Raw genomic sequence first — 52027 nt, forward strand, 5'->3', positions numbered from 1 at the left:
TGTTGTATATCTCGCTGCCGTCTGATAAAACATGATTTAGAGAACCGTCGTCTGAAGAACTCGACATCCATGTCGACAGGCTGTCGACAACATTAACTATTGTGTGAATGTTATTCAGACAATGGGCAACTTAAGAATCTGTTGTGTGATTGCAATTCAGAAGTCGTTTTTGTTTATAACCGTTGTGTGACTGTTATTCAGACGACAGTTTTTATTTGTATCCATTGTGACTATTGTATACATACGACAGTTCTTTTGGCAAAAAGTGTGATGAAGACTAACAATTAAATGTATTTATGCGACTACACATTGAGTTTTTACTATTGTGCTATAACATCTTGGACAATTCTTTTCATTCATTCTTGTTGTCTAATTGTTACAAATTATATAAAATTAATTCAAACCCCACCATATATAAAATGAATTCAGTAAATTGATATGAAAAGGAAGTATTTCCCAAATATTCACACAAATTACATTTGCCTTCTCCTTCAGCTTGTTGTAATCAATATACCTAGTAGAGGAGAAAACATAAACTAAACTAAGAACCCCAGCTTGACTTGATTGAGATTACATGAACTGTATCTTTCCCCTCCTGCACAATCTATGTATGAAGCAGCTTTGTACCCAACATCCTGAGATTGAGTCTGCAATTTGATAAGATCAATCAATTTTAGCACCAGCTCAATTACAAATGATCGCACAAATTCAGTACTTTCTTTTAGAACTGAAAGTAAGTAAAGAAGGAAGGACAACGTACTAGAAAATAATGCTCAAGACCAAAATTATTGAGAAACAAGGATAATATCATTTAGACAAAAGCACAGTCAAAATTACCACAAGCTTTGTGTCAGGCATGCCAATGTCATAACATAACTCCATATGGGATACACCAAAACTTGAGAGAAATGAAAAAACAATAACCAAGTAGCCTGTACTAGATAAGTGATCAACATATATAGAGTGATCAACATATATAGATACAAATGCATATATGCGCGCGCGCACACACACACACACACACACATACACACACACACACACACACCATATGGGATACACCAAAACTTGAGAGAAATTAAAAAACAATAACCAAGTAGCCTGTACTAGATAAGTGATCAACATATATAGATACAAATGCATATATGCACACATACATATATATATATATATATATATATATATATATATATATAACAAACTCACATTGGAATCAGCACCAAGACGACAAGACCTCAAATAAGGAAGCAGCTTCTTCCATTCCTTACTAGTCCTGCCATTAGCCCCTGCTCCAATTCCCCACTTTCACAACTCACCAATCCTAAAAAAAAACAAGAACCCCAAGAACCCAAGCTTGATTTGCAAAAGGTTAGGCCTGCACCATTTTATGTACAAAAGCTCTGATGCATACATGGAAGAGAGTAAGAGGGAGAGAGAATGTGATGCTACCTCTACAAAAAGACCAAACTCCTAATTGTCTCTCTTCGTCTCCAAATGCAACAAAATTAGTCGAACTCAAACTTGTATAAATCAAGCAACTAGCCTCCATCAGTTCATTTTCCAATTCCAATTTAGGTGAGCTGCAAGAGGTGATGTAGATTATCAGATCTAGATTGCAATACACTACTAGATGACTGACACGCAAGATGTAGAAAAAGAAACTTACAATGTTATTATGAGGTTTGCCCCAATAGAATCCATGGAGAATAACCGGCAACAGATTGCAAGCTACAGAATAAAAATTGCCAGTGCATGCTTCCCCATCCACTCCAACACAATAGTTGGATGCCAGTAGCCACAAACATCAACCTGCAGTTTCATCCAAGACCTCAAGTTAATGAGAATCAAGAAAAATTGTGAAGTAACATTACATGATTAGAAAGACTCCTACCATTATGTAAATTCCAGTAAAGATAATGCCGGCAGAACCAGCTGCCATACACATGTTCCACTGAATGTGTAGAGAGCCTTGTTTATATGCATATCTAAAAACATGGAAGTAGATAGTTTAGAAACAAACACAACATAACGACTTTGATGGTTGCTACTATATACAAGAAAATTATGAACAAGTCCCTTACCAAATAAGTCCAAGGCGAGGCCTAGACTACGACAGACGTGGATGACATAATCTAGTGCAGAACTCTGTTCTAATGACCTTAAAATGGTTAATGATGTGATCGTAATGCAAACCAACTAAGCAGGTAATTAACAATGGCCATCAATGATAGATATGTCACAGTTATCATCAATGCCATATCCCTGAGAAAGAGGTCACATACATTCAAAATTGAGCATATAGATATGATAAGAAATGAAGCAGAAAACTAAAAGAACGAACAGGTGATTGCTACTTACAACTGAAGTTTATACTTCCTGAGCAGAGATGATCCTGAACTAACAGTACCATCACCCTTTAGCCAAATCTCACACAAGGCAGTTACTAAATATCCTATTGTAATTCTGTGTGGGAGACAGCTAGCATTTTAGAGGTGCTATGGACACCAGAATATAAAGAAATTAGAAAAGTAACACTAATAATACAGCAATACAACATACACACCTGTAGAATGCCCATCCATCTCATCTTTGCAATATCAACCCCGAAAGTTAGTTCCTTGATGCCATGGAAAAATCCACCCTGAAGAAACAGGCCTAATGCTAGAAGCTTCAACCCCCTCAATAATGCTTTTTTAGTTGCAATGGCCCTGCATGACAATTTATGTACACAAATATTTTCATGAATGATAGACATTAGTATTTTGAACATTGTATAAGCAGGTAGATTTGGAGTAGGCCTAACCCACAACAATTACTGAGAGAATCAATGAATTTGAGAAGCTTCTGGCACCAGAGCCTCTGGGAGTCCTCTGATAAAGGCTCGAACACCAAGTCCTTCCTGACCAGAGCTACTCCGCTGCTCCCGACCAAATCAGATTCCACCTCCGTCGTCGACCAGAGCCCGATGACCTCCTTCTCGATGACCTCCCTCTTGGTCCTCTTACTACAACAAAGAAAACAATCGCATCATAAATCAAAATCCCCAAAATTCAAAAAAATAAAAAAGTTGGGTCAAAATTGAAAAAAAGAGAAATTGGATACCTGTCGGTGCTGGAAAGTGAAGGCTCGATCGGAGCCAAGCCAGTTTGGCCGCCTGTGACGACGTCATCTTTGAGGCCGGAGAGGCTCCTTCCAGATTAGGTTGATGTGGAAACTGGTTTGGTTGTTGGAGAGATGGATTTGGGGTATAGGTGTAGCCGTGTAGAAGATAAGAGGGAAAGAGGAGAGAGTTCTAGGTTTTGGATCCGATGGATTTGGTGTTGGCGTAGAACAGAGGTCTTGGATCCGATGGATTTGAAGTGTAGGCGGTGATGGTTGTAGGTTTTGGTTTTGGGGAGACGCTGTAGGGAGTGTGAGGAGATTTTGGTTTTGGCCTTTTGAATCTGTGTCGAGAGAGAGTGAGGAGGTTTGAGTTTTTTGTTATTTTTTTGGCTGAAGTGTTAGGGTTTCAAGCCCAGTTATATCAATTTTGGACTTCAATATGGGATTTGGCAAGACTAACACGGTGGGAAACTTGGCGCTTAATTTTTTTTAGTGTCACACAACAGTTTTTATCTTAAACGTCTTCTGAACTAGTTCCTAAGTCCTTATCAGACGACAGCTCTTAACACTTTGCAGGCAACAAGAACCAATTATCAAAATTTATAGTCCATCTCCAACTATTTTGGAGGATATATTTCTAGATAACTTTTTTTTTTTCCATATCGAAAAGGCTCCAATGGCCTTTATTTTTCCCATATTGATAAGGCTCCAATGGCCAAATTGAAAAGGGCTCCAATGGCCTTGATTTCTAACTTCCTGGTCCCCAGTGTGATTTTTCTAAGTATATTGGTGAGCAAGGAGCCTAAAAGGCTAGTTAAAATAGAAAAAGAACCATCAAACAAGCCTTTTAAAAAAATAAAGGTATTTGCATTAAATAATTTTTATTTAAGAAAAAAAAAACCGAACTGAACCGAACCGAACCGACCGGTCTGGTTTGGTTTTCAGTGTTGAACTCTGAAAATTGTAAAACTGAACCGAACCGAACCGAACTCTAGTTCAGTTCGGTTCTCCGTTTTGGCATAAAATCGAATCGAATCAAACCGAACCCACCCCTAGTAGAAATAGCAGAAATCATAAATCATATAATAAGATTGAAAAGACAAACCTGGATTTGGGAGGAGAGAGCTACACACGTATTCTAATTCTAGGCGAGAGTGTAGCGAATCAATAGGCGATAATCGACGGCGACGACAATGCAGTTTTTAGAGTCATTGATCCAAGGACAGAGCTGTAGCTATTGGAACCGTCGCCGGTGCCTAGTCCTTACTAGTATTGAAGCAACGGCAAGTACGCTGACAAGTCGTACGAGCACAACATCATCACGCTTTGCCGGTGCGGCGAGAATTTGGCTTTTCAGACGGCGTAGTTGTGGCCGTTGAGCACCAAATTGGAGCTCCGATATACCTGGTGTCCCAAACCTTGATCAATTTGTCGAAGTAGGCCGAGGTGAAGATGGCGGAGTAGACGCAGTAGATGACTAGGTGTGGTCCAAGGTGCAGACGGAGGCGGGGTAGAGAGAGAGAGAGGTAGGTTAGGGTCGAGAAGGGTTCAGACGGGATTGGATTACGGAAGAGAAACCAGTGGCATCTTTGGTAATTAAGCTTAATTTTAGTGGCAGATTGTTAAGAGGTGACCTTGATTATCATGAGATATTTTGTGTTACCTGAATTATAATAAGACACTTCAAAATGACCTCTTTTATCATTGTCCTAAAAAAAAAAAAAAACTCTTCATTTATTTGATGCAATTGGATAAATAAACGATTTATATTTATTACGTTGGATTTTTGTAGATATAATCATTAATGATTGATTTATATTTAAACGATTTATATTATTACATTAGTATATGAATTTAGACCGCCTAAAGTACGCAAATAAAAGAGAATTTGGAGACGTGCATGGACACGGCCGAACAATGTGGTCCTAAGTTTTTTCTGAAGTTTAATTTCAATTCTTGCCTAATTATCTCCATTTCAGTGTGGTTCCTTAGAAGCTTCATATAGAGTAAGGTAATTATTTGCATCGAATTTCTTTGATGGATTTTCTTTGATGGTTCCTTAGAACCTTCGCACATTGGTTCTACTGTTTTCCATTCGGTTATATTGATAATTGATTGATAGAAGTCGAATGTTATTGATCTGAAATCAATTCAGTACCATATCTACGAGTATGCTCACCCTCAATTCAGTACCTCCCGCGTTAGAAAATCTATCTTGTGTTTTACTCGTGGTCCATTTAAATCATCTCTTGATAGAAGATTAAGCTCTACGTTTTCAATCTAATTGCAATTATTGCAGAATATATGCAACAAATGAGTACACATTAAATTGCACGGTTTTAAATTTATTACAGAACAACATTTTATTTGTCAAAGACTGTTTTCCACAATGACATTGAGGGATACCATCAAAACAGCTCCTCTATCAACATCAGTTAGCGATCAATCATACTTGCAATGAACTCATCAATGTTCTTGTTAGAACTTCCACCTTCATCCACAGCCTTTCTAGCCAATTCTTTCAATGCTATAGCATTCTTTTGTATTTCATTTCCCCTCTCTCCCTCCAATATTTCACTTACACAATGCTCCACTTCTTCTTGCCTCACAATCCCTTTCTCATCAACTTGAGCTCTGATCCCAATTTTCCACACATCCATAATGTACTTGGCATTGGTGCTTTGGTCGGTCCATCGAGGCATTGCAACCATTGGAACCCCCAAACTCAAAGCCTCCAATGTGGAGTTCCAACCACAATGTGTAATGAACTGCTTCATGAGCCAAAACCTCCAGTTGGGGACACCAGGAAACCACAAATCCCTTTGCAGATGTCTCCTCCACAAACCCTTTCGGGACCTTCCTTGCTTCTGATTCTCTAATCACCCACAAGAATTTTCTTTTACTACTCCTCAATCCGAAAGCCAGTTCCTCCATTTGCTCAGCTTCAATTTCTGCTCGGCTGCCAAATGACACATAAACAATAGACCCCTTTGGCTGTTCATTGAGCCATTTCATGCAGGCATCACTCTTTGGTTTAAACAAGTTGAAACCATAGTCTTTATCATCTTCAAGACGCTTATCCAAGTATTGAGATGGTATAGTTGGTCCAATGGTCTTCATTGGCCAAAACTTTGTCATCCAATCCACCGCCTATATATGAAGAGCAAAAGAGTTTAAGAGTACTTTCATGATGAAAATTAGTCTAGTAATGTGGTACACAATATCTACAAAGATGTCATATGAATGCTACAGAAGTCTACAAAGATTCATATGGTCTATGTACCATTAATCATTAGTTTATGAAACTCAAAAATCACATGAAAGCCAAACAGTGACTTAAATAACAAAGCTTCCTATATACCTACTTGTTCTTCCAACTCATAAAATGTATTGCAGAGGACCCAATCAGCCTTGTCAACATTGGAGAACTGATCCACAACAACCAATTTATAGGCGGCCGGGTAAGACCCAAAATCAGATAGAAAGGATGGCAGGTCTGAGGGCTTAAGTGTCGGCAACCCAGGAAGCGATATTTCAGACTCAACCACAGGAAGTTTCAGCAATCCATTTTTCACATGGCAGTAGATGGTGTCGACAGCACAAGACTGTGTGAAGAAAATAGCCCCAAGAATCCCAAATTTCTTGGCAATATCCAGAGGCCAAGGCATGAATGCATCATAAATAATACAATCAACCGGTAACCCTGAGCTTGAAAGCTTCTCAAGAAGCTCAGCCAAAGTTTGTGACCCTGATTTCCTCAAGTTCTCCAAATAGACATCTATGCTTTCTGCTTGTGCTCTCCCACCTTCATCATAACCATCAGAGATCGTCTCCAGTGGAATACGCCTGGACCCTGACCTGTGCATTGTCTTGCATAAAAACCGAGTGGTGACCAGTGTCACTTTGACTCCTTTATGATCTAAAAGCTTAGAGAATTGGAGCATGGGATTGATATGGCCTTGGTCAGGATAGGGTAAGACCAAACAGTGAGCTCTGTAGGCTCTTTGTTGACCCTTCTCCATTTCTCTATCTATGTGTTGCATAGCGAAAACCCAAAAATGGCAAGTTATATACTGATGTATGATGAATACACAACTTCTGAACCAAGTGATGGAACTCAGTACGTCTCTTAGTCGCTTGGACATTAATTTCCAAAAATGAATGTTTTTTTTATTTAAGGAAGGTGGATTATGGGGGTGATCCAAAATGAAAACTATTGTAGAATCCAAAGGCAAGTGTTCAACCGCAAGAGTTGGAATTGCTCATAATAACAAAAGGAAAACTGCTGTAGGAAACCTATTGTATAATCCAAAGGGACCCTGAGATTTTATTTACTACATAACATATAGACTGGTTCAAGATTAAATTAGGTAGAAAATTAAAGTGTAAGGGCTACTTTCGTTCCTAATTCAAAACAAGTTTTTCAAAAACCAGACAGATGCCTATAACTGATAGGCTGAAAGGCTGGTCAAAGTTTTGGAAAAAGATTCTAGTCTTCAACTGCAAGTTACTAGTGTATATATTATATCATGTCTTGAACTCCTTTGATCCTCTTTTAAAAAAAGAAGAAAAAAGATAAAAAAAAAAAAAATCATGTCTTGAAGCCAACAATCCTTGACGAAGTTAGATCCTACTTGTTCATGGTACAAATAAGTCCTGAACAGCAGAATCAGATCGTCGTGGACAAGCAACAAACCATCATACGTACAACTACCACATTAACACCCCTGAATCTTAAGCACGTGAAGCATTGAACTTCAATTACTATAAAATTCATCAGTTTGTAACAATGCTTATTTCTCCAGAAACAAATAATGCACAAGCTTTTGAGAACACTTGATGAACGAATGTTCTAATATGATTTCTGGATTGATTCCGTAATATCTTCTACCATGAACGTGCATATGGCTCTGCACTACATTTATAACACACATGCATCAATTTGCCAATATTTCACAAGGAATTTCTCTTGGTACTCATCAATAAATTAAAGATTTTTGGTTCTCAGTTGATAGTTTGCTACAAGTTCACTTTATATCTTTATAGAAAGGAAAATGTAGGTGTAGGTACCTTTACCATCCACAGATAACCACTTTCAAGAATGTTTCTTCCATATACTAATAAATAAGGGGAGTGAAATTTGCACCCCCAATATTACAATCTACACCCCCTTCTTAATTTTTTAATATTTTCTGATGTCATCTTATATTTGTTTCCCATATTACCCTTCTTCTTCAACCATTTTCTTCAGTCTCTCTCTCTCTCTCTCGTTGTCATCGAATCCCAAATCCCCAACTGCTGCATTCAGTGCCCGGAAGCCTCCTCCACGACTGACCCATCATCAAGGATGGCAAGCTCTACCTCATCTCAGCTCACGAACAGCTCTTGAAAAGCCGACCGGAGCTTTAGCTCTCTCTGTCTCCCAAAACCACAGAACTCGCCGAGTCGACTCGGACCCCAAAACCGGCCTCCGACTCGGTCCTCCCGAAGCCATGCAAGTGCTCTCCAACACTCGCAGGCTCTCCAGAGTCCTCAAATCTCCAATCTTCACCTTCTCCGAACGACTCCTCGCTCCCGACGCGCCCCTCGCCGAAGCTCCACGCGCTCGTCTCCAATGGCGGAAGCTCCTCACCACTCTCTCTCCCCAACCCTCTGGTAATCTCACCATTGCTGCTCAGATTCTTAGGTTTTCTTCTGGTGTCTCTATTTTGCAAGTGTAATTTATCAAAGTTGCAATCTCAGAAATTGTTTTACAGTGCAAATTACACACTAGGCTAAGAAATTGAGGCTTTGTTTGATGTTCTGAGGTTTCTGGAAATTGAGAATTGAATAGTTGTTATGAACTTACTGATTCTATACGATTCGAATGAGCCATTTCGCAACAATAGGATGCTGAATTTTGTAGGCATTACTCGAGGTTGTTGTCTTTCGCCGACGGAGCAACACTCGATGATGATTTCGCTTACAGAACGAAAAGAAAACCGGCGGCGGGTTGTCCACCTGGTCCGGCGACTCCGTCATCTACTTTCATCGCTAAGACGACGACGGCTGGTGAACCATTTTCCGAATTGATTTCCCCCAAGATTTTGAGTCCTCCGCATACCCGTTGACTCCCCCCCCCGGGTCACTCCATCGGGTCTCCACTGCTTAACTCCGGCCGCCATGCACGACTGAAAAAGAATAATCGTCGCCACTCGCCGCCGCAACACGAAGTTCCGACACGTGGAGGTCTTCGACGTCGACACGAAGATGTTCCATCCGGTCACCTCGACGCTGAACCCGGATTTCCACCATTTCAACCCGTTCGTTTCTCCGGACTCTTAGTTCCTCGGGTACCACCGATTCCGCGGCGAGTCGACTCAGTGGGGCGGCGAGTCGATATTCCTCACCTGGTCAACCCGTTTGATTGAGTTTTGATGGATGGGTGTTTTGATTGGAGAAGAAGGGTAACGATAGAGAGAGAGAGAGAGACTTTGTCTCTCAGTGTTTTGATGGTATTGAAAATGATTTGGGATTCGATGACAAAGAGAGAGAGAGAGACTGAAGAAAAATGGTTGGAGAAGAAGGGTAATATGGGAAATAAATATAAGAGAGCATCAGAAAATATTAAAAAATTAAGAAGGGGGTGCAGATTGTAATATTGGGGGTGCAAATTTCACTCCCCATAAATAAACATGCCAAGCCGTACAGAACTTCATACTTACTGCTACATACCTTCTTCTTTGTTACTGATAATCGAATCTATCAATGAGATAATTGATAATTCATCTATTTCAGGTAGCCATCTGAGCTTCAATTTTGTGCTCTTGACAGAACCCTCAACATGCAAAACCCCTGTGAACGCGAGATTTCCGTCTTGATCAATCTTTTTCAGTTTTCTTGACTATGGCATTACCCCAGTCCCTCAAGCAAAGAGCATAAGAAGCATCACGCATTTAGACAGGCATTACTTTCGTGAAGAAAATGGTTTTTTTTTCTTTTTTCCCCAAGTCATATTACAGAGCAAGCAAATGCATATGCCCCATCAATATTAAATGAGATGATGCAACTATGGGTAGCTGTCCTTTAGATCCATTTGTGGATTGTGTTATGTTCTCGTTTTCTCTGGTTTTTTCAGTTTCGATGGTGGCGGAAGTTGCGGCGGCAGAGTTTCTCCGTTGTGGAGATATTCTGCAATTTGGTCTTCTTTGTGTATCTGGATCTAGGCTCTTTGGGTCTGTCTTTGGTTTTGTTTTCTTCATCTCCCATGCTCTTTGGTTTGGTCGAATTGCTGTGGTTCATCCTGCTGCACTCTGCTTGTGGCTGCGATTCCTCGACGGCTATTTCTCAAATGAAAAGGATTTGGGTGCTCTGCTTAGGCCTCCCTGGTTTGGGCCTCTGTTGTTCTTAAGCAAAATACAACAGCAAAATAATGAAATCACCATCACCAAATCTCTCTGTTCTTGTGGTTGTTGTTCCCCAAGCTCCAAGGATCTGGTCCTCTGCTCGTGCTTGCTGGTGCGTTGGTGTTCACAGCGGCGATGTCCCTGTGATTGCTCTGTTCTTGCCCATCTTTCTTTTGGGTGTACTGTTGTATGTTTGTATTCTTATTAATGACTGTTTGTTCAGCCAAAAAAATAAGTTCACTGCTCCCCCCCCCAGTCACTAACGAATTACCAATTTATTCTAATATAATTAAACTACGAATATAGTTAGCAAATTACCAATAGATACAACCTCATCCTATTTATTACCACTAACAGACCTGTTTTTTTTTTAATTCCCTTGCGGTATTGTAGTTGAACCCTGCGCAAGGTCCAGGCCCATGCGGCCATTTTTTGAATTGATTTTGTTAACTAGTAAATTACCAAAATAACCTTCATAGACTTAATGTACTGAGCTTCAGTATCATTATGAGGCATTGCAGATTTAATGTACTGAGCTTCAGTATCATTCTGACATGCACGAATTACAGTTCTTTCCAGTTTCTAGAGGCAATTCTAAATGATTAACCTATTGGATTGTTTGTATACACATAAAAGAAATCTCTCCACCATGGTTCTTCTCATGTTCTTCAATTGGTACATCTTCTTTGCCTATTGCAGCAGCCTTCCTCCTCGCCATTTGTGATTAATCTGTATATGATAAATGCAAATATATGAGTACTGACCCTCAGTAGTTTACTGACCCTCAATAGTGTATTGACCCTCAATTTGATTAAAAAACCATTATAGCTAATAAGAATGCAGAAGACCTAATCAAAAGATACTCACAGTTGCAGCAAATCAATGACCAGAATTTCAAAAAGAAAATAAAGACTAACAGCAATAATAAGATCAAATATCCACAGAGCCTAATAAAATTAGCTAAAGCTACTGACCCTTAGAAATAAACATAAAAATGAGGTTGCCATGCAAATAAAATTAGCTAAAGCTACTGACCCTTAGAAATAAACATAAAAATGAGCATAATCGAAACATTGGGTTAGTGAAATCATGAAGCTAAGGTTACTGACTCTTAGAAACTGAAGCTCGTACAATTCATTTTGTACTATTGTTGGTCACAGAACTCATCATTTTCTATCAGAACAAATAAATCTCAGAAACTAAACGTACTGACCCTCAGAAACTAAAGCTAATGATCTTTAGAGGGTCCATATAATCATAGATTGCACATATTGCAGAATTTTAATGCTACTGACGCTCAATCATCATAGATTGCACATATTGCAGCATTTTAATGCTACTGACTGTCAATAAGCTCAGACAATTCATTTTGTACTATTATCAGCCACATAACATCAATTTTCACCGCCTAGCTACACATAAAAATGAGATTGCAATACACATAGATTTACTGACCCTCAATAGCCTAAATGTTAATTTCTTAATTTGTTAAAGCTACTAACCCTCAGAATTTCTCAACCATTGAGAATAATTAAAATTTCTCAACCAAAATCATTTACCTGAGGGAGAGACTATGGCAACACGAGGCTGAAAGTACTGACCCTCAAAATTTCTCAACCAAAATTTCTCAGGTAAAGCTGCTAAACATGATCAAATTTCGACAGTGTTGAATGCATTGCACAAAAATCAAACCATAGTTATTGACCTTCAGTAACTACAAATTTCTCTACTGACCTTCAAGACTATAGCTACTGACCCGCCGGTGTCTCGCCCTTACTTCGCTGCTGGGGTCGCGCCCTTGGTTTGCCGTCGAGGTCGCGCCCTTGCTTCTCCGCCGGGTCGCGCGCTTACTTTTCCGCTGGTAGAGCGCTTGCTTCGCCGTCGAGGTCGCACCCTTGCTTCTCCGCCGGGTCGCGCGCTTGCTTCGCTGCTGGGTAGAGCGCTTGCTTCGCCGCCGGGGTTGCGAGCTTGTTACTCCTCCGGATGGGGTCCTTGCTTCGCCGCCGAGTCACCCCCTTGCTTCACCTCAGGGTCGCGTGCTTGGTTCGCTGCCGGGGTCGCGCGCTTGGTTCGCCGCCGGGGTCGCCCGCTTGCTTTACCTCTGGGGTCGCGCTCGCGCCCTTGCTTCGTCGCCTAGATTCACCGGAGCCCTAGATGTCGATTTAGTTCAGAAGGTTTAGATTTTGGGATTGCTTTGATTTTGGGAGAAATGGTTTATATTGGCCAGTGGCATGTTTGGTAATTTTTTAAATACTTGAGAGTTATTTCTTTACGATTATGGCCGCACGGACTCCGTATTTTGGATTTTGCTATTGGTAATTAATAATGTCATTTTGTAGTTATTGGTCATTATCTCTAAAATTAAAGTTGGACAATCGTCTAATATTACACCAATCCACTTTATTTATCAGAAAGGACTTCCAATCAAGCTGCAAAGCAATGGCTATCATTAGGCCATCAGCCAAATGGCTTACAATATTACAAAAGAGAGAGAGAGCGAAGTATCAAAGTTCCATGATTACCAGGAACTAGAGCACAACATTTAGAGCTGAACCAATTTTGCAATAAACTCGTCAATGTTTTTGTCGGAACTTCCACCTTCATCGACTGCCTTTTTAGCCAATTCTCTCCATTTCATGGCACTCCTTTGTATTTCTTTTCCTCCTCCTCCCTCCATGATTTTACTTATACAATGCTCTACTTCTTCTTGCCTTACAATCCCCTTCCCATCAGGTTGAGCTTTAACCCCAATTTTCCACACATCCTTAATGTACTTAGCATTGGTGCTTTGGTCACTCATTTGTGGCATTGCCAGCAATGGAACCCCCAAACTCAAAGCCTCCAAAGTTGAGTTCCAACCACAATGTGTAATGAAGCACCCAACAGCCTCATGAGCCAAAACCTCTAGTTAGGAGCACCATGAAACCACCAAACCCTTCTCTGTAGAATCGCAGTAAATCCGTGTATGTAATTAGGATATCTTGTCATTATAGAAAATCATGTAATTATGGAAATATTGTTTCCTATTAGAGTTAGACTACTCCTTTGTACTTGTATATATACCCCCATATGGATGAATTAATATGATCATTGAATTAACCCTGAATTGAAGTATTCTTTTCTACTTAATATTAGAGCATATTCAATCCTTTGAATTTGCGCTGCATCCTTTGAATTCTGAATCCCGAAGAACACCACAAACCGCTGCGTACCATTGCTGTTGAAATCAAACCATCACTGAATTTCAAACCACGTGGTTCCTAGGAAATAAGGTGGCAAGATGCACGAAAAAATAGTCAAGAACAAACAATAGTTTTTGAAAACTGATGTCTAGAAGAGTGTTAGACATCATTTATGAAATTGTAATTGATTTAAATGTCCCTTAGGTATTGTTCGTCATATACTTTATTAAGCATAAAATGTGAAAATTTAAAGAATTAAATATAGTTAACATACAAAATTATGATGATTATAATAATTATACATCGATTCGTGTTTTAGAAGCGATGTGTGTTTGTATCCTGGACATTGGTGTCAGATCGATGTCTGATTTTCTCGATCTTTTACATCACCCACTAAGACATCGGTCAGATTTTAGTTTTACATCAGTTCTGGACTGATGTTTATTAACAAAATTCTAGTAGTGATATAGTGCATCAATATAGGATCATTCTACTAAGTAACAGTAAATAAGAGAAAATGGATATGACTTTTTGTTTTTGGCTGAATGAAAATATGTATGATTGACATCGATGGACCAGTCAAGAAAACAGAGTAATTAGACACAGTTTGTGGAATGCTGAAGATCGAAAAATAGACAATAGAAGTTGCTTTATGATTATGGCACCTAAGATTGGGTACAGATAGCCAATAATATCATGGTGTAACCACTACTAGAAAAACCCCCCATCACACATGGATGAGAATCCATGTGAAATCACAGTATTCCATACGGAAATCCGTGTGAAAACACCAATACACACGGTACAACAACAGATTAATAATCCGTATATATTGATGGCATTGCTAATACTACTTACATACAGATTAGTTAGTCAGTGTGAATGCATTTGATGGGTCCCACCTTAATTACAACTCCAACAATTATATCCCATCACCAAAAAAATCTATGTGTACCAAATATATCTATTAAATTTTATTAAATTATTCACATATTTATTTTTTGGTCCCTCAAATTATTGTCCTTTTAATTTATTTTTTTTCTATTTCATTTCTCAGTTCTCTGGTTTGGGATTCTGTCCTTGATTAGAATTCGAATTCGACTTTGACTTCCCCATCTAAATATATGAGCAAAGCCACAAACGGTTGCAGTATGAGGCCTTGAATTGAATATGAAATGAACAACTGCGCAACCAAAACATAAATAAGCAAACCAAAACGAACACCAACTGCACCAGCAGCCAAACTAAATCATACCAGAGTAGTACAACGTTTCACAAGAGCAGTACTACATTCCATAGGTTGAGATAAGAACAAGACTGAATTACCTTAAATTTTACCTAAAAAGTAGCAAACTTGAAAGACATCTGGGGAATCCGATTTCAAAGCAAGAGCCTTTATTTGCTCATCTGGCCAGATTGAAAGCTCCTGCAGTCATCAAAATGAAAACCCACAACAGTTATATAAATGAAGATAAGTAAAACACAAAGCACAAAGAAAGAGATCCTGCAAAACAGAGTCAGTTCCACAAACTTGACAAGCAAAATTAAACAAAAACAAAACAGTATGTGATAAACAAAAAGTAAAAGAAAAAAAGCAAAGCATGTCGTCGTTGGCCAATTTCCAGGGCGGTGGCAGAGGCGGAGGAAGAGCTCGGTGGCACAGAGAAGAGGGAAGGCGGTGTGGGTTTGGAGAAGGCAATGCGTGAAGCTGGAGGCGAGCACTCTGGGCTGACGAGGCTCTATGGGTGCCCAAATCAGATCTTGTCCTACCAGGCGTCGGCGCGTGGGTTTCTGCCGGATGTCAAGAAGGCTGCCTTGAACTCGTCGGAGGTCAGTGAGGTCCTTGGTGGTGGAGGTGAGTCCCGGTGGTGACCGGAAGTGGGTGTCGGAGGAGAGAGAAACATAGATCTAGTTTCTCTATCCTCCTTCAAACCAAAAAAAGAGGAGGAGATGAGCGCGAGGGAGGCGGAAAAGAAAGAGACGTGCAAAGCTTGGAGGTGTTGGGCGAGAGCAGTGAGCAGGTGTGGGTGGAGGAGGAGGAGGAGGAGAGAGAGAGAGAGAGAGAGAGAGAGAGAGAGAGAGAGAGAGAGAGAGAGAGAGAGAGAGAGAGAGAGAGAGAGAGAGAGGAGATTTAGGGCTGTCAAGAGGGAGGAGACCTCTTGGAATCGAGTAGAGGAGAAGAATAACCCAACTTACAGAAAGAAAGTAATGAATTGGGATATTGAAATGTCCAAGAGAGTTATCGAAAAAACTTCACACGGATATCTATGTGAAACAAAATATTTTCGGAATTATTGTGCTGTGTATAAATATGTTTATTAAATTTTAAATAGTTAAGTTGTTTTTATTTTATTTTGAAATAAGATTCACACGGATTTTTTCTGTATCAACTCTAATTCATACTGAAGTCTGTGTGAATGTCTGACACAAATAAAATAATTTTTAAAAAATAAATAAGACTTCACACAGAAGTCTGTGTGTGACCATAATTCATACGAATATTGTATAAATTTCACACAGATTTCCGTGTAAATTTTTGTGGTCTCACTTTTACTTTTCATTTCACACGGAAAACTGTGTGAAGATAGTTTTACAGACAAATATCTGTGTGTTTGCAGTGTTTTACACATAGAATCTTCTCCCTGTGAATATCTGTGTGAACCAAATCTGTGTGTGATGGGGGTTTTTGTAGTAGTGAACAATTTTCATAGCTCATTTGGGAAATTCCAAAATGGCCAAATGCAATTTGGCTTCTGCATCTGTTCTGCATGATTGCACTAAACCTTGAATGGAAATCCTAAATGTTTAGCTTCTAAATGATCTTCCTGTGCAGATTAGCTTGGGCAACCTGAGGCATATCCTAGGGAGCCATTTACATTGTTTTTTTTGTTAATTACCCAGAATACTCTAAAGAAAAATAGTGTATCAATTAGGACTGTCATAATACATGAAGTGGTATTAGCAATGTAATTACAAAACTCAGAATCATATTATATCCAAAAACCAAAAGGTCATCAACACGTGAACAATATCCACATAAACAAAAACTACAGAACTAAAACTGATTATTCTTCAGTTTTTAACTGTACATAAGAAATCTGATTACATCAATATGCAGAAGCTCTTATTTATAGCACTGAAGTACTTACTGCATGCAACTAGACACCCCCCAACATTTTCCCAAACTCATGTTAATTGACTAGAGAACTAGAAGGAAAGTTCAAGCAATTGACTATATTAGACCCCCTCCCAAGGAATAAGTGAATGACTACATGCATCCACGGAAAAAGATAACTAACATCTTTGACTTTGTTTCTTTTAGTTGCCATTGATAAGCCATAACCTGTAACGTTGTAGTTCCATCCCAATTAAGTCATAGCAGATTAGCAGATGAGCTCATCATCTTCGAAAGCAGGAGCTTCGTTCTCTAATAATTTTTCTTTGCTATTTTTTGACCGGAAAGAAAAAATTTTCTTTGCTTTCACTATATATTCAGATATTCTTGCTTCTTGTTTCTTGCGAGTCAGAGTGTGACTTAATTGTGTTTGGTCTTTGGTGTGTAGACTCTAAGCGGCAAGCCTCAATACCAACAACTAGAGAGTTACGCCATTCTTATGCAAAAATAGACCATGTTTTAATGACTTATTGGACCTCTTGGGTTTTAATTAGGGTTTCTAAGCACCTTTTTGGGCTGAGGGCCCAACAAGATTTTAATCTTCTTGAGCTGAAAGGATCACAAAAAAAGAAATGATCATATTATCTGCTTTACTCTTCTTCAGGGCATTTATCTTTTTTTGTCTTGCGCTTCAATAATTCAACCAGTTGATGTTTGAGTTTACAACTCATCCCTCGATTGGCTTACCAATCAAACTCCACTTCTACAGGTAGAAGTTTTTTTGTTTATTTATTGCCAATTATAGAAATAAATAATAAAGAACAGAAAATAGAAAATAGAAGGGCTATCTCCTCATTAAACTAGAGAATGACAACATTTTATTATAGTACACAATAATAACATAACAGAAAATACTCAAAATAAAAGGGCCATCTCCGCATTAAACTAGAGAATAGCCATAAAGTGTCAATTAACATCCAAACTTTTTTTTTTGTTTAAATTAAATAGAGGATTATGCGATATCAGTTCTTCTGCGATAGCTGATTTGGGGTGACTAGCACCCACCCACAATCTCGAAAGAAAGGAGGCCAACGCAAGTGGGAACCCACCGCCCATCCCTCTATTTTATATTATTAAAAAAAGAAAAGAAAATACAAGAAGAGAGAGAGGGACATGAACCAAAATCTCTCTGAGAACAAAATAAAGTAAAGTACTCAAAATGAGCACTAAGCAATAGTTACAAACTGATGGAGCAGTAACCATGCATATATATGTGACCATGCAGCAACCACATATATGGAACACACCACTACATTTAACATCCAAATTAAAACTTTAAAGGAAAAAAAAAAACAACAAACATGCTTAAAGCACATACATTTATTTTAAGTACCTATATATTGGAAATATTGTCACGGACAAACTTCACAACTTCAAAGATTTTAGAACAGGGACCTCATTTATAGAGTTTTTGTACAACTCCGTAAAATATTCTTTCGTGGTAATTGTTTGATAAATGGGTGGATTTTCTTTGCATGTCAACTCTTTAATTGGCTCGTACAGCCTCGACGGATTATCCGATGGAGCAGGTTGGAAAAACAATCCCACAGATACTCTTGGACCTTCTTTCTTTGCCACCACTCTATGATTAATGCTTTTGAATTTATCATTTGAGATTATCTGCACTAAAACATGCATTATCACAAACAACGAAACAGCTGCATGCAATCGATCTATATACAATTGCCAGAGACATTTTGGTATAGGTCCAAGTTCATATATTTTACCCAAAGCTACATGAATCGTTGTATAACGAAATTCATACCAGGTTATGTGTATACTATTCTTTTTCTTCTTTTCTACTTTAACGTTTTTATATCCAAAGAATCTGAACTACAAATTGTAATTGAAGATCTACCTATATACGTACATGGTGCGGAAAATGAATGTGTAGTAATCACCGATAAATTAACAGATTAGAGGAGTTACTGGATCAATATTAATTGTAAAGAGTGTTTGTTGGAACATATGTAAGTATAGACCATAGAGTAAAGCTTGCCTGCATAAGAGTTCCAAAGTTGACTATTAGAGCTCCAGGCACAGGAAGAACATCAATCCACTGGTTTTCATGCAAAACCTGAAGTCCACCAATATGATCTTGAAGTAGAAGTGTTATGAAAGTGCCATCTTTGTGTTTGGCTGTGCCAATTGTGAGCTCAGGCTCAGGACATGGAGGATAGTAGTGACTAATAATAAGATGTTCTTTTTCGCAATCCAAACCGAAAAGATGGTCAGGTTTGAGTCCAAGTGCCTGAGATAGCAATTCAAACAAAGTGACACCTAATTTTTGTACTTGCTCAGAATACTCCATAGTTATATCCCTGAAATGAGATAAAGAACACGTTAATTAATTGAATCACATGCACATGCAGATGCATGATCATATATATGTATACCTGCAAACCAGAGGCAATTCTTGGGGATCAAGAGGCTCGGGAGCCATGTCACAAAACATGCTGTCCCTCCAGGTAGCAAACCTTGACTGGTACAAGTTATAGCTACTGAAGTATCTGACCTTCCTCATGGGATCCCTAGTATAGTACTCAGCCTTCACCTCCCTTGGCAGCTCATGAAACCCACGCGTCGCCTCGAGCATCTCCTCCAACAATCTCTTGGGTATCCCATGGTTAACCACATGAAATAACCCCACACTCTCTGCAGCCCACCGGATATCTTGGATCACCTTAGCAGGCCTTCCAGCCAGAGCATCACCAAGGTCCACAACTGGAATACTGAATTGGTGTTGGCTAGTTGGATTGCCGAAACTTGGGATGTCCTCGGCTGAGGGATCTTCTGGCTTGTACATGAAAATGGATGGGACTTTGGTGATTCCATCATCGACAAGACCTTTGACCCCAGCTTTGGATTCGTCAAAGGCCTTTAGCTGTTGCAGACGCTCTTCAGTATTGGCCATTTTGTTGTACATAAGAAATCTGATTACCTCAATATGCAGAAGCTCTTATTTATAGCACTGAAGTACGTACTGCATGCATCTAGACACCCCCAACATTTTCCCAAACTCATGTTAATTGACTAGAGAACTAGAAGGAAAGTTCAAGCAATTGACTATATTAGACCCTCCCAAGGAATAAGTGAATAATTAACTACTTGCCAATTGACTATATTAGACCCTCCCAAGGAATAAGTGAATAACTACATGCATCCACAGAGGAAGATGACTAATGTCTATGACTTTGTTTCTCTTAGTTGCCATTGATAAGTCATAAGCTGTAACGTTGTAGTTCCATCCCTATGACATAGCAGATGAGCTCATCATCTACAAAAGCAGGAGCTTTGTTCTCTAATAATTTTTCTTTGCTTTTTTCTGACCGAAAAGAAAATTTTCTTCATATATATATATATTCTTGCTTCTTGTTTCTTGCGAGTCAGAGTCTGACGTAATATTGTGTTTGGTCTTGTTTGAGCGGCTAAGCCTTAATACCAACAACTAAAGAGTTACGCCATTCTTAATTTCTAATGCCTAGATAGACCACGTTTTAATGACTTATATTGGGCCTCTTGGGCTTCGATTAGGGTTTTTGAGAGCCTTTTTAGGCTGGAGGCCCAACAAAATTTTAATCTTTTTTTTTTTTTGAAATGGGAAAAATTGTAATCTTCTTGAGCTGAAAGGATCACAAAAAAAAAAATGACCCTGTTATCTGCTTTACCCTTCTTCAGGGCACTTATCTTTTTTTGTTTTGCGCTTCAATTTATTCTTAAAAGGTTGGTGTACTAGGAGTTTGCTAGCTAGTTTTGTTTACTCTTTTGGTTAGAGGAGCTTTGTAGTAGTTTCTACATAAAGATTCTTTCTGTCGACCCATATTGGTACCACAATTGCGTGATTGGCTAATAGGAGGTTAGTGAATGATTTTTCCCTAAAAGACATGGTGTATCTTTGTTTATAAGTTCGGTAATTTTAGCGAGCTTATCATCAACTTGTAAGAGTTTGTTTTGCTTAGAATAGGATTTCATAATTTTCTTGCCGGCTATCTTGTTGTAAGTACAAGTAGACTCTAGCTATTGGCTGTTGCTGGTTATTATTTCTAATGATATCAATTTCTATTAAAAAAATGGTGTGTAATAGAGGATCAAAGAAGGATTGTGTATTGTAGATAGCTAGCCCATGATGATGTGAATAAAAACTTTCCATATATATTGCATAAAATGATTAAAATCTAACCTTTACTAAAACTGTTCATTCATTTGATGCAATTGGATGAATAAATTATTTGTGTTTATTATATTGAATTTTTGCAGATATGATCTTTAAGGATTGATTAAATTATAAAAACGGTTAGTATATGAATTTAGACAGCCTAAAGTATGCAAATAAAAGAGAATTTGAAGACATGGACACTTCCAAACAATGTGGATCTAAGTTTTTTCTGAAGCTTAATTTTGATTCTTGCCTAATTATCTTCATTTCAATGTGGTTCCTTGGAAGCTTCATATAGAGTAAGGTAATTGTTTGCACCAAATTTCTTTGATGGATTTCTAATCTTCGCACATTGGTTGGTTCTACTATCTTCCATTCGGTTGTATGCTTGTATTGATTGATAGAAGTCGAATGTTATTGATCTGGAATCAATTCAGTACCATATATATCTACAAGTAGCCTCACCCTCAACTTCAACCTCAACCACCCGCGTTAACAAATCTATCTTGTGATTTACTCTTGTGGTCCATCTAAATCATCTCTTGATAGAAGATTAAGTTCAATCTAATTGCAATTATTACAAAATATATGCAACAAATGAGTACACATTAAATTGCACGGTTTTCAGTTAATTACAGAACTGTTTGAGTAAATCTCTATTTTGTGTGTGGCCCAAACCCTAGATTACTTGATCTAGTGGTAATAGAGTTATATTAGAAGGATCTAGATTCCTATTCAATGTACGATTACTTTCCTTGTATGATTCAGATTCTATACATTGTAATCCTCTATATAAAGAGGCCCCTATTATCAATGAGAACACACAGCAAATTCCTCTCAATTTCAGTTTCTCTACAACACGTTATCAGCATGAAGCCCTACCTTGAAACCCTAATTTCGTGGCCTTCGAATTCCAACATCCACCTCCTCACACATCGAAGCCCTATCCCCAAGGAACCCAGAATCGGCGGCGAAACCACCGGAACCTGTCAGAAAACCCCTGAACCGACCATCAGAAAATCTGAACCAGCCCCTGCCTGGTGCTTGCCCCCTGCAGCCCTGCCGAGAAGCTGTCGAGATCTGCCGAGCCAAGCGCACCCCTGTGCCTGCATCTGTCGACATCTGCTGAGACCTGCCGACAGCCCCTGCGCAAATCTGCCGAGAGCTGCCGACACCTAACGAGACCTGCTGCGCATCTGCCGAGAGCTGCCGACACCTAACGAGACCTGCTGCGCATCTGCCGAGTCACCGCACGCACCTACTGAGCTCTTGTCAACATCTGCTGACAGATCCTGCCCTAGCCTTCGACAGTTCCTGCACAAGCCCGCGCGCACCCCTGCAGCATCTGCCGACAGCCTCCGCACAGCTCCTGCACAGCCCCTGCAGCAGCCCCACACAACCCAGCCTAGCGCCAGCCACTACTTGTCTCCGGCCACTTTTCCCGCGACCCCAGTCGACCTTTTGATAAGCTCATAAATGTACATGATTTTGTGTTGATTTCTTCATGTTTTCTTAGCTAGTTTTCCATCTGTTTGAGTCATTTACTTTATTTTTATGTTTTGTAGGTGTTATGGAGCAAAGTAGAAGAAAGGAAGCTAAATCAGTAAATCTGCCTGTGCAGATCAGTCAACTTCGACGTGAACCTGAGAGCAGTTCAGAATGAACCATATAGTGAACTTTACATGCTTGGAAAGCTTCGGATGTCTAGTTTCCAGAACTTTTTACGGTTCATTCATTTCATTTTTTCTACAAAAAGTTATGGCCGATTTAGTACAGCAAGGTCGAGCAGTCCGAGAATCTGACACTTTGACGGAAATCTATGATTTGAGGCCCGAATTCCTTTTAGAAGCCCACCGACGAGTATTAACTGAATATCTCTATTTATTAGAGATATATGACATATTTTTATGGGTGAAAATTATTAGGAATCTTAAAGGAGAAGCTACTTGATTCCTAAAAGGAAAAGAAGTGAAAATCTCCTAACCTAAGCAATAAAGGAGGGCCGCACAAGAGAAAGAGAGAACGACATCTTCTGCCATCAACTAGCCGCCATCTCTTCCTTTTCCTTTCTTCTAGTTTTTGTTTTTTTCATGACTATGTCTAGCTAAACACTTTTGTAGCTAGGGGCGATTTCAAAGCCCCAAACATGTTCAATTCATATTGATGACAATTCAGTTTTTGGTTTTCTATATTATATATTGAGTGTTTGTTTCACCGTGTCTACAAGATGAATCTTTGCTTGTTTGTTTAGGTGCGAAACTAAATGAATAGGTTAGGGTTCTAATGCTAGGAGCAACACTAGATTCGTATATGTCGTGTGTTGATTCCAATTGAGTAGCAAAATGTTTTCTTGAATTACATGTGACTCAAACCCTAGGTTTAGCAAGACTACCAATGTACTTGTGCCCCTAGATTAATCCAAACCCTTTTCTTGCTTAATGATTTTGATATGTTAAACTTAGCGAGCTTGTGTCTAGGTTGCATAATCGGAAATAGATTAAGTGGTGAGCTTGTATTCACTTAACGAGGAACTAAGAAAGGGTAATGGGTTAATTCGAGCTTGTGAGTTAACTTTGGGTAAATTCAATTGAGAATTAAGATTCCATAACTGAGCTTTGATATGATTGAGTGTGTTTGGTGGTGGAGAATGAGTCCTTAGCTTTATTTCTGTCAATAGTTTTAAAGTTATAAAATCTGTTTCTGCTTTGTTATCTTACTATGTTCAATTTTACGTGATTTATTTCATATATCAAATCAACTCCAATTGTTCTGAAATTTTGTATGCGTGTTATTCAATGTGTCTTTAGTATCCGTTAAAATTTATAGAAAATTCCATCAAGTCTAGGTTAGTTAATTAATTTATTTTCGTTAACTGTTCAGTAGCATGGTTTAGAGTAGTTTGTGACATTTGGTTAGCAGTTTAGGAACAATCTTCAGCGGGTAATGACCCTTGCTTGATCACTATATTACCAACGATGATATTTGATTGCAAGGTTTAAGTTGTGCATCTTTTAGACATATCACCTTTTTCCAGCCACCTTCAAAGGACTTCTCCGGTCAAGTTTTCCGGCAACTTTTCAAGGTAAATTTTTCTAAAAGTTCCCGTTTTTGAAGTTTTCATTCTTTTCTTCTTTTCTCGGGGACTTCCAACATCTCTCCTTCTACCCCCCTTTTTCTTCTTCATAGGGGAGACCAATAACCGAACTATGGGGGTTCGTGCTAATTCCAAGCTTAGAGCTTGAATCCTCCAAACGTAGAGTTTGTTGAGAAGAAAAACGATCGACCACATACATCATTGTTTCGATCTAATGCAAAACCCCTCTTGGAATCGGGTTTTCTTGGAAGCATCTACGCTCGGAAAACTCCTAATTTTTTGGAAGCGACTACGCTCAGAAATTTCTATTGCTTTCGTGGTAGCCTTTTTCGCTCCGAAACTAACCCTATTTCTTGTTTGTTTTTCAGGATGAATAAACTGAACAAGTTGAGTTTTGCTCCACTGGAGAGAACAGGCGCATAATACCACCAATGGGTCCGTTACGTGCGCCAGCATCTTAAGGCTGATGGGATCCTGAGTACGATCCAAGAGACAAATCAGGACGTGCTTACTCCTCAACAAGTTGCTGCTTTTGAAGCAAATAGAGCTACGAGAGAGGCTAATAAAGCAAAATCCATCATTCTCATGACAAGGCACATGAATGACGTTCTCCAAAATGAGTACCTTAATGAGGAAGACCCCAGAAAACTATGGGTAGAACTCGAGCAGCGTTTTGGCAACGTTCGTGACTCTCTGCTTCTAGACTTAGAAGTGAGATGGCATAGCCTCCGCTTCTGTGATTTCAAGTCTGTACTTGACTACAATTCGGAAGCACTTCGTATCAAGTCTATGATAGAATTCTGTGGATAGAAAATCACTGATACGACGTTGATTGAGAAAACTCTCTCCACCTTCCCCGTCTCTGCATTAGTGATAGCAAAGAACTATCGGATTGATGTCAATACTAGATGCATCACAAGATTTCATGAGCTAATTGGTCCCATGAATGTAGCTGAAAAGCACGACAACATGCTAGTGAAAAACTATAACTCTAGACCTGTGGGAACCAAGTCAATTCCGGAGTCTAATTATAGTCGCGCCTCCAAGGGAGGACGCAAGGAGAGAAACCCTAAGAGTAGGGATAATTCTGGACGTTCTAGTGCATATTCTCGCCCTAAAGAGGAAGGAAACAGCCAAGATAGGCGTACACGGAACCATGGAGGTAAACGTGTGAAGAGAGAGAGAGGCCAAACCTCCGGTTATGGTGGTGACGTCACCAAAGGCAATAACTGCACCAAAGCGCTCCTAAAGCGCCTCGATCAAGGGAACCTGACCATAATGATGCTTGTCTCAGCGGTGGACTGCCAGGACATTGGGCAAGGGCGTGTAAAGCATCCCAGAATGTTGCAAACGCATACAAGATGTATCGTGAAGCAAGGGAGGCAAATTACATGGAACAAGATGAGGCCCCTATTATCAATGAAAGTACACAGCAATTCTCTGCTAATTTCAGTTTTCCTTAAACAAGAATTAAATAATAAAGAATAGAAAATAGAAAATAGAAGGGCTATCTCCTCATTAAACTAGAGAATGACAACATTTTATTATAGAACACAATAATAACATAACAGAAAATACTCAAAATAAAAGGGCCATCTCCGCATTAAACTAGAGAATTGCCATAAAGTGTCAATTAACATCCAAATTAAAACTACAAAAAAAAAAAAAAAAAACAACAACAACAACAACAACAACGAACATGCTTAAAGCACGTACGCTTATTTTAAGTACCCATATATTGGAACAATACATACATATTCACGGACAAACTTCACAACTTCAAAGCTTTTAGAACAGGGACCTCATTTATAGAGTTTTTGTACAACTCCGTAAAATATTCTTTCGTGGTAATTGTTTGATAAATGGGTGGATTTTCTTTGCATGTCAACTCTTTAATTGGCTCGTACAGCCTCGACGGATTATCCGATGGAGCAGGTTGGAAAAACAATCCCACAGATACTCTTGGACCTTCTTTCTTTGCCACCACTCTATGATTAATGCTTTTGAATTTATCATTTGAGATTATCTGCACTAAAACATGCATTATCACAAACAACGAAACAGCTGCATGCAATCGATCTATATACAATTGCCAGAGACATTTTGGTATAGGTCCAAGTTCATATATTTTACCCAAAGCTACATGAATCGTTGTATAACGAAATTCATACCAGGTTATGTGTATACTATTCTTTTTCTTCTTTTCTACTTTAACGTTTTTATATCCAAAGAATCTGAACTACAAATTGTAATTGAAGATCTACCTATATACGTACATGGTGCGGAAAATGAATGTGTAGTAATCACCGATAAATTAACAGATTAGAGGAGTTACTGGATCAATATTAATTGTAAAGAGTGTTTGTTGGAACATATGTAAGTATAGACCATAGAGTAAAGCTTGCCTGCATAAGAGTTCCAAAGTTGACTATTAGAGCTCCAGGCACAGGAAGAACATCAATCCACTGGTTTTCATGCAAAACCTGAAGTCCACCAATATGATCTTGAAGTAGAAGTGTTATGAAAGTGCCATCTTTGTGTTTGGCTGTGCCAATTGTGAGCTCAGGCTCAGGACATGGAGGATAGTAGTGACTAATAATAAGATGTTCTTTTTCGCAATCCAAACCGAAAAGGTGGTCAGGTTTGAGTCCAAGTGCCTGAGATAGCAATTCAAACAAAGTGACACCTAATTTTTGTACTTGCTCAGAATACTCCATAGTTATATCCCTGAAATGAGATAAAGAACACGTTAATTAATTGAATCACATGCACATGCAGATGCATGATCATATATATGTATACCTGCAAACCAGAGGCAATTCTTGGGGATCAAGAGGCTCGGGAGCCATGTCACAAAACATGCTGTCCCTCCAGGTAGCAAACCTTGACTGGTACAAGTTATAGCTACTGAAGTATCTGACCTTCCTCATGGGATCCCTAGTATAGTACTCAGCCTTCACCTCCCTTGGCAGCTCATGAAACCCACGCGTCGCCTCGAGCATCTCCTCCAACAATCTCTTGGGTATCCCATGGTTAACCACATGAAATAACCCCACACTCTCTGCAGCCCACCGGATATCTTGGATCACCTTAGCAGGCCTTCCAGCCAGAGCATCACCAAGGTCCACAACTGGAATACTGAATTGGTGTTGGCTAGTTGGATTGCCGAAACTTGGGATGTCCTCGGCTGAGGGATCTTCTGGCTTGTACATGAAAATGGATGGGACTTTGGTGATTCCATCATCGACAAGACCTTTGACCCCAGCTTTGGATTCGTCAAAGGCCTTTAGCTGTTGCAGACGCTCTTCAGTATTGGCCATTTTGTTGTACATAAGAAATCTGATTACCTCAATATGCAGAAGCTCTTATTTATAGCACTGAAGTACGTACTGCATGCATCTAGACACCCCCCAACATTTTCCCAAACTCATGTTAATTGACTAGAGAACTAGAAGGAAAGTTCAAGCAATTGACTATATTAGACCCTCCCAAGGAATAAGTGAATAATTAACTACTTGCCAATTGACTATATTAGACCCTCCCAAGGAATAAGTGAATAACTACATGCATCCACAGAGGAAGATGACTAATGTCTATGACTTTGTTTCTCTTAGTTGCCATTGATAAGTCATAAGCTGTAACGGTGTAGTTCCATGCCTTCCATCCCTATTAAGTCATATTTAGCAGATGAGCTCATCATCTACGAAAGCAGGAGCTTATTTTTTCTTTGCTTTTTTCTGACCGAAAAGAAAATTTTCTTTGCTTTCAATATATATATATATATATTCTTGCTTCTTGTTTCTTGCGAGTCAGAGTCTGGCGTAATTGGTTGGCACGTAATTGTGTTTGGTCTTTGGTGTGTTAGACTCTGAGCGGCTAAGCCTTAATACCAACAACTAAAGAGTTACGCCATTCTTAATTTCTATTTCTAATGCCTAGATAGACCACGTTTTAATGACTTATATTGGGCCTCTTGGGCTTCGATTAGGGTTTCTGAGAGCCTTTTTAGGCTGGAGACCCAACAAAATTTTAATCTTCTTGAGCTGAAAGGATCAAAAAAAAAAAAAAAAAAAACATGTTATCTGCTTTACTCTTCTTCGGGGCACTTATCTTTTTTGTTTTGCGCTTCAATTTATTCTTAAAAGGTTGGTGTACTAGGAGTTTGCTAGCTAGTTTTGTTTACTCTTTTGGTTAGAGGTAGCTTTGTAGTAGTTTCTACATAACGATTCTTTATGTCGACCTCTATTGGTACCACAATTGCGTGATTGGCTAATAGGAGGCTAGTGAATGATTTTGCCCTAAAAGACATGGAGTGTCTTTGTTTATAAGTTCCCTAATTTTAGCGAGCTTATCATCAACTTGTAAGAGTTTGTTTTGCTTAGAATAGGATTTCATAATTTTCTTGCCGGCTATCTTGTTGTAAGTATAGGTAGATTCTAGCTATTGGTTGTTGCTGGTTATTATTTCTAATGATATCAATTTCTATTAAAAAAAAATGGTGTGTAATAGAGGTTCAAAGAAGGATTGTGTATTGTAGATAGCTAGCCCATGATGATGTGAATAAAAACTTTCCATTTTATTGGATAAAATGATTAAAATCTAACCTTTACTAAAACTGTTCATTCATTTGATGCAATTGGATGAATTAATGATGATTTGTGTTTATTATATTGAATTTTTGCAGATATGATCTTTAAGGATTGATTAAATTATAAAAACGGTTAGTATATGAATTTAGATAGCCTAAAGTATGCAAATAAAAGAGAATTTGGAGACACGGACACTTCTGAACAATGTGGATCTAAGTTTTTTCTGAAGTTTAATTTTGATTCTTGCCTAATTATCTTCATTTCAATGTGGTTCCTTGGAAGCTTCATATAGAGTAAGGCAATTGTTTGCATCAAATTTCTTTGATGGATTTCTAATCCTCGCACAATTGTTTGGTTCTACTGTCTTCCATTCAATTGTATTGATTGATAAAAGTCGAATGTTATTGATCTGGAATCAATTCAGTACCATATATATCTACAAGTATCCTCACCCTCAACTTCAACCTCAACCTCCCGCATTAACAAATCTATCTTGTGATTTACTCTTGTGGTCCATCTAAATCATCTCTTGATAGAAGATTAAGTTCAATCTAATTGCAATTATTGCAAAATATATGCAACAAATGAGTACACATTAAATTGCACGGTTTTCAGTTTATTACATAACCACTTTTTATTTGTCAAAGACTCTTTTTCGCAATGACATTGAGGGATACCATCACAATAGCTCCTCGATCAACATCAGTTAGCGATGAACCAGAGTTGCAATGACTCACCAATGTTCTCGTTAGAACTTCTACTTTTTTTTTTTTGGCTGAAAGATAAGTGAAAGAGAGGAGTAACCTCCCTAACACTCTAATGAATTAATCAAAGAAAAAGTAGATAACAAGAGAGGGGGACAAAACCAAAACCTCTCGAAGCAAACTAACAATTAAACAAACCTAGCAAAACCGAAACTAAGGAAGACCCATAATGTCCCTATTACAATAGGACAAAATAAAAGAAGGAGGCGCATCCCACCACACCAGTTGAGTTAACGATGTATCATGATTAGCCAATGCATCTGCAACTTCATTCCCTTCATGAAAAATATGAGAAGAGCGAGATGTCATATTTGAGATGCAACTTAAACAATTAAGCCAATGAACACGAAGTTGCCAAGGTACAAGCAAAGGAGAGCGTAGGTAGTCTTGTACAAGTGATGAGTCAACCTCCAACCAAATGTGCTTCCAATCACAAACCCAAGCAAGCTCAATAGCAGTTATCACTGCCAAAACCTCCGCCGCTTTAGAACTAGGAATGTCAATGTTGGAAGAAAAAGCACCCAGAACATGACCATTAAAGTCACGAAATACCGCACCAAAACCTGCAATACCCTCTACATGCTTCCAAGCACCATCTGAGTTAATCTTCACCCACCCAATGATCGGAGGATGCCAAACAACCTCAATTACTCTAGGGGCTCTCCGCATCCGACACTCTGCTCCAAAACACTTTAATATTTGAAGATCTTGAACTGAATTACTCATTGGACCCTTTGCAAGCCGACTAGCCCCTCTAACATGACCCGAAATGAGTTGACAAATTGAAGCAGTAGAAAACAACTTGCCGTCAAATCTGGTCTTGTTCCTAGCATGCCATACTTCTTGCCTCACAATCCCTTTCTCATCAACTTGAGGTCTGATCCCAAATTTCCACACATCTATAATGTACTTGGCGTTGGTGCTTTGGTCGGTCCATCAAGGCATTGCAACCATTGGAACCCCCAAACTCAAAGCCTCCAATGTGGAGTTCCAACCACAATGTGTAATGAAGCAACCAACTGCTTCATGAGCCAAAACCTCCAGCTGGGGACACCAGGAAACCACAAAACCCTTTGTAGATGTCTCCTCTACAAACCCTTTCGGGACCTTCCTTGCTTCTGATTCTCTAATCACCTACAAGAATTTCCCTTTACTACTCCTCGATCTGAAAGCCAGTTCCTCCATTTGCTCAGCTTCAATTTCTGTTGGGCTGCCAAATGACACATAAACAATAGACCCCTTTGGCTGTTCATTGAGCCATTTCATGCAGGCATCACTCTTTGGTTTAAACAAGTTGAAACCATAGTCTTTATCATCTTCAAGACGCTTTTCCAAGCATTGAGATGGTATAGTTGGTCCAATGGTCTTCATTGGCCAAAACTTTGTCATCCAATCCACCGCCTATATATGAAGAGCAAAAGAGTTTAAGAATGCTTTCATGTTGAAAATTAGTCTAGTAATGTGGTACACAATATCTACAAAGATGTCATATGAATGCTACAGAAGTCTACAAAGATTCATATGGTCTATGTAACATTAATCATTACTTTAGGCTCTTTGGGTCTGTCTTTGGTTTTGTTTTCTTCATTTCCCATGCTCTTTGGTTTGGTCGAATTGCTGTGGTTCATCCTGCTGCACTATGCTTGTGGTTGCGATTCCTCGACGGCTATTTCTCAAATAACAAGGATTTGGGTTCTCTACTTAGGTCTCCCTGGTTTGGGCCTCTGTTGTTCTTCTGGTCTTGTGATTGTTGTTCCCCAAGCTCCAAGGATCTGGTCCTCTGCTTGTGCTTGCTAGTGCGTTGGTGTTCACAGCGGCGATGTCTCTGTGATTGCTCTGTTCTTGGCTAGATCTTTGTTGGTTGGGTTGTGTTTGTTTATGTTTGTTTTTTCCGTTTCGTTTGTAATCTTCGGCCCATCTTTCTTTTGGGTGTACTGTGTTCTTATTCATGAATGTTTGTTCAGCCAAAAAAAAAAAACTCACTACTCCCCTAGTCATTTTTGAATTACCAATTTATTCTAATGTAATTAAACTACGAATATAGGCACTTAAAATTAAAGTTGGACAATATATCTTTCTGAGCTCCAGGAAACCCGGAAACCCTAGTTTCGGAGTTTTGAGAAATTCGGCTCATCTGGCGGCACTCCGAGTCGGTGTAGGTTTGCCTCACCGCTATCGGGTTGCTGCCGAACGAGCGTTGAACCTTACTTGCTCAGGACGGTCGGAAAGAAAGGCGCTGGGCTCAAGGTGTTGGATGGGGCGGGATGATTTCCAGACGAAGTCTCTAGGTGTGTTCGCTGTGTGTTGTGCAGGGAAGGGACTCCGGCGTGGGCTCTGCAAATTCAGGCGGCGACACGATTTCTGATAGGTTGAACGGCGGTGTGGTTCTCAGGAACTGTCGGCGGCGAGAAATTGGAAGCTCCGGGTGGCTCGTGATTCTGGTGCGTGGCGAGGCCGAGTGGTGGCCGTGGTCTGCTGGGGTGGGCCGGCTCAACTTGGTTGGGTGTGGTCGGCGCGGCGGATTTCGGCGGACAGATGGTGGAAGCAGACGGTGCTACACGGACGCACAATGAGGTGAAGTTTTGGGCCAGTTCCAGATCCTACTGGGCCTTGTGCTATTTGGGCTTCCCCTTTGACTTGAATACACATTTACACAAGCGTACGTATCATTGTCAAGATAGGGAAGTATAATGCCCAAAGTTTATCGTACCACGGGGATTAGTGGCTAACCCACAATCCTTGGGTAATCGGAAATAAAGACACTTAGCAAACAAAGAAAATAAAACAAAAAAAATAAAATAAAACTGTTAATCTAAGGCACCAAGCCCTAGCAATGCTCGGTTTTGGTTTTCACCAATGCCTAATCAAAACTAAGAGCCTAGCGGTGGATATGCACAAATGAGTGGAAGAGTTTAATGTTTGGGAGTTGATTTCAACTTAACAAAAAGATAATGAATGTAAAGCAATAAAAATAAAAATGAAATGTAAACAATAAAAATGAGAATGTTGGGTGTTAGGGAGGTTCCTTCACCCAAATCTCATGTGTCGGAAGCTAATCTAATATAGATGCATATTTCCTATTTTGGCGGTAGTCGTATCCAAGGCGGTTCAAGGCTCAAGGACCGAAATTCCCTTTCATGGTATTCCTACTCCGGTTCAAGGGCCGTAGGGACTCACTTGGCATGAATTAGAGCCGGTTCAATGGTCACTAATTCACATCAAGAGGCATAGAGATCGAGGAATTAGACTACTAAGCGACCCGCCCGCGCAATCACGCAACGGGTGTAAATCACCATACTTATAACCCATCGAATACGAAATTGAAGGTTTCTAGCTTAGGAATTAGAGGGAGTCAAGCCCCTAACTCCATCCTAGACATGCTCAAAATACACACCCTAGAGTTGACTAGGCTCCTAGACATGCATTTTAACCCAACAAAAATATATATAAGCATCCATCATATGAAAATTGCATCATTACATTAAATTAAACATCTTTTACACAAAATTTGGGTTAGGGACACAACCCTAAAACCCAACAAAGAAATTACTCACAACCCATAACTATGAACATCAAAGATACAAAATTCAAAGAGAAAAGATTATAGAAGTGTAGGAGAACACAAAGGTAGCCACAATTAGCTAGGGAGCTAATATGATTTCCCTTGAATTACAACTCCCACAAATACCTAAAGCTTGAATCTTGTAGCTTTTGATGACTCCTTGAAGCTTGTGTGAGAAATTCCTTCAAATCTAAAAATAAACTAGAAAGAAAAGAGGAAAAATGGTGGAGGAAGATGGGGAAGAGAGCAGCCCAAATGGGCTGCCTCTGTTTGGTATGTGCGGCAGCTGTTGGGTAAGAGAGGTGTTCGGAGAGAGAGGTGAGAGGATAGGGAATATATATGGGTGTGGATGATGTCGTCCCCTGCTGTTGTTGGACTGTCAACAAAACAAAAGGAAATAACTAATGGATAGCTGCCACGTGGGTGGTGGTGATGAGGGGAAAACTGGACAGATATGTGATGGGCTGCTAGTGTAGTGTAGCACGTGTAATTGGCTCCAAGCAATTAATGTTTAATTGCTGGCTTGCTGCACGTTATAACTGATACACTTGGTTAATTAATCAAATCATTGATTAATTAATCAAGTTCATGATTAATTAATTAAGCCATGGAGTGATCAATTAATTGTTTCTTTTCATCATTCATTTTCTTCCTCCGATCTTTAAGCACAAAATGTATCATCTTGAAATATTCCGATTCGGCTCTCTCAATCATGTTGACTATGCTTGACCGAACTCAACTATTTCGTCCTCTTGTCGGAAACTCCAATTTGCTCCAATTTCGCATAATTTTCTCTCGTTTCCATAATTCCGCTTATTTTCTACAAAGTAAATAAAAATGGATTAATTACATATTAATTGACATGGAGATTTGCTTATTTATAGTGTTTTAGATATAATTATATGCATATAAATGCGTATAATCACCCTTTTGGGCTACCTTCTGAGCTCTATTTGGGCTAGGGCTTTGGCTTTGGCCCAATTCTATGTTTTTGGCTTTTAGTCTTTTTACAGTAAGGTTCCGCTTACAGGGATAGTCTAGGCACTTTTGTGCATTTAGTTTTTTGCATTGGGAAGCTTTTGTTTCCCGGGTCTCCTTGCCTAGTACTTGAAATTGCATTCTTTTACGAATTGCTTCTTAGTTCTCTCTAGTTGTACACCAATTGAGATCTCTAGGCGACTAGTTTTACCTTTCAAAGAGAGACTTGTAGTGAGGAGTTGATCTCTTGTATGTAGGCTCACTAAGTGAGCGCATGTGTTAGCACTTAGCAGTGAGGGTCACCTGTCATTTGTTGGATAGCTTATACGATTTATGACTTTGGTGTAAGACAGCATTTGATGTACGTGTCTTCTGGCCATAGATAAATTAATGAGGTTGTCTCTTTTCAAAAAAAAAAAAAAAATAAAGTTGGACAGTCGTCTAATATTACACCAATCCATTTTATTTATCAGAAAGGACTTTCAATCAAGCTGCAAAGCAATGGCTATCATTAGGCCATCAGCCAAATGGCTTACAATATTACAAGAGAGAGAGAGAGAGAGAGAGAGAGAGAGAGCGAAGTATCGAAGTACCATGATTACCAGGAACTAGAGCGCAACATTTAGAGCTGAACCAATTTTGCAATAAACTCGTCAATGTTTTTGTCGGAACTTCCACCTTCATCAACTGCCTTTTTAGCCAATTCTCTCCATTTCATGGCACTCCTTTGTATTTCTTTTGCTCCTTCTCCCTCCATGATTTTACTTATACAATGCTCTACTTCTTCTTGCCTTACAATCCCCTTCCCATCAGGTTGAGCTTTAACCCCAATTTTCCACACATCCTTAATGTACTTAGCATTGGTGCTTTGGTCACTCATTTGTGGCATTGCCACCAACGGAACCCCCAAACTCAAAGCCTCCAAAGTTGAGTTCCAACCACAATGTGTAATGAAGCACCCAACAGCCTCATGAGCCAAAACCTCTAGCTGGGAGCACCATGAAACCACCAAACCCTTCTCCAATGTCTCCTCTACAAACCCTTTTATAAGTTTATCTGCTTCAGATTCTCTGACCACCCACAAGAACTTGCTTTTGGTCCTCCTTAAACCCCATGCCAGTTCCTCCATTTGCTCGGTGTTAAGCTTTGCTCCACTACCAAATGAGACATAGACAACAGACCCCTTTTTCTGTTCATTGAGCCATTTCATGCAGGCATCATTGTTGGATTTAAAGAGGTTGACACCATATTCTTTGTCATCTTCAAGCTGTTTATTCAAGTAACCTGATGGTATTGTTGGTCCGATGGTCCTCGCAGGCCAAAAATCAGACATCCGATCCACCACCTATACAAAGCATATGCAAAAGAGTTAACTATGTTCAACATTCTTTTTCTAAAGAACATTAGTATCCTTACTTGTTCTTCCAACTCATAAAACGTGTTGCAGAGGATCCAATCAGCTTTTTAAACATTGGAGAACTGACCAAGAACAACATCAAAGTAAGCTGGATAAGACCCCAAATCATACATAAACGATGGAAAATCCACGGGCCGAAGTGGTGGCATCCCGGGAAGCGAAGTTTCAGATTCAGAAAGAGGAAGTTTCAGCAGCCCTTTGTTGACATGATAGTAGATGTTGTCAACAACACAAGACTGAGTGAAGAAGGCAGCCCCAACTATTCCAAACTTCTTGGCAACATCCAAAGCCCATGGCATGACCGAATCATAAACAATACAGTCAACCGGGCACCCTGAGCTCGAAAGCTTCTCCAAGAGCTCAGTCAATGTCTCTGGTCCTACTTGCCAAAACCTCTCAATATAGGCTTGTATACTTTCTGCCTTGTCTCTCCAACCTTCGTCGTAACCATCAGAGATTGTCTCCAGCTCAATGCCACTGGATCCTCTGTGCATTGTCTTGGAGGTAAAACGAGTAGTGACCAATGTGACTTTGATTTGTTTATGATCTAACAGCTTAGAGAATTGGAACAAAGGGTTAATATGTCCTTGGCTAGGATAGGGTAAGACCAAGCAGTGAGATTTGTAGGCTCTGTGTTCTTTCTCCATTTCTCAGTCTTGGTGCTGTGTTTGGATTGGGAAAAACTATATAAAACTGCCGAAGAATCAAGATGAAATGTACAATCAGTCCACGAAAAAAATGCTATAATAAATTAATAATGCATGTGAAGTAGCAAGCCAAGTCTCTATACGTCTCTTTTTGCATTATGTCCAAAATCAATGTTTGGGACAGCCACTTACTGACTCTTGGTAGTGGTTAAACATAGAATCACTTGAATATGAAACATAAGAAATAAGTGAATGTTTTCATTGATCGACTACTTGACCAGTAAAACGACATAGAGTAAAGACTTGATGCAATTTTGCATTAATATTATGGTACTTGAACACTTGCTACACAACTTTGGCAAAAGTTCACTTTGAGTCACGACATCCTCTTGGATGAAAAATAATAAGGTTGTTCTAACTTGATAAACTTGCAGTATAACTCGATCATCGGAACCGTATGTTTTAGGTTCCTATGTAAAATTATCTTTGAATAAAAAGTCGACCAAATGGGAGACTGTTTGATCATATATACAAACCTGTTTTCGCAAACCATTGAAAAGCTTGGCATACATATACGTCAATGGCATATACACTCGCTCACTATATCTTAATTGGTTCTGGAAGGCCTGCAATGGCATAAGTATACGTCTATGGCATTTTGATCATGATAAAGAGGTGACTCAAGGGCTGCGATAGAAATAATGGTAGTGAGGAAAGGGATGACTTCATGAAGTTTTTGAGTAAATTTTCTCACAACCACGCATTGGAGGAAGTGATGGATTCTAAAAAGTGAAATTGGATAAAGTTCTCGAGATGCCCTTGACGTTTCATTTGAGTTTCAATCATTTGCCTCAAAGACTTCAATCCAATCCCTAAAGTCACATTGGTTCCTCTGTGCATTGTCTTGTAGGTAAAACGAGTAGTGACCAGTGTGACTTTGACTTACTTAGTCTCTGATCTAAAAGCTTAGAGAACAGGAGCAAAGGATTAATATAGCCTTGGTTAGTTTCGGGCAAGACCAAACAGTGAGCTTTGTAGGCTGTCTGATCATTTTCCATTTCACAGATTTGGTGCTGTGTTTGTGCTTGAAAAACTTTGAGCAGCAAATGAATATATACAACTGCCGAAAAATGAAGATGAAGTGCAAAATGATACCAGTCTACGAAAACAGTAATGGTCAGTTGCCTAGCTTCTCCACATATCTTCTTTAATTTTCTGAGTTATAACTTCATGCATTCTGCAAGTCAACAAATACTTAGTGACTCTCAGACCTTGAGATCTTATACAGTGCTTAATTATAAAATCATATGAAGATAAAACAAACTAATAAGTGAAAATGTATATAATTGACACTGATTGACCAGTAAACAAAACAAAGAGCTATCAGAGACTTATGGAACTCTTGGGTTGACGCAACAGTGTGCATTAACTTTATATTTAACTGAAGCTGCTTTATGATTTTGGCTAGTTATGTAAATATATAAAAATATATATACAACCGTTTAGAATCGGAGTCTGCGTTCTATACAAGCCGTTCAAGAGGTTTGGCTTAAAATGAAAGTTATGTTAACTATAGCTCAGGAAATGCCACTACAACAAGGAGACTACACTACTACCACTTCACACATTGAGCAAAATGGTCAGAGTGATTCAAACATGGAATACTGCCAGAATGATCAAGATAGGAGCAGCCTGGTCTAATTTAGGATTGAAAACTGATCGCAAGCCTAACACAAGACTGGAAACTGATATATGTCTGAACTAAACACTCCTGCAATCCTATCAGACAAGCAGCCAAAAAGACAAGCATTGCAGAGGATAACTAGAAAAAGGAATCAGTCTTAACCAAGTCACATGTCAAGACTGCAGCTTTGCTGCACCCAGCTCACAAGCGTGATTGTGATACAAGCCATACAAAAATAAACCTTCACTACATAATGCCTCATGATCTCTCAGGATTTGTGCTAGCGTTTCAATCACCATACACCTATATAGCCTAGCTTGAAACCAGGGTATCAATGGTATTGATAAGATGAACACTTCAGTTGCAAATGAATATACAAATTTTTCCATCAAAGTCTTATTCTTTCTATATTTCAATACGAATATTCCAGTTTTTCTATCAATAGCATCCTACCAATTATATAGAATGTAAAATTGCTAAAACACAAAATCATTGCAAACTGCTAGGAATAAAAAAAAATTGATTATATTCTGGGCAGCATATCAATTAAACAAACTAGTTTAAGCCTATTAAGTACATCAATCAAAGGTTCAGCTCCAAGCCTCCATCAAATCAGTGCCTAAGTAGTTGAATCATTTAATATCAAAGTTTTATAATTCTATGATTCCAATCAAACAAAATCTGGGCAGCATATTCAAAGTTTCATAATCCTATTCAAAGTTTGATAATGGGATTCAAAATTTCATAATCCAATCACTCATTCATATATGAAGACTCTCAAATGAAATCTGGGCAAGGAGTCAATGATATAGAACTTCTGAATCAATTTCTTTTGCTGCAATCTGTAAAATAATGAAAAGCAGAAACCAAAACATTCGTCTATGGCCAATTTGATTGAATTAAGCAACAGAAGTACTCAGTTGTAACAATCAACAATCACATATTCACAAAGCCTTTGAAAATCAAACTCATATCATACCCTTCAAATCTTTTGCTGCGAATCGAACTCCCATAATCTAAAACTCTCCAACTCGAATTCCAAGTGAGAAAAGAGTCTCCAAATTCTTGAGAAAACTAATGGGTTCTAAGAGATTTTTATCATTTTTCTGGGTTTAGGTTCGAATTTGCTGCGTTTTGGAAGTGCGAAGGCTGAAAACGGTTCTGGAACTCTGTTCTGGAACTTCTCGCGACCACGATAATGCTTAAAACACAACGGAGCCTAAACCGGCGTCGTTGGGTTTTGAAAAAAAGAAAAAAGCAAACAAATTTGGCTTCGCCTTGGTCGACGCCTTTGAATCGCCTTACCATCGAAACTCACTCAATTTCCGCCTTTTGAGCCTCAGCCGAGCCTTGAGGCGCGCCTTTAATTCATTGATATACAGCAGTCATAATCAGTTGGTTTTAGGACCACTTTAATCTCAATTACATAGCTCATTTGGGAAGCTATGACAATTTAGTTTTTGAGTTTCATGTGATCTCTTTCACTTTTACTTTTGAAAGTAAAAGTTCTTTCCAGTGTTCCTGAGTGCAGAACAAAGCTAGGAACAAAGAGGTGACTCAAGGACTGCTGACAGAAATATAGTTGGGGTGTGAAGAAAGATATGTAATGTTTTGAGTTGATTTTCTCGCTAGCCTGCAATTCTTCTTTTAGCTATGATTCATTGTATAATTGCTGGATATATGTATCAAGGGTTAGGATCAAAGGGACACATTATTTGAAATATTTTTTTACACTCTTTCATAACCTTTAGATTTCCCTACATCCAATGGTTTAAAAAAGCTCCACTAACTAATGTGGCAATAATATAAAAATATATATATTTATCTTCCTTAAAATTACAAAATATAAATAAGTGGGTTGAAATTTGCACATCCTATTTTACATTCTACACACCCCTTATGCTGCTTTTACCAAATCACCCCTATACTTTTCTGTCTCATCCTCTCCAACTCTCCCTCCCTCCCTCCCCCTCTCCCTCCGATCCAAATCTCAAACCCCCATAGCAATGGCAGCTAGCCCACTCAATTCAATCCTTACTGCCTCAATCATTCTCGATCGGAAAAGATTGGTACCTAAACTTGTCGTCGACGAAAATATCATAGACGGACCCGATTTTAAATGGGTTTGTTCTTCGCTTTTTGAAGTGGGTTTTGGTGGGTTTGAATCTGATGATCTAAATCTCGCCGTCGTCGGGTTCATCGGAGAGGTCGATAAAGGTGGGTACTTTGGTTGGGGAGGGAGATGATCTGAGGGCAGATGGGTTTTTGCGATCGTCCTAGAGAGCAATCGTGGCGGCTGAGGAGTTGTGGGTTTGAATCGGAGATCCGAATCTCGTCGTCGTCGGGTTCATCAGAGAGGTCGATAAAGGTGGGTACTTTGGTCAGGGAGAGAGATGATCTGGGCATAGATGGGTTTTTGCAATCGTCATGGAGGGCGATCATGGCGGCTGAGGAGCTGTAGGGAATTGGAGGGAAGATGACGTCAGCGTCAACGTTGTAGTCGTCGGCAATGATGTTCTTCCTACGACGTATTGAAGAACATTGGTGGGCTTTCGATTTGGAGTTGGCCGAAATCTTTGACGAGTGGAACAATTTCATTATCTGCCTTTTGATTATTGATTCCATCACAAAATCAATTTCATACAAGACATTAGACACATGATATGCAGCTTGCAAGGATCATCATTTTAACCTACAATCATCATCATTCTGGGTTCTGTCGATGGAGAGAGAGAGAGAGAGAGAGAGGGAGAGAGAGATTTATCTTGAGTTGATAAGAAATATTTAAAAAAAAAATGTAAAGGGTGTGTAGAATGCAAAATAGGGTGTGCAAATTTCAACCCCCCTAAATAAAAATCAAATAAACACAATCTACCGGCAGCACCCATACCTACAAGCCACCATTGTCAATCACATAACAAGGGGATGAGAAGAAAGATTCTTCTTCTTATAATCCATGAATGTACCAATCAATTAAATCTTAAGAAAAATATGTTTCACTTAATAATTGAATATGATATATTGAGATTGTAATTAACCCTTAGACGAAGTCAAATAAGACAAGATTGAGAGAATAGATTTTCTGATATATAATTACACCCATTCTGTGGTGTATATAAACAGATTACAATCGTACTACAACTATTGTGTACAACTGTACTACACAACATATACAAGGTAAGTAGTTACAACAATATATTCCCTTGTAGTCCATTCCTAATAGGGGAACGATGACTCACACTAACACTCCCCCTCAAGTTGGCGCATATACATCAACCATGCCCAACTTTCTTAGTGAGTCATAAAACGCCTTCCTGGAAACTCCTTTGGTAAGTACATCTGCAAGTTGCTCTTCAGTTGGAACAAAAGGAAAGCTAATGATCTTGGCATCTAGCTTCTCTTTTATAAAGTGACGATCAACCTCCACATGCTTAGTACGATCATGTTGTACTGGATTCTGTGATATGTCAATAGCTGCCTTGTTGTCACAATACAACTGCATGGAATTTTTGAGTATGAAACCCAGATCACGTAACAGATTCCTCAGCCACAACAATTCACACTCCGTGAGCCATACCTCTATACTCGGCCTCAGCACTAGAACGTGCCACAACTTTCTGTTTCTTACTCTTCCATGTAACCAAATTACCTCCCACAAAGGTAAAGTAACCTGATGTCGACCTTCTGTCTGTGATATTTCCAGCCCAATCTGCATCTGTGAAGCCACAAACCTCAAGAATGTAGTTGTGTTTAGAAAATAGTACTCCCCTACCTGGAGCTGACTTCAAGTACTTCAGAATTCGCATAACAGCATCCATGTGACTCTCACTCGGATTATGCATGAACTGACTCACCACGCTCACTGCATACGCAACGTCTGGTTTGGTATGAGCCAAATAAATCAAGCGCCCAACTAACCTCTGATAGTGAGCTCGATCAGTAGGTACCTGATCTGGATACTCAGCTAAACCATGGTTCTGCTCGATAGGAGTGTCAATAGGTCTGCAATCTAACAAACCTGTTTCTGTCAGCAAGTCAAGAACATACTTCCTCTGGCACAGATAGATTCCTTCTCTCCCCCTGGCTACCTCAATTCCTAAGAAGTACTTAAGCTCACCCAAGTCCTTCATCTCAAACTCAGAAGCTAGCTGTCTCTGCAGTCTATCCATCTCAACAGTGTCATTACCAGTGATTACCATATCATCCACATAGATAATTAGAGCTGTTACCTTCCCCTGTTGATGCTTGAGAAACAAGGTATGGTCTGAGTTGCTCTGCCTGTAACCAACCTTCCGTATGAACTGTGAAAATCTTCCAAACCAAGCACGAGGTGACTGTTTGAGACCATACAGAGACTTTCTCAATTTGCATACAAACTCACCAGGAGAAGCAACTACATACCCTGGTGGGAGGCTCATGTATACTTCCTCGGCTAACTCTCCATGAAGAAATGCATTCTTGACATCAAACTGTCGGAGTGGCCAGTTTAAACTAGCAGCGAACGAAAGCAGAACCCGAATAGTATTCATCTTGGCAACAGGAGCAAAAGTTTCATCATAGTCTATACCATACGTCTGAGTAAATCCCTTTGCTACAAGACGTGCTTTGTATCGATTCACTGATCCATCTGCATTATGCTTCACGGTAAACACCCAACGACAGCCTACAGCCTTCTTGCCTTGTGGTGGAGGCACAAGTTGCCAAGTACTGTTCTTCTGCAATGCTTCCATCTCTTCATCCATAGCCTTCCTCCACTTTGGATCCCCCAATGCATCCTGCACTTTGTTAGGTACTGATACAGCAGATATTTGATTCACAAATGATTCATATGACTTAGACAACCTCCTAGTGGACATATAGTTGGCTACTGGATATGTTGATTTGGCAGTAAGAGTAGGTTCATATCTTTTGGCTGATTGACCTCGAGTGGTCCTATGTGGTAACACATATTGCTCAACATTAGACTCACTACTACTAGTATCAGTGGATGGACATACCTCAAATGGATGATCTTCAGTACCAGGAAGCTGTGGGTCAGGGGTAGAAGCGATGGCAGGAGGGGCAGTTGTGTCTCCAACCTCATTCCGAGTGATGGGAACTGGTGCTTCTGCTGTTGGAGGCGGCGAGCTAATAGTTTCAATCGGATCCGTCAAAATACCTCATGGCTGTGTGGCTTCTCCTTCTCCCTCTGATTCCTCCCCCTCTCCATGATATAGCTCTTCAAAATATGAATTCTCCCCCTGAAGAGCTGTATCTGAAGAGGAGAAATAACTCATGTCTTTAGAGAAAGTAACATCTATAGTAACATAATACTTTCTGGTGGGTGGATGATAGCACTTGTACCCCTTCTGATGACCTCCGTAGCCAACAAACACACACTTAAGGGCCCGGGCATCAAACTTAGACCTCTGATTTTTTGGTACATGGACAAAGGCAACACAACCAAAAACACGAGCTGGAAGATTGTGAAAGGATGGTAAGGAGACATGGGAGGCGAGAACCTCAAATGGAATTTTTCCCTGAAGGACACTGGATGGAAGACGATTGATAAGATGAGAGGAAGCATGTATAACATCGCCCCAAAGATACTTAGGCATATGAGCACTAAAAAGAAGGGCCCGAGCCATATCAAGTAAATGACTGTTTTTCCGTTCGGACACTCCATTCTGTTCTGGTGTTTGTGGACACGTGGTTTGGTGAACAATCCCATGGATTTTAAAAAACTCTTGGAACACATGATTAACATCCCCCCCCCCATTGTCAGAACGAAGGACTTTAATGGTGCTATGATATTGTGTCTGAACAAGATTACGAAAGGTTTGAAAAGCGGGGAAGACTTCATCTTTGGTTTTAAGAAGAGCAACCCATGACAATCTTGTACAATCATCAATAAACAACACGAAATATCGCATACCCGATACAGTAGGCTCTCTAGAAGGTCCCCAAACATCAGAATGAATCAACTCAAAAGGAATAAAACTTTTATTAGAAATACTAGGAGAATAAGTAGCACGATGACTCTTGGCTAAAACACATGTTTCACAATGTAAAACTGACTCATCCACACCAATAAACAGAGTAGGCATGGTTTTCTTCATAAGACTAAAAGATGGATGCCCTAAACGGCAATGCCACAACCAAATCTCACTTAGCTTATCAGAAGTCGAAGTCAAAGTGGCTCGGGACTGTGCTCCTAGTTTCTCTCCTGCGTATGTCTGATCCAGATGGAACAACCTGCCCCTCAGATACCCCCGATCGACTATCTCCCTGGTGAGAAGATCCTGAAAAATCACATACATAGGGTAAAAGGTTACAGAGCATTTAGACTCAGTGTTCAATTGTGGGACAGATGTCAAGTGACGAGATAAGTCAAGCACATATAACACATTATGAAGTTCTAAAGTGGGAGTAATACGCACTGACCCTGACCCTAACACAGGAAAAGCCTCACCATTGGCATTGGTTACATAGGACACTGATGGGGAAGACAATTCAGTAAAATATGATTTGTCATAAGTCATATGATCGGAGGCACCAGAATCAATAATCCATGTATCATAACCAACAAAGTTAGAAATCTGTAAAGCCAAACCAATTTTACCTCGACCTGCTATAGAGGCTGTAGGGGTAGCTCCACCTGCTGTATGATGATCTTGGCCAGCCACTCCATAGAAATCTGGTTCTTGGACCAAGTGAACTGCAGCTGCTTTCCCCTTAAGGCGATAACCTTGCTTTTTAGGTTTAAGGTGTGGGTTCAACTTCCAACAAGTCTCTCGAACATGCCCAAGATCGTTGCAATAAGAGCATTGAGGACGAGGACGGTTGGAGAAGCCTTGCGGAAAACCTTGCTGATGAAGTGGGGCTGAACTCTGTTGTTGAAGGAAAGGTGCAGGTGACTTGGCCTGAATGGCTAGGCTAGATACTTCAACCTGTGCATGTTTAACACTTTCCTGCTGAGACTTATCCTTGCGGATGTATGTAAAAGCTGTGTTCAAACTAGGAGGGTCTGTCATTCTGAGCAATTCTCCCTTGGCACTGCTATGCTTCTCATCTAGCCCTCTCAAGAAGACATGAACCCTTTCTAGCTCCTTCTCCTTCTGGTACCACACAAGATCTTCCTGATTCTTAATCTTGCAAGGACGCTTCTGATCAATTTCAGCCCATACATTCTTCAGCTTGGTGAAAAACACTGACACTGGTTGCCCATTCTGTTGCATTCCTGCAGCTTTGCACATCAGTTCATGAACCTATATAAAATCAGACTCATTTGTATAGAGATCTCCCAACGTCTTCCATATTGCCTCAGCAGTTTCACATTCCTCTACCATCTGTAGCACATCATCAGTCATGGCTCTAAATAAAATAGACATTACTAACCCATCATCATCTTCCCACTTAGCATAGGCCTCTATGTCATCTTCACTAGGAACCTTGATTGTTCCTATCACATGTCCCATCTTGTGTATCCCGCGAAGATAAACGGACATAATCTTCTTCCATGTTCGAAAATTGGTACCAGTGAGTTTGGTACCACCAAAAGAACCACCTTCTGAGCTCTTAACAGAGACTTCAACTTTCTGAACCTCATTGGTCTTAGAACCCTGACCTTCACTTTGATCACCACCCATCACAACAATACAATAGCAAAAAAACACAGAGTATGCAGCGGAAAAAGAGGATATTCCAACAATTGCAGCGATATATATATATATATATATATATTTTTTTAAACTGTTGGAATTGACCGAGTTGGTTGAGTTGACCGAGTTACCGAGTTGACCGGGTTACTGAGTTGACCGGGTCACCGAGTTTCTGACCTTGAGTGGAGAGGGACGACCGAGTTTAGCTGGTTCTGACCGAGGGAGAGGGACGACCGGAAGAGGAGCGACGCCGGACTGAGTCGACTGAAGGGATTCGACGATCTGAGGTAGACGACGATGGACGAAGATCGATCTGATGTCAGAGGCAGACGACGGCGGTCTGGGACACAAGACGAGGCCGGTTTGGACTGAAGGTCTGGGAGAAGAGCGTCGGCGATCTGCGGACCGACCTAGGACGGGTCGATCTGTCTGCTGCTGAAGACGAAGTCGAGCGAGCGAACCGATCTGTTGCTGAAGACTAAGTCGAGCGAACGAACGAGATGATGAAGACGTCAAACGACGTCGTTTCAGAGCCTGACCAAAGAATTGGCTTTTAACCCAATTGTTTTTCCTTGGATTGAGAAAAAACTGAAAGAAAGAGACAAAGTCCTTTTCGGATCTTTGCTCTGATACCAAGTCAAATAAGACAAGATTGAGAGAATAGATTTTCTGATATATAATTACACCCATTCTGTGGTGTATATAAACAGATTACAATCGTACTACAACTATTGTGTACAACTGTACTACACAACATATACAAGGTAAGTAGTTACAACAATATATTCCCTTGTAGTCCATTCCTAATAGGGGAACGATGACTCACACTAACAGACCATGCATGATTGGTGCTCTGGGAATAGTCTCCATGACCACCATTGATGGAGACTAGCGAAAATAGAATTTCACAGAGAGAGAGAGAGAGAGAGAGGTGTTTGTGTTCTTGGTTTTCTGCACTGGTCGTTATTCAATTGGCATCAAGCTCAGGTCTTTAAGGTTTTTCCTCTAGATAGTGGGGGTGGTGGTGGTGCTGCTCACTACTAGCAAAAAGAGCAACACACACAGATTTTAAACACACTGACTCTCATACTGATAAAAATAAGTGGATTTTAACTTGTAGATACAGACATCTGTGAGAACTGAATGGTTGAGTCCCACACAAGAAAATTTATACACATTTACTCACTGAAATCAGTGTGTCTAGATTTTCTCACAGATGTCTGTATGTACTAAGTATGTTATCTATACTGATATCTGTATGAAGCATTTATACATAGATATCAGTAAAAAATAGCAAAATTATAATTTGCAAGATGAGTTTTAATTCATAGAGACATATGTTACAACGACTTCCACACTATTGTCCATGTGAATGTGAAATAGCCACTGATATCTGTATGAAGTTTTACACAGTTATCTGTTGCAATTGTTACTTTTCCACAGATATCAGTGTGAATATTTGATTGATATATACGGATGTGACATATTTGTATCTCATACAGATATCAGTCTGTATTATTGTTGTTAATACACACTGATATCAGTGTGTATTGAGGAATGTGAAAAAGTAACTGATATATGTGTGAAGTTTTACACAGTTATATGTAGCAATTGCTATTTTACCACAGACAACCGTGTGAATATTTGATTGACAAATGAATGTGACATATTTGCATCTCACACGGACATCTGTTTCTATTATTATTATTATTATTATTATTGTTAATGCACACAGATATCAATGCAAATATTGTTGTTAATAAATACAGACAGCGGTGTAAATTGTGGGTCAGAAGTTTAAAATGATCATAAACAATCTCTCTCTCTCATCAAAGTAGGTTCTTTTCTTTAACTCTCCCTTTTGCACGTGTAGCAGAAATTGAGGTTTATGTTTAAGTGGGAGTTTTCTCCCCTGGCCCAAGAAAGGAGAGTGTGGATGTGATCATCAATCGATTTTTGATTCCCATGTTAGTTGTAGTCATGGGTTCGTGCTCGGAGGACGAAGGAAGAAGATATGGTGAGGCATACGCTGCAGATCTGACCTCGGGCTAATGGGGATTGCAAATCCGACCTAGGCTTGGTTTTTGTTGGTTACTATTTTTGGCATTTGGCTTGGGATTTATGGGATAGACATTTGGGTTTTTGCCAGTTTGAATTTATGAGTTTCGAAGTTCCGAAATTTGTTGAGGGGTTTTGATGATCTGGGCTCGGTATGTTTTTAATCAAAATTAGTGTGCTAGTTAGCTTGCTTGCTTTTATGTTTATGTTTATGATATTGACTTTTCTAATCTCCTTCATTGTCCTTGTCATCATCCGCAGGGGTCCTCGTAGCTCATTCTTGAAGACATTGTTACTTGATGTGGTTACTGTCCTATTAGTTATTGCTGGTGCCGTCTATACTAGGCCTTCATTGTTTGTTCTTTGCAGTTGGAAAGGAAATTGTAGATCTCTTGCTTGATTGAGGAAGTAAAGTGGCTGATACGGTCAGTAGTTTGTAAGGTTTTAGGTGTTCAATCATGTGAGAGCAATTTATGGTCGATCTCTTGCTTTTTAGATTGTATATAAAAGTATGAAACATTGTTGATTTGCTGCATCTTCTTCTAATGTAATGGAATATTGGGGTTCAATGAAGTCATGGATCTGTTCTTCAATTTTATGTCTTCAGCTTTTGTTTTTATGTTGATGTTTAATAATGAGATTTTAAGTCATTTTAACAGTACTGGTATAATTACGTGGGTACTGTTGTAAATATATTTTCTCATTTCACACAGATTTTAGTCTAGTTTCTAACTTCCCATTTTTTTATTCCTAAATTTATATTACAATTTTATTTATGTCATTTAAGATATTAATGGGTCCCACTAAAAGACTCACACTGATTTTTCTATCAGTGGGGAAAGACCAAGGACCACCCCACCATATAGAACAGACATTACATCTGTGAGTGTAGGATAGCCATTGGGCTTTCCACAGAGATTTCAGTAGCTATTAAGATTTATACCCACTGATTTAAATTGTGTATAGCTCTTTTTGCTAGTAGTGGCTACTGCTACTAAGTTGTTGCGTTATTTTTATCTTATTTGTTAGTTTTGTATTTTTACCAAAAACAATTTATTTATGTTTCAATTTTGAAATCCATTAATGAAGTTTAAGAACTATTGGATGCAGTTAAATCTAAAGACTAAGAAAAAGTGTTTAAAAAAAAGTGTCAAAATATGGGTCCCTTGATCCTGACCTATGTATCAATCCATAAATGAAAACAACAGCAATGATTTTTAATGGGGGCAGGTATAATTAGTCAAGCCTATTGGTTCTTTTTTATTTAGGGAAGGTGGAATAGTAATTGATTGACAACTAGACTTGGAACTCTTCATATGATAACAAAAGGAGAAAGTAGAATCCCAGAGCATTTGGGGTCCACACTCGCAAAAGATTACAGACACTAAATTTATTCTGAACATTAACTTGAAAACTCAATAAACTTGTTTTGTGAAGTATACAAACCATTATGTTCTTCTGAGGCATTTCCTCGAACATGCTATCTGCAAAATCCAAACAGCCATATCCTGCATAGAAGGTGGCAATTGGGATCTCACTTCTCCTCTTGTTAAAATTGTTTGGACCCAAAATGAATATTTTGGTCTGACAAGGCACATGTTGGAGAAATTGAGCCAATATCAGTGGCTCAAGATATATATTGTCGACAAGCTCGAAATATATATTTAGAGGCTAAATAAAGCCTACTATGGAAGCATGGAAACATGGAAGCATGGAAGCATGAAAAGTCAACTTTAGCACATTTTCCTACTTCGGCTAGGAGAAACCGAGCTAAACAAGGAAGGAGGGGAGGCAGACTAACCAAATGAAATCGAAATGAGCTGAAACTTTCCAGATTAATACTAGACATCCCAAGGATAATTTCTTATGAAGAGTGCCAAGTTAAATTTAAGTGGAAGGCCTTCAAACAATCAGCCCAATTTTCTACAGAAGCAAAACTGGAAAACTGGACCTGTAAGAGGTCCAGCAGCATTTTCGGCCCAACCGCATGGAATAAAAATATGAAAATTTGTCAGGATGATCTACACTCATAGTGGAACATTTCATATGCAGAAGTCGAAGGCATATAATGAAGTCTTGTTGGAGAAATAATTGAAGGAATAAAGGGGCAGAAACTGACCTAAAAACAGCTCAATATTCACATGTTCATGTTTCCTACCCACATGAGGAAAGCTAGATGCTTTTCTCTTTTTCCTTGGATATATTTTTCTTCTACAATCTCTTTAATAGATCATCATCACTTCCATGTTGCTGCACCTTCATGCTTTGCTTTCATTTCATCATTTCTCTATCTTTTCCATATTTTACAAGTGAACTTAGATCCACTTTCATTATTTTTCTTCCACTCATCATTTCACTCTTCTTTTTCTTCCCTATATAAACACCTTCTCCTCTCATTCTAAGACACACATTCACATTCAACATCAAAACATCTCTAAGATGATCTAAGTTCTCTCTAGAGCAAACCTCTCTAAGAGCAACTCCTCTCCTTTTCTTTCTCTTATCGGTGATCACACTCTAAGTCCTAGTCTCCTCAGGAGCCGACTATTAGTGCCACCAAACCCTCTGTCAACGTACTTCGGTCCTAGTCTCCTCGAGAGCCGATTGTAGTACCACGACCAAACACCAACACCACATACACATTCATAACATCAAAACATCTCTAAGATGATCTAAGTTCTCTCTAGAGCAAACCTCTCTAAAAGCAACTCCTCTCCTTTTCTTTCTCTTAGCGGTGATCACACTCTAAGTCCTAGTCTCCTCAGGAGCCGACTATTAGTGCTACCAAACCCTCTGTCAACGTACTTCGGTCCTAGTCTCCTCGGGAGCCGACGGTAGTGCCGCGACCACAACGGTTACGGAACCAGCCAAGCAAGGGTAACGCCCTAGCAACCCAGCCAAGCTAAAGTCACGCTTTAGCAAGTTCTCCTCATTTCCCAGTGGTTCTCGCTCTGCTCGATCTACAACATCGAGTATCGATTTGGTGATTTTCAAGAAGCTCAGCAAAAGTCCTCGCTTTAGCAAGTTCTCCTCATTTCCCAGTGGTTCTGGCTCTGCTCGATCTACAACATCGAGTATCGATTTGGTGATTTTCAAGAAGCTCAGCAAAAGTCCTCGCCACGAGGCACAAAGAATCCCATGACGAGGTTGGTGCTCTCCTCGTCCACAATCGCTTGAAAGAAGTCAGGTCAAGGGACACCCCCGACGACCGCACCCGACGGTGCTGGCACGCCCGCGCAAGAAAAGAGACTGTTGACCAGCTGCAACAAAACTGGAGCCAAACAAAAATGACAGGACCCGGCCCGGATTTCACCCTAAAATCCAGAGTGGGTCCGGTCAATTTGGTATCAGAGCACTAGGTTGTCCGATTCTATGGACTTTGTTACATGAATTGTATGATGGGTACATAAGTCGTTTCGTACAGCACGTGTGAAATTTCGAGGATGAAACTTTTATAAGGTGGGGGAGATTGTTATGCTCAGTACCTAGAGTTACTAGTCATTTGGACCATAAACGACGATTTCACTTTTATTTTGAACATTTAGGGGAGAGCTCTAGAGTTGAGTTTTTCTTCAGTCTACTTTTCGAGGAAAGATCCTTCACGAAATTTATAGTGCACAATAAATTGAGTCCACACATGAAAACAATAGCAATGATTTTTAATAGGGTTCTATGATTCATTGTATAATTGTTGGATACAAGTATCAATCCACACATGAAAACAATAGCAATGATTTTTAATAGGGACAAGTATAATTAGTCAAGTCTGTTGGTTCTTTTTAATGTAGGGTAGGTGGAATGGTAACTGATTGACAACTAGACCTGGAACCCCTAATATGGTAAGAGCAACTCCAACAGCTTCCCCATATCTTGATTTTTCTCCATTTTAGGGAAAAATTTGGCTGTTTTGCTCCAACAGATTCCCTATAATTATCCCTAAAATAGAGATAGTGATGAGAGAGAAAACAAAATTCTCTATATTTACAGCAATCTGTAAAATTTTGGGGAAGGATTTAAGGAAGAATTATGGAATCTGTAAAATAGAGAATCTGTTGGAGTTGGAGCAAAAAAAATTTTGGAGACTTTAATTTTTACTTCCCTATAATAGAGAAATTATAGGGAAGCTGTTGGAGATGCTCTAACAAAAGAGGAACTTAAGTAGAACCCAGGAGCATTTGGGATTCACAACTTGCAAAAGATTTTAGACACTGAGGCCCAGTTTGGTATTGCTGTGAGGATAATCAGCTGTAAAATAAATCAGTGGTAAGAATAATCAGTAGCGAAATTAATCAGTTTAGTATTTGGTAAATTGTGTTTTCAAAAATGTTATAATTCTTCAAAGTAATGTCAATATGCTTGGTAAACTTTGTTTCAAAAGAGCTTCTGCATGAATAAGACAAAATTGGACATGATACAGAATTTTCTTTTTTCTTATGAAATTTGATTTTCAGTTCTTCAGTAGCCAAAATAGAATACCACAGATAAAACAATAGCAAATTACCACTACCTACACTTTTAGCCCATAAATTACCATCAGCAAACTTGTTTTTTTTAATTCCATGTGCTAGTGTGCAAGGCCCATGTGTAAGGTATT

At 39.4% G+C, this 52027-nt stretch overlaps 2 protein-coding genes and 3 pseudogenes across 2 annotated transcripts; all 5 read right to left on the minus strand.

The window, feature by feature from the left end:
- Window positions 1-5362: 5362 nt before the first annotated feature.
- On the minus strand, window positions 5363-7124 carry LOC112173466 (annotated as a pseudogene).
- Window positions 7125-12870: 5746 nt separating this feature from the next.
- Window positions 12871-31042, minus strand: LOC112170612 (annotated as a pseudogene).
- On the minus strand, window positions 17864-19773 carry LOC112170039 (1-aminocyclopropane-1-carboxylate oxidase homolog 1). The gene is made up of 3 exons (XM_024307186.2): window positions 19241-19773; window positions 18844-19165; window positions 17864-18464 (listed from the first exon to the last, which is right to left on the minus strand). The coding sequence occupies exons 1-3, from the start codon at window positions 19768-19770 to the stop codon at window positions 18210-18212; spliced, it is 1107 nt and encodes a 368-aa protein (XP_024162954.1). The 5' UTR covers window positions 19771-19773; the 3' UTR covers window positions 17864-18209.
- LOC112170040 (1-aminocyclopropane-1-carboxylate oxidase homolog 1) lies at window positions 25747-27432 on the minus strand. The gene is made up of 3 exons (XM_024307187.2): window positions 26897-27432; window positions 26500-26821; window positions 25747-26120 (listed from the first exon to the last, which is right to left on the minus strand). The coding sequence occupies exons 1-3, from the start codon at window positions 27424-27426 to the stop codon at window positions 25866-25868; spliced, it is 1107 nt and encodes a 368-aa protein (XP_024162955.1). The 5' UTR covers window positions 27427-27432; the 3' UTR covers window positions 25747-25865.
- A 3369-nt stretch (window positions 31043-34411) lies between the features above and the next one.
- On the minus strand, window positions 34412-39088 carry LOC112170038 (annotated as a pseudogene).
- Window positions 39089-52027: the final 12939 nt, after the last annotated feature.

Source organism: Rosa chinensis, chromosome 6 (genome assembly GCF_002994745.2).
Source record: "Rosa chinensis cultivar Old Blush chromosome 6, RchiOBHm-V2, whole genome shotgun sequence".
NCBI classification, from domain to species: domain Eukaryota; kingdom Viridiplantae; phylum Streptophyta; class Magnoliopsida; order Rosales; family Rosaceae; genus Rosa; species Rosa chinensis.

Excerpts from the sequence above, each read along its gene's own strand:
- LOC112170039 (XM_024307186.2), bottom strand. The coding sequence starts at position 19,770 with ATGTACAACAAAATGGCCAATACTGAAGAGCGTCTGCAACAGCTAAAG. Across the intron at positions 19,166-19,240 it reads GAATTGCCTCTGGTTTGCAG|GGATATAACTATGGAGTATT; the intron begins GTATACATATAT and ends ATCTCATTTCAG. Across the intron at positions 18,465-18,843 it reads ACTTTGGAACTCTTATGCAG|ATAATCTCAAATGATAAATT; the intron begins GCAAGCTTTACT and ends GTTTTAGTGCAG.
- LOC112170040 (XM_024307187.2), bottom strand. The coding sequence starts at position 27,426 with ATGTACAACAAAATGGCCAATACTGAAGAGCGTCTGCAACAGCTAAAG. Across the intron at positions 26,822-26,896 it reads GAATTGCCTCTGGTTTGCAG|GGATATAACTATGGAGTATT; the intron begins GTATACATATAT and ends ATCTCATTTCAG. Across the intron at positions 26,121-26,499 it reads ACTTTGGAACTCTTATGCAG|ATAATCTCAAATGATAAATT; the intron begins GCAAGCTTTACT and ends GTTTTAGTGCAG.